Source organism: Trachurus japonicus, chromosome 12, assembly GCF_045865225.1.
Source record: "Trachurus japonicus isolate A0001 chromosome 12, Traja_1.0".
NCBI classification, from domain to species: Eukaryota; Metazoa; Chordata; class Actinopteri; order Carangiformes; family Carangidae; genus Trachurus; species Trachurus japonicus.
The window spans coordinates 4,763,109-4,835,197 of NC_140918.1; the positions used below are offsets into that span (position 1 = coordinate 4,763,109).

The 72,089-nt window shown below is 40.7% G+C and overlaps 1 protein-coding gene and 4 non-coding genes across 5 annotated transcripts; all 5 read right to left on the reverse strand.

Moving 5' to 3' along the window:
- Positions 1-14,031: 14,031 nt before the first annotated feature.
- LOC146976900 (large ribosomal subunit protein uL22) lies at positions 14,032-19,918 on the reverse strand. The gene is made up of 6 exons (XM_085792672.1): positions 19,869-19,918; positions 19,596-19,636; positions 18,037-18,171; positions 17,145-17,243; positions 15,472-15,663; positions 14,032-14,113 (listed from the first exon to the last, which is right to left on the reverse strand). The coding sequence occupies exons 1-6, from the start codon at positions 19,906-19,908 to the stop codon at positions 14,066-14,068; spliced, it is 555 nt and encodes a 184-aa protein (XP_085648798.1). The 5' UTR covers positions 19,909-19,918; the 3' UTR covers positions 14,032-14,065.
- Positions 14,239-14,305, reverse strand: LOC146976901 (small nucleolar RNA SNORD58). Its single transcript, XR_015037312.1, has one exon. It is a non-coding gene; the product is annotated as a small nucleolar RNA SNORD58 (small nucleolar RNA).
- On the reverse strand, positions 16,621-16,688 carry LOC146976902 (small nucleolar RNA SNORD58). The gene has a single exon (XR_015037321.1). It is a non-coding gene; the product is annotated as a small nucleolar RNA SNORD58 (small nucleolar RNA).
- On the reverse strand, positions 18,262-18,328 carry LOC146976903 (small nucleolar RNA SNORD58). The gene has a single exon (XR_015037325.1). It is a non-coding gene; the product is annotated as a small nucleolar RNA SNORD58 (small nucleolar RNA).
- On the reverse strand, positions 19,750-19,817 carry LOC146976904 (small nucleolar RNA SNORD58). The gene has a single exon (XR_015037318.1). It is a non-coding gene; the product is annotated as a small nucleolar RNA SNORD58 (small nucleolar RNA).
- Positions 19,919-72,089: the final 52,171 nt, after the last annotated feature.

Sequence of the window (72,089 nt, forward strand, 5' to 3'; positions counted from 1 at the left end):
TCACTCACCTTTATCAGTTTGTATTTAGTTGCTTCCTATTTATTGATTCTTTCAGACTCATGTAGGTTTCATTAGTTTCTCAGATTTGTTTAACTCAGTCTTCATCTCTGTGCCTCAGATATTGGTGATTAATATCAATAATATTAATACTGACTTTTCTCCTCACAGCTTTGAACAAGTTCGTATTTGATTTTAGTTTAGAGAATGTGAAAAAACCATCAACTATTACCAGCCAGTGATTTCTTTTTTAATTTTGAATGATGAACAAGTTCAGTTTTTATTTTCTATTTGACCAACATGATTTTAATTTTCTTTTTTAGTGTATTTATGGAGCTTTTTTTTTTTGTTGCCTTTTTAATTGACAGCACAGTCAAGAGAGTGAAGGAAATGGGGGCCACTCAATGCCTCAACATCAGTGTTGGGAACGTTACTTTTAAAAAGTAATTAGTTATAGTTACTAATTACTTCTCCCAAAAAGTAACTGAGTTAGTAACTGCACTACTTCACTACAATAGTAACTAGTTACCAGGGAAAGTAACTATGGCGTTACTTTTTCTTTCTTTTTTTTAAAAGTTTAAATATGTCGAAGAATGTGGATTTTTTTTCTCTCATTTTTAAATTGTATTTTATTGTTTTCATATATTTCACTGATCGCAATTATGGAACGCGAGTGTGTGTTTTATTGAAAGCGAGGCTGGTGTGCCTATGAAAATAGGTTACAGTGGGTTTTTTAAGTGCTGTGGCTGCAAGCAAATCTCATATTGTCTCTGTACAAAGACAACAAAGACCTTTTTAAATGTGAAAACAGCAGAGACCTATTCAAGATTTGCGTTTAATAACAGGCGAAACATCGAAATTAATTTATTCATGGCCACATTAAGTGAAATTATTAACTTTACCGATTATCCATCTGATTATCTGTCCTGCTGCGAGCGCACAACTTCTCAGGGTATCCGCGGATCCTTAAAAAGTCTTAAATTCATGTATCTAAAATTAAGGCCTTAAAAAGTATTACATTTATTAGAAAATTCTAAGATGGTCTTAAATATATAATATGTAGCCTAATACACAGTAGGCTATCATAAAATATGTATGCACTTTAACTTTTATATGAAATAACAGGGTATCCGCGGGGTCTTAAATAGTCTAGTACGAAGAGGGGGGTATCATGCACCCCCCGGAAATATACTTCTAACCAGTGTTTCTAGATTGGAAAAAATGTGTAGAAAATGATGAGCTATGTTAAAAAGTTGTCAGAATGTCCCATGTATCATTTTTATGCAAATTAGTGCCGCCATTATCGAAAAAACCTAATTTCACTATATCTCAGCCAATATTGCAGATATCTGAACAAATAAGGTGTCTAGACCCATGTTTTGGGGGTCAGAGATCACAATAAAACTATTCATAAAGTGATCACATGTTGGTGGCATGCTAGTAAGCAAACCTAACCCTTTTACCAATTACAAGACGCCAATATTGGAGATACCAAATAAGGTGTCTAGACAGAGGTTGTTGTGTGTTTAACCAAGGTTTATTTGGATCAAACATCATAATAGAACTCTTGTTGATGTGACCACTCTTCTCTTTCCCATGCCAGATAAACAGTCAAGTAAATGGTTCTCCACTATGCATCACTCATCATCGTTTTCACTGAAATCACCAGAGTTAAACTCATCATCTCCTTCCTCTTTCTCCTCCTCTTCCTGTTCATGCTCTCCAGTGTCATGGGGATCAACCAGTGAAGTTGGTAGGATAGGACCACAGGACCACACCGGTTTCAACACTCCTTCATCAGTCTTCATCCATCCCTGCCCCTCATCATAGGGTTTTGTTTTTTCCAGAATAGGTTCATCAGCTCGCTAGTACAAGGCGACATGGTAGTTCACACGTCAGGCATGTGGCTTCAGAGCAGAGTGGCACGGAGGAAGGCGAGCCAGGTCAACCTTAGACTTGCAAGTGAGTTTCCTGTCCTCCCCCACCATGTTGCGGAGCAACTTGGCACGGACAACATCCACTGAAGACTCACAACTCTGTCCAGACATCAGACTGGTGAATTGCTCCAACTGCCTCAGCATCTCAGGCTTGACACTCTAGCAGTCACTGAGTTGACTGAATACGTGAAACCTGGGATTCTTCTTCAAGGGCCCCACCTTCCTTCTCCCTTTGATGGCACTGGTACAGTCTTCTCCACTGAACACATAGAACCCAAGAAGAGTGGTGCGGTGGTCTTCTCCCAGGGATTCTGCAATACTACTACTGCCTGGCTTCTGGTGCACCTGTCCCCACTGATGTTGAGATGGATGTGTTACAGTACGAGCAGAAGCTGTGGGCAAGGCTGCTAAAGCTGACTTCATCAGACCCCTACAGTGTGAAGATCCAGGAAGCTTCTCAACATCTCTGAGCTTGCAGAATCCCTGGGAGAAGACTACCACACCACTCTTCTTGGGTTCTATGTGTTTCATATCAGTGGAGAAGACTGTACCACTGCCAAGTATATATTTTTGGCTTTTTCATGCCTTTATTTGACAGTACAGTTGAGAGAGACAGGAAATAGGGAGGCAGAGAGGGGGGGAATGACACGCAGGAAAGGGCCGTCAGATGTGGGATTCAAACCAGGGCCGCCTGCACGAGGACTATAGCCTCAATATATGGGGCGCCTGCTTAACCCACTGCGCCACTCGACGCCCCGGAAGGTGGGGCCCTTGAAGAAGAATCACAGGTTTCACGTATTCAGTCAACTCAGTGACTGCTAGAGTGTCAAGCCTGAGGTGCTGAGGCAGTTGGAGCAATTCACCAGTCTGATGTCTGGACAGAGTTGTGAGTCTTCAGTGGATGTTGTCCGTGCCAAGTTGCTCCGCAACATGGTGGGGGAGGACAGGAAACTCACTTGCAAGTCTAAGGTTGACCTGGCTCGCCTTCCTCCGTGCCACTCTGCTCTGAAGCCACATGCCTGACGTGTGAACTACCATGTCGCCTTGTACTAGCGAGCTGATGAACCTATTCTGGAAAAACCAAAACCCTATGATGAGAGGCAGGGATGGATGAAGACTGATGAAGGAGTGTTGAAACCGGTGTGGTCGTGTGGTCCTATCCTACCAACTTCACTGGTTGATCCCCATGACACTGGAGAGCATGAACAGGAAGAGGAGGAGAAAGAGGAAGGAGATGATGAGTTTAACTCTGGTGATTTCAGTGAAAACGATGATGAGTGATGCATAGTGGAGAACCATTTACTTGACTGTTTATCTGGCATGGGAAAGAGAAGAGTGGTCACATCAACAAGAGTTCTATTATGATGTTTGATCCAAATAAACCTTGGTTAAACACACAACAACCTCTGTCTAGACACCTTATTTGGTATCTCCAATATTGGCGTCTTGTAATTGGTAAAAGGATTAGGTTTGCTTACAAGCATGCCACCAACATGTGATCACTTTATGAATAGTTTTATTGTGATCTCTGACCCCCAAAACATGGGTCTAGACACCTTATTTGTTCAGATATCTGCAATATTGGCTGAGATATAGTGAAATTAGGTTTTTTCGATAATGGCGGCACTAATTTGCATAAAAATGATACACGGGACATTCTGACAACTTTTTAACATAGCTCATCATTTTCTACACATTTTTTCCAATCTAGAAACACTGGTTAGAAGTATATTTCCGGGGGGTGCATGATACCCCCCTGTAGCGGCCCTTGGTTCCCAATAAACGAGGCGGAGAGTTCCTTACGGGTGCATGAGTTTATTTCTTTGGTGTAGCACCGTGAAAACTGAGGGAATATACAAAAAACACAAGAAGAAAAAGTTTAACACATTGCACTTCACATACCACTTCCCCAACACAGATTCAAAAGCACCCAATTTATTACTATAAAAAGCAAACAAACAAAACCACATTTTATTAACCCATTACAAAATCACTAAAACCTTATTTAAGGAATAAAAATATAATTTGAACGGCATCACCCCAAAACCAAAAAATAAAACAAAACATCAAAAATAAAGTACTGGCCCAAAATTAAGATACACACCTTGTTCCACAAACCAAGGGGCTAATAGGAGGATGGAAGGTGCCGTCTATACTGTGTGTCACTGTCTCCTGATAACAGAACAAAACCAAACTATAAGGGAACCTGCACCAACACAAAAATTACAAATAATTCAACAAAGAAAACTCACTCAACGAGCCACGGACATGCTTCAAACAAAGCCAGCAGCACAAACACTGAGCCAACCAGGGGAGAACAAAGGGAGGATGGTGGTGATGTGCACAGGTGAGCGCACACACCCACAGGAAGAGCTTACAGGTAACAGTGGCCTCCTCCCTTTTATACCCCAGAAAACTGACCACTAGATGGCAGTGATACACTGACTTTTACAGGCACTTGAGTGAGAAAAATAAAAGGGGGAATCAGCAGACAAGACACAGGAAGGCTGAGATGGCAGCCTTAAACAATTACTATCATTTACACTCCCACCAATCATGTTATGATAAATATGTCCTCATTGAATCATACATGATTTTTTTCTTTTTCTTCCTTTTAACAAGTAATACATTTCTCTTGGGTTCAGGTTCATAACCTTTGCCATCACTGTATTGAACCACAAATGTTAACAGATTGGCATAACACTAGCAAACACCAAGTTGCTCATTCTCTAACAAGAGCACCAACTTCTGAATGGGTCTTTCGACAATTGTGAGTTTCCCTGATGATTTCCGATCTCCCACTTGCACTTTGACCTTACGCACTAGGTCATCACTCCCTTGAATGGGTTCAACCACTCGTCCCAACTGCCACTGATTTCTGGGAAGAAAATCATCCTTGATGATGACAACATCATTAACTCTAAGGTTACGCCGAGGCACATGCCACTTTTGCCTTGTAGAAATATTCAAAAGGTATTCTTTCCTCCAGCGACTCCAAAACTGTTCAATCAGATATTGCACTCGTCGCCACCGTTTTGCTGCATACATGTCTTCCTTCACAAATTTCCCTGGGGTGGAAGAGCGACTTTGGGCTTCATCAGGATTAGATGATTAGGTGTCAAGGGCTCTAGTGATGTGGGATCATTGATGCCATCTGTATTCAGCGGGCGACTGTTAACAACGGCCATAGCTTCATAGAACAGAGTTCGAAGTGAAGCATCATCAAGTCTGCCAGGACAGAGAGAAAGAGTGGCGTTCAACACATTCTTCACAGTCCGGATTTGGCGCTCCCAAACACCACCAGCATGACTTGCCGCGGGGGCATTGAAAATGAACTCACATTGTTTATCCGCCAGTTGAGCCTCGAGTTGAGTGACATCACACTGCTTTAATGCTTCTCTGAGCTCGTTCCTGGCTCCCACAAAGTTTGTGCCATGATCACAATGGAGTTGGCGCACAGCTCCTCTGAGGCTGATGAAACACCTTAAGGCATTCATAAATATGTCTGTCGACAGATCTTCCAACATTTCAATGTGAACAGCTCGGGAAGAGAGGCAGGTAAAGATGAGTCCATATCTCTTATGTTCCTTGCGGGCCCTTTTGATAATGAACGGTCCAAACACATCCATACCACTATATGTGAAGGGGGCTGACACCTCGACTCGTTCGCTTGGAAGCTCAGCCATACGTTGCTCCTCTACTGGGCGTCGAAGCTTCCTACACTTCACACAATTGTATATCAGCCTGGCAACAGATTTACTCCCACCAATAAGCCAAAATCCGTTGGCTCTAAGCTCCATTTGAGTTTGACTTCGGCCTTGATGGCAAATCCTGTCATGGTAATGTGACAAAATGAGCTGAGTAACATGAGAGCCCTTTGGAAGGATGACTGGATGTTTTAGTTCTTGACTGAGGGATGATTGCTTTAGCCTCCCACCCACCCGAAAGAGGCCCTTATCCACAATAGGATCAAGGCGAAAAAGAGGACTGGAACTAGGGAGACTACCTCCTCTTTCAAGTGTTTTCATCTCCTGGGAAAATGCTCGCTGCTGAGCAAGCTTAATAACCACATCAGCTGCTCTCTCTCGTTCTTCCACAGTCACATGATTACCATGTCTTCGCTTGGATGCCAGCCTTTTAATTCTTGCAACAACCTTGAGAAGTTTTAACCAAGATGAAAATCGGCTCAAAGCATCGAGCACACTGTTGGAGTCACTGGTGTTAGTGGTGGCTACATTCACTTGAACTGCTCTAACTTCAGGGTCACCGACCAGAAGTTCAGTGGAGTAGTTTGGTCTAGGTTTCACCTCTTGCTCCCACAGGAATTTGGGTCCTGACATCCAGCTTGTTGAGGAGATATTGGAGACATGTAGGCCTCTAGATGCATGGTCAGCTGGATTCTCTGACGTCTCAACGTAATGCCACTGACCAGGGTCTGTTTTTTCCTTAATCACTTGCAGGCGATTTGCGACAAACACATGAAATCTTCTAGCATCATTATTGATGTATGCCAGCACAACTTGAGAGTCTGTCCAAAAGAACTCCTCATCAATTTTCATTTCAAGTTCAGTTTTCAACATGACGCTCATTCTGGCAGAGATTACAGCAGCTGAAAGCTCCAGCCTCGGAATGCTCAAGATTTTTATGGGTGCCACTCTTGCTTTGGCCATCACAAGGCTGCAGTGTATTTCATTTCTGTCATTAATGTACCGTACATAGGAACATGCACCATAACCCACATTACTAGCGTCCGAGAAGTAGTGCAGTTCTGTCCTTACAATGTTGCCAAAGTTGTGTGGGTGATAGCATCTGGATATCTTTACTTCTTTCAGGTTTTGGAGGCCACCTTTCCACTCCTCCCACCGTGAATGTACATCCTCAGAAAGGGGCTCATCCCATCCCTTGCCCGTGCGACACAATTCCTGCAAAATGCACTTCCCAAGCAAGGCAAAGGGGGCGACAAAGCCTAGAGGGTCGTACAAGGAGGCGATAACTGAGAGAATACCCCGGCGAGTAGCAGGTTGGTCCCTTAAGTTGATATTAAAACTGAAGGTGTCATCTTCTATTGACCACTGAATGCCAAGTGCACATCCGACTGATGTCACATCCAAGCCAAAATCATGGGATTTAGCAGTTGTCACCCTTTCTGAGGGATCAACACAGCTGAGAACCTCTTGCCTATTTGAGTTGAACTTATGTAGGCGCAAACCTCCTCTTTTGCACAACCTTTGTGCTTCAACAATCAAGTCTTTAGCTTCCTTGATTGAACAAACACTGGTTAGGCCGTCATCTACATAAAAGTTCTTCTCGATAAAGGCTGAGGCTGAAGGATGAACAGATCTGTATTGCTGTGCTAAATACTTAAGGCCGAAGTTGGCACAACCAGGGGATGAGGCAGCACCAAAAAGATGGACGGCCATCTGGTATTCTTGGGGTTCTGTTTCCAAATCTCCATGCTCCCACCACAAAAACCTCAGATAGTTTCGAACTCTAGATGGAACAAAAAACTGATGAAACATCCTTTCAATATCACATACAACAGCCACAGCTTCCTTCCGGAAGCGACAGAGGACTCCCACCAGTGAATTAATTAAGTCTGGACCGGTCAGGAGAGTATCATTGAGGGAGACTCCACGGAACTTTGCTGAGCAATCAAAAACCACCCTTAACTTGTCTGGTTTTTGTGGGTGGTATACACCGTGGTGCGGTATATACCACACAGTATCTCTCTCAGCAGGGGGGGGGACTGGTTCAGCGTCTCCTCTGCTGATGGTTTCTTCCATAAAGGTTTTATAATGATCATGATACTGTTTATTGTTCTTCAATTTCCTCCTCAAAGATTGCAGACGGACAAGGGCCAGTCTTTTGTTATTTGGTAGTGATGGTGGAATGCTGCTCTTAAAGGGGAGGGGGAGCTCATAATGTGTGTCTTCTCTCTGCTTTATGTTGTCACTTAGGAGTTGGATGAAGCGGACATCATCTTGTGACACATACCTGTCTTCATATCCCTTCTCATTAAAGTCAGACTCAAGAATTTTAAGAACATCAGTGACTGATGGAGTTGGTATTTCCTTCGCTGCAATTCTGTGCACGAAGCTCTGGTTTCCCAGTCTGTCGAGATGGGGATTAGATGAGCCTGTTATACTCCACCCAAGCTCGGTTCTCTGTGCAAAGGGTTCGTTTCCATCACCTCTGATGACCTCCAGAGGGGCCAGTGCTAATGGACAATCATATCCAATTAGTAACCCCACTTCACAGTCTTGCAGTGGTGGAAGTTTGTCAGCTAGGTGTCTCAGGTGTGGCCACTGCAGAGCTGTCTTGGCAGTTGGAATATGAGATCTGTCCACTGGGATAAAATCCCTGGAGTAAGCCTTATGTAGCTGAATGTGGGTTTCAGAATGAATTCCTCTAATTTGCAGCCCATGGGAAATCTTGCTTGATATGATAGTGTCGACAGCTGTCATTGTGCTTAGCTTCAGTTGAACAGATGATGCGTTCACATTAAGTTCCTTGAGCAAATCCTCCAAAATAAAGGTTGAGTCGCTCTGAGTGTCAAGTAAAGCATAAGTGAGCAGCTCTCTGTTTGGTTCTTTCACTGATGACAAAAATACAGGTACAATATTAGAGGTGGAGGAAGAACTTTGAGTCACGGCATGGGACAATACATTGTGGATTTCCTGACTTCTGCTGTCCTCTGTGGAAGTAGAATTTTGCTCCAAAGCTGCCATAGATGCAGTTCCCCTTTCTTCATGCAGGCAGGTAGGATGACGCCGGCCGCATGCACTACATGTGTGTCGCCTTTTGCAGTCCTTTATGACATGGCCCTTCCACAGACAGCCAAAACAAAGTTGGTTTTCTCGAATGAATGTCCTTTTATCTTCCATGGATTTCTCTGCAAAGGTAGGGCACTTAGCTATTCCATGCATTTCGTCCTCACACACTGAGCAAGGTGGTTTTGACTTAAAATAAGTTGGTTTGTGGGTCACAGCAGAGGGGTTATTAGACTGGGCGCTTGTATTTAGAGTACTTGCTCTTTTGGGTAGTCTGTCATCCATGGCCTTGGAGTTAATCAGGAATGGGGATGCAATGGGGTTGCATGCTATTCGGGCTTCCTTTTGTATAAAATCTGTAAAACGAGAAAAGCTTGGATAATCACCAGATGCATCCAACTCATCCACAACGATTCTACTCCATCTGTGCACAATCCAATCTGGTAACTTCTTAAGTAGTTTATGATTTTCCTCACAGTCATTTAAGATGTCTAGCCCCTTAACATGGGGCATGGCCTCAGCACAGCCCTTTAAGAAGTCTGCAAATTCTCTAAGGGCTGGAGGGTCGCTTCCACTAATTTTGGGCCATTTCAAAAGTCTATCGCGGAAGGCCTTTTGGACGATAAAGGGATTTCCATATCTTTCCTGCAACAATGCCAAGGCGCTATAATAAGCATCTTCAGAATTCCGGTAAAAGAATCCCTCCACAGCCTTGCGTGCTTCTCCTGAGAGATAATGTTTAAGATAGAGCATTTTTTCACAGGCTGGGAGGGGCTTCTGGTCAATAAGGGCCATGAAGGAGATCTTCCAGTCAATAAATTTTAAGGGGTCACCAGTGAATGTTATTAATTCAGGGGGAGACAGCCTGCTTACACTTAAAGAGCTTGCAATGGCTTGGGCTAAACTGACTGTGTCTTGACTTGTTGTTTCAGGAGAGATCTGAGAAAGAAATGGAGCAGCCCGTGGGTTTAGCAAATAGCTGGACTCCACCCTTTGATGCACAGAGTGAACCTCAGCAGGCCCGCTCTCTTCTTCCTGATTCTTCACACTGCCTTCAAGATTTTTATAGGCTCTTACCCGGGCTGCTGCTACTTCCACCTCGTTTTCAGCTTCCAGCTGTCTTAACTTTAACTTCTCCTCTTCTCGTTTAAAAAGCATTTCAGCCTCCTTCTGCCTTATTTCTGCCAGCATTTTTGCTTCACTCTGCTTCCATTCATTTTCCATTTGACACAATTTTACTTGTTGAACTTGTATTTTTTGCATTGCCCTTGACTTCTCCAGTTTTACTAAAAGCTCTGCTTCAGCTTCGGCTCGTTTGCTGGAAACCATAGAGAGGGAGGAGTGGACCGAAGGTGTCTTTGTTTTCTGCATTTCCTTCGCATATCCAGATTTTACTGAGGGTTCTGCTTCAGCTTCAGTTTGTTTACTAGACGCCTTTGAGATTACTGTTTCTGTGTCGGTGTATCCAAAAATGGAGCCATGTTCATTTTTATTTAATATCTCCCTTACCCTCTCCTTCTCCAGTTCATCATTAAACATGTTTTCAATAGTTCCTTTTCTTTTACAAACAAGATCACAGATCTCCATTGTGAGGGAGATGCAGGCATCCATTTTCTTGGTAATTTCTGGGGTGGAGGTGCAGTTGCGTCTGATAGGCTCATAGAATTCACACACTGTCTCATGTTCGGCTTTTATGTTTTGTTGAATGCTGTCAAGGTCGTCCAATGCGCAGAATCCCTTCAGTTTTGTTCTGGAGTCTCTTGCTATTTGTTTCCAAGAGCTGTATGCTTTTATGAAGTCTTTCTCATGTTGTTTAGCCCTCTCTTCTCGCAGCTCCCGACCCTTGTCTGTTAAAGTTCTTTCACGGGAGCTGGACCTGGATGATTGACCATTAATGTTGTCCATCTTTTGTGATTTGAGTGACATTTTATGAGGCTTATTGTATTAAAGGTTTGTGTTCAAATAACTGGGCTGTGGTTCATTTAGTTCACAAGGTGATGCCTTCACACATTATTTAACAATAAAATATCATAACTGTAGCCAAATGAACACGCAACAGCTATGAGCATAAAAACTTATATTGCTCTTTACCCTTTCAACATTTTCATGTAAAGAGACATTGTAAGTGTATCATTCATGGATAAAATACATGGGCTACTGTGGCCTTTACCGTGTGTTTGACTCTTAAACCCTTGAAACATTTAATTTCTACTTCATGTTCATTCTTGACATTTAACTCAAAAACAACATTCAGTGCGTTGCTCCATTTTCTTTCTTTCTCCCGTTTCTTTATTATTTCAGTCCAGTGTCTCTTACTGCATTTGGCTGTACCTTTAGAAGATGGGTTACTGTTCATTTACTGCGTGTGTGCCAAAGTGCAGGCTGCGTGGGCTGTGTCGGCTGCTGACGAAGGACGACGAGGATGGCTCGGACGTGATGGTCAAGTTTTCACTGTAGCGGCCCTTGGTTCCCAATAAACGAGGCGGAGAGTTCCTTACGGGTGCATGAGTTTATTTCTTTGGTGTAGCACCGTGAAAACTGAGGGAATATACAAAAAACACAAGAAGAAAAAGTTTAACACATTGCACTTCACATACCACTTCCCCAACACAGATTCAAAAGCACCCAATTTATTACTATAAAAAGCAAACAAACAAAACCACATTTTATTAACCCATTACAAAATCACTAAAACCTTATTTAAGGAATAAAAATATAATTTGAACGGCATCACCCCAAAACCAAAAAATAAAACAAAACATCAAAAATAAAGTACTGGCCCAAAATTAAGATACACACCTTGTTCCACAAACCAAGGGGCTAATAGGAGGATGGAAGGTGCCGTCTATACTGTGTGTCACTGTCTCCTGATAACAGAACAAAACCAAACTATAAGGGAACCTGCACCAACACAAAAATTACAAATAATTCAACAAAGAAAACTCACTCAACGAGCCACGGACATGCTTCAAACAAAGCCAGCAGCACAAACACTGAGCCAACCAGGGGAGAACAAAGGGAGGATGGTGGTGATGTGCACAGGTGAGCGCACACACCCACAGGAAGAGCTTACAGGTAACAGTGGCCTCCTCCCTTTTATACCCCAGAAAACTGACCACTAGATGGCAGTGATACACTGACTTTTACAGGCACTTGAGTGAGAAAAATAAAAGGGGGAATCAGCAGACAAGACACAGGAAGGCTGAGATGGCAGCCTTAAACAATTACTATCATTTACACCCCCTCTTCGTACTAGACTAAAAGTCTAAAATGTGAAAATCTAAATGTTAGGTCTTAAAATGTCTTAAATTTGTTGAATTATTGTGTTCAAGTCTTAAATAATTTTAGACAGGTCTTACATTTTCTTATGCCCACCATGGGCGAACATTTCACTCGCATTTGCCCCTAAAAAAAATACATGTGTGAACCGGGAGAATCACAAAAAAGAAAGAGCACAACCTGCGATTGGTCAAAAACTACAAATCCCACAATTCTCTGCCTCAACAATAACAGTAGGTAGTGTAAGTGAGGGAGAGTGGAGCTGTAGGTGGAAAGAGGAAACAACGCCACGTCTGGTCCTGTTCTATGTTGTTCGTTCACACGTCACCGTTTATTCGTTACGTCCGCGGTAAGGCCGTGACGCAAAGACGCGATTAGGCGCGAGACGCGATTAGGCGCGAGACGCGGTAAACGCGACTCTTTTTTTTTTTGCGACGCTACACCCGATTCTTTTATGGCGACGGGACCTTCGCGTCTTCGTCTATTTCATCGTGTTTGGTGGGAAGACCCACAAGGGGCTTCCGACCAAACGCGAGATACGCGAGAAATGCGATTTATCGCTCGTTTTGACTCGTCTCAAAAAAATTCACTTTTTTTTTTTTTTTTTTTTTAATGTCAAAAAATTAACGAGCCCGCCCATTTTCACTACAACAACATTTATTTTTATTTTTTTCGGGCATTTATGCCTTTATGGATAGTAGGCTACAGTAGACAGGAAACGGGAAGGCAGAGAGAGGGGGAATGACACGCAGTACCTAAATGGCTCTAACCACTACGCCACGCGACGCACCACTACAACAACAACATTTCTGCTCTCATCAACCATGGTTGAGGTCACAACGCTGCGCTGTAGCTGCTCTGGAAGTCCGTCGCTTCTGGTCCGAGACACGAGTTCCGGGCTGATGAGCTACAGAGACTTTAGAGTCAAAGAGGAGCAGAGCGTCGCTGTGTCGGACTGTTTGGATTTAATGAAGAAGCTGCACAGCGTCAGGTGAGCAGAAGCTGCACAGCGTCAGGTGAGCAGAAGCTGCACAGCGTCAGGTGAGCAGAAGCTGCACAGCGTCCTGCTGTGCTACCGGAGCTTGATATGTAAAAAAAAAAAAAAAAACCCGCCAGGCGCACGTCGCGGTGGAGAGAACAGCTGAGTTTTCCTCCTCCAGCTGAACATCTGATCTGTGGTGAAGACGTACAGAGACCTGCCACAGTGTCACGGTGCATTAATATAAACTCTGTCCTCAGACTGTCCCTGAACACCACACAGAGACAACATGGAGCTGTGTGACAGGTTGAGTTTTATTTATCATGATTAATACATACTTAGTAACAAGCCTATAAGTTCAACACATCAGTATATGCTACTGTGATTTAACTAGCCTAGTTAAATAAAAAGATGTAGTTTAATACCATAATATATAGGGGTGACCAAAGGCCAATGTATTTACTTCATGTGTCAAATATTGTCTGCAGGCGGAGACGCTCAGAGAGAAAGTGTGTGTATGTTCTTGTCTTTTACCTCAAGGAGATTAAAGTAGTGTCTGTTTCCACTTTGAAAACGCCAACTTTCCCTCCGAACTCGGCAGCTTCCCTCTGCTAGTTTGTGTGTGTGAGGCTAAACTGCAAACTAAACTGGGTGGTTTGTGTACAAACTGAACACTGCCTCGGATTGGCTTAAATTCAGTTTAATGTTTAATGGAATGAAGTCACAGCAAACTGAATAAATAGATTTTATGTTTTTAACCCTGAGCTGAAACTTTCCAGTTTCTGAACAAACAGATTCAACCTGTTGATTCACTTTTTTTCTTTTTAAAGTTTTTGTCTGACAATTAAACTTTTCAACCTTTGATGTTAAGTCAGTGAACGCATCACTGGACCTTTAACCCTCCTGTTTATGTCATGTGACCCATAGTGAAGCTTTTTACCTTTTAAACTTCTTTTTCTACACTAGAGAAGAATCCTATTGGCTGAGTGTCGAGGGCCAGGTGAGGTCACAGCTGTGAACACCTGAGTTCTTCATCATCATCATCAACAACGACACAGAGACTCAGAGCTGAGTGGAAACAAGCATCAGTTTTATTGTCATCTTTACTCCCGAGCCATGAGCTTCTGCTTCTTCAGCTTCTTCTGTGACACCTGAGGAGACAAACACACAGACGGTCAGCTGTCAATCATCCAATCATCATCATCACACAGGTGAGGGAACAGGTGAGGGAACAGATGAGGGAACAGGTGAGGGAACAGGTGAGGGGACAGGTGATGCTGCTCAGAGTTTAGAGTTTGTTTTCATGGTGAATCCAAAGGTGTCCTAAGAAGTCATCACTGCAGCCACAGAAACAACAACAACAGGTGGAGGAGTCGCGGTGCGTTCACTGACACTCAGACACTTTGGGACGTCACGATTACTTGGTTTCACAATTAATTACAGTATTAGAACAGCAAATTAATTCATTTATCGTAAAGATTCCTAAGTACTGTAACTTTCCGTAAAAGATTGTCTGAACTTATATCGACAGATTAAAAAGACTGTTGAGTACATTACATTTGTTTTCACTATTTGCTGATAATTGATGGGTTATTTCTCTGATATCCGATATATTTTTTGACTATTTGTTGACTTTTTATTCACTAAATAAAGAGTCATCTATTCAAGAATTTCAATATCAGATGCTTTGATAACGACAATGATTGATTGTCACTTTAAATTACACTTCCAAAATGCTCCACAACAGTGCTTGAGCGGCTCGTCAGCTGTGAAAAAGTAGCAGCTAAAGGAGGAAAAACATCCAATATCCATCAGCACCTGAGGGATCAGCATTTTAGTAACGTTTGAGATATATATTAACTTCTGCTTTATTGTTTTATTGCATGTTTTTACTATAACATTACCTGTATCCAATTTAGTTTTATTGTTATGTTTTACTTGTGTTTATATATTATATAGAGCACTTTGGTCTACCTGGGTTGTACATTTAAATGTGCTATATAAATAAATATGTATTGTATTTTGCTTCTCCCGCTTTCCCTTTCGGCCATGTGCATTATTTGAACTAAGATGAAGTGTGATGATGATTTAAATTGACATGCCCGAAATAAACAAATTGATTGATATACACACAGTAACTGGGTTAAATTACATTAATGTTAATTTACCCAACATCACGCTGAATTGGTAGGAATTGAAATGTTTGCACGTCATTTGTAAGAAAAAAGATTAAAATAAACGTAAAAACATTAGGTATAGGATTAATAACTGGTCATATATCAATTGATACTTAATATATTGTGTTTAGAATTAGTAACGTAATTATATTTTGACTACATTTGATTTTACATATTCATATTGTTGTGAAGTTAATGCACATTAATTCTAACACTGATTATTTTTGGAAATAATTGTACTAAGAACGCCTGTAATCGTGACGTCTCTAGTGTCAGGTGTCGTCTTGGCCCCGCCCCCTCCGACCATGTGACCCTGTGACCATGTGACCCACCTTCTTCTTCTGAGCGACCTCCTCCTCCGGCTTGGGGACGATCTGCTCCTTCTCCGTGAGGATCATCTCGATGTGGCAGGGCGAGCTCATGTAGGGGTTGATGCGGCCGTGGGCGCGGTACGTACGCCGCCGCATCTTGGGCGCCTTGTTCACCTGGATGTGTTCGATCACCAGAGAGTCCACGTCCAGACCCTGAGGGCAGACAGACAGCCGGCCAATCACAGCACAGGGTTATAGACACACACTCTGACATCACTTCCTCTTCACTAACTCCAGATAAATAGATGAGATTATTGATCAACAGGACAGAATAAACGATCGACTGATCAGTTCCTGTTCCAGTGTCTTTAGATTCAACAGGAAATTAAACAAAAAGTCAATAATCAATCAGCTGCTGATCAGTTTCCTTAGTGTAGCGACAAAATGACACCTGAGATTAGAGCTGTAACAATTAATTGAACAATAGATCGTAAACTTTTTCGATTATAGAATAATTGGTTTGTATAAGTTAAGGATTAGATAGTTTAAGGGGAAAAAAAAGTCAAAATTCTCTGGTTTCAGCTTGTTAAATGTGAATATTTCTGGTTTCTTTGTTCCTTTATGACAATAAACTGAGTCTCTCTTTGGTTGGTGGACAAAACAAGTCATTTGGGAAACACAGATTGATATTTTTCAACATTTTATTGACCAAACAACTAATCGATTAATCATTTAAACAAACAGTTTAATCGATAAAACAAATAATTGATTAGTTTGGTCAATAAAATGTTGTAAAATGTCAATCAGTGTTTCTCAAACCACCAGTTGACATCCTCAAATGTCTTGTTTTGTCCACAAACCAAAGAGAGACTCAGTTTATTGTCATAAGGAACAAAGAAACCAGAAATATTCACATTTAAGAAGCTGGAATCAGAGAATTTTGACTTTTCCTTAACTACCCAAACCAATTATTAGATTATCAAAATAGTTGACGATTCATTTAATAGTCAGTTATTGTTAGATTAATCGTTGCGGCTCTACCTGAGATCAAATACTGATCAGGTCAATAGATTATCAATATGTTTTCACACAAACTTCTACTCTTCAATGACAATAATCAATAGTAAATCATCGACTCCATTAGTGACGTCATAACTCAGTGATCGACAGGTGGCTCAGATTCATTCAGTTATTTTCATCTTTAAATCCAAAGGTGTCCTAAGATGTCATCATTGCCACCTGTACAGCTCAATCACTGAGATCAACCAACACACACCTGAGTTCATGCAGTTAAAGGGATAGTTCAACATTTTGTCAGATTCTCCTCTCACCATAATCCCTATAGTTATGTAACATTACGACACATGAAGCAAATACTCTGAACTCCCTCCGCCCAGCAGCCGTGTCTGGAAAGTAGTTCCGGCTGCATTTGCCTCTAACAACTGTCTCTAATGTTACATGATTATCTCATAGCGTGGTGAACGTGCAGGTCACAACTTGTCCAGAGCGTTGTGGAGTTTAATTCACTGAGCAGCTCACGTCTCTGCCCCGCTGATCTCAAAACATGCACCAATAATTAACGGTATAATGAACCTACTGCTGTGACTATAGGGATTATGGTGAGAGGAGAATCTGACTAAAATGTTGAACTGTCCCTTTAAAGCTTATTCACACTCTCTCTGTAGTGAACTCACCTTGAGCTCAGCGTTGCTCTCGGCGTTCTTCAGCATGTGCAGAAGGAACTCGGCGCTTTTCTTGGGCCAACGACCCTGAGTCCAGCCGAACTGTTTGGCCTGAAGACACAAACAGCAACACAGTTACAGCAACACAGTTACAGCCAGCTAGTGGTTTTCATTTCTTTTTGCTGCTAATGTACACTTTGTTATTTGTTAATAAATAATATTAAGTACATATATCTGTTAATGTGTTACCTTTTTTTTTTTTTTAAACAAGGCTAAATGTTGATGTTTGATGATTGTCAAGCCTGATTCCTTCACTCACATGGCAAGTAAAGGTACTATACGGTTCATTCATTCATTCAACAGTAGTATCGGTATCGGCAGAGATGGACAGAGTACTCGACCCCAGTACTTGAGTAAGAGTACAAATACTACTGGTCAAAATTTACTCTGTTACAAGTAAAAGTAGCTCAGTCGACATGTTACTCGAGTAAGAGTAAAAGAGTACTTGCTTTTAAAAGGTACTTAAGTATCCAAAAGTACATGCTTTTAAATTTACTTTAAGTAAAAATAAGAAGAGTAAGAGTAAATTTCATATTTTTCACATCAATGAATTACTATAATTTTTTCTAAATGAATTTAAAGACCTTTTAACTCTTGTTTGTGAGAATGAACTCTTTGAAAGCAGCTGCAGTGATGTGCTGCTTTTAGGGGTTAGGGTTTCCTTCTTTGACAAACAGCTTGTGTTCAATAGGATTTTAGAAAAAGACCTGAAAGTAACGAGTACTTTTCAGCCTTCCTAGAAATTAACTAGTAATAATTTGTCTTGGAAATGTATTCAAGTAAGAGTAATAAGTACCAAAGAAATCTAATCATTGGTGGATCGATCTCTCGGTGCGACACTGACCTGAGCGCAGCGGCCGACGCCTCCGTTGTAGCGGCGGAACGGGACGCACTGGTGCTTGACGACCACGTCCCTCAGGTACTTGTTGGCCTTACGGATGTGCATGCCCTTGATGGCCTGAGCTGTCTCACGGGTGTTCTGGTGGGGGGGGGTGGGGGGGTAAACGTTAGTGCATGTATACATTTAACACACAGGAACGTACACACACACACACTCTGTGATCGACAGGTGGCTCAGATTCGTTGAGTGTTTTCATGTTTTATTCCAAAGGTGTCCTAAGATGTCATCATCGCCACCTGAGCAGGTTTCACTCTCACACACTCACAGTGACATCAGTTCATTTATCACGTTCAGTTCAAACTTCACTGATCAACTTCAGGGCTGCAACTAATGTATTATTCTCATTATTGATTATATAAAGGATTAATCGGACAGTTGTTTGGTCAATAAAATGTTTAAAATGTCAAAATGTGTTTCCTAAACCACAAGAAGACGTCCTAAAATGTCTTGTTTGGACCATAAACCAAAGAGAGACTCAGTTAATTGTCATAAAGGAACAAAGAATCTAGAAATATTCACATTTAAGAAGCTGGAAAAAACAAAAATCTTCACACATCTATTTCTTAGGCAGGTGCGTCGGAGGGTGACAATTAAGTCCAAATTAGAAAAAGAAGAGTTCCCGCACACATGGCCAACTTGCAGAATTTATTGTATTGACCTAAGGGTCTAGCACCGAAACGCTGCAATACAATAAATTCTGCAAGTTGGCTATGTGTGCAGGAACTCTTTTCACATTTAAGAAGCTGAAATCAGAGAATTTGGACTTTTTTCCCCACTTAAAAAACTACTTAAACTTAATTATTGCTGCTTTAATTGACTTATATTTGATTATTCAAATATTAACCATTGATTATCTATCAGCAGGTTGTGTTCCAATGCAGCTAGGGTATTAGAAAACACTAAATTTCCAATAATGACGTCGTTATCAAGATCTTCATCTACATGATCCTGGATCAATAGACTGAGGAGGTTCACCTTGCTGCACCTGAACGCAACATCCGTCCTATTTCCCCTCAACACCTGAACGCAACACCAACAGCTTCACTGAGACATTAAACTGGAGACTGAAGCTGTTGGGATCTATTTCTAGCGGCGGATGAACACTCATCGTCTCCAGCAGCAACAGAATTAGAGACTGTGGCTGATGAAACATCCAATCAAACTCATTGATTGCTTGCCAAGTCAGTTGGCGTGTCGAGTGTGTAATGACAGATTACCAGAATACGATCATGGTTTAATGTTTTAAATCAATGTCTGTCAGCATCATCTGTGTTACTATGGAGACGTCCTCAGGATGAAACAGCAGCAACACACGTCTGATCTCACTGAATCAGTATCAGAACATGTGATTATCATTATGATAGTTTTGTTTTAAACATCTCAATGAAATGAACTGATGTCACTACACACACACACACAAACAGACACACTAAGAACAGTTTCCTGGCTCCATGTGAGCTTCAATAAAAAATAAAAACACATTAACTCTTGCAGCTACTCACCTTGAAGTGAACCCGGAGGTTGGAGCCCCGGGACTTGCATGCTGCAGAGAGAGAGGACAACTGTTATACACACTGATACACACATTTAAGTGTAATAGACACACAAACACAAACTCACACAGTGGTGGATTACAGAGTCTAAGCTAAGACACGTGCGACTCAGAGTTCATTGATTTGTTTTCATGGGGAATCCAAAGGTGTCCTAAGTAGTCATCACTGCCGCATTGTAACACAACACAGAAACACACAGACACACACACGTCGTGTACTCACACTTGGTGGGGTTCTCGGGGTCGAGAGAGTAGCGGACCATGGTGAGAAAATCTGTGGAGAAACGACTTCAGTTCAGTTCAGTTTCCATACGAAGCTAACAGTTAGCATTAGCTTTAGCATTAGCAGTAGCTCGGCTATAACTTCTAGCTTCAATAAAACTTAATTAGACACAAATCAGATGTTAAATTACAACAACGGACACAAAGACACAAAATCTACTGAGAAATCAAGTCTAAGTTCAGTTAAACCAGCAGTTTATCCCGGGTTAAGTCTCCTCGCTGAGCCAACATGGCGGACAGTCGTGCTGTAGCTGCCAAGACCCGGCGTCTCTACCAGCACAAAAAACACTAAAATAAACCTAAACTTTCAGCTCAAGACTGGAACATTTAACGTGGATTGGTGATTTTAACGGTGGAGAAGCAGAAGCAGCGGGTTACAGAGCGGGATGGAGCAGATTTAAGGAGGATTAAAGACAGATTGTGGAGCTTCTTCAGCCCGACGCTGCTCCTACCTCTGAGGCCGCGGAGGGAAGAGGAAGAACCCGGGGCTGAGCCGCTCTTCTTCAGCGTCTTCTGCTCCACCGCCCCTGGTGGTCAGGAGGAGAACTGCACCAAGACTGCACCCACAGAGGTGTATGTGTTGTTAATTCACAGGATGTGGTGTTTGTCTCTTATCTCCATCTGAACTGTTTGCAACGAGCTGAGCGAGTTGGTGAGTTAAACTAAACTTCTACTAAAGCTACAACTAGAAACGTGTTGATCAGCAGCTGTTGACTCGTTTTAAAACTGATGGAGCAGCAGAAATCTACAGCAGCTTCAATTCACACTGTGTGTTCGGTAAAAAGGAGGAGAGTCAAAGTGGAATTAAATAGCCTAACTGATCAGCTCCAAGATTGGACTATATCTTACAATAACCAATATAGGTAACTGGTCAATGATCAGCTTATTGATTAGATAATAGCCTATTCCATCCGTTCACTTAGATTTGTGACACAAAGTAAATTCTCAGTGATCATAACTTCCTGAACAACTGTTCAAAACACACCGGATGTTCAGTCGCCATTATCGTTCTTGCTTCTCTCACTTCTTGCAGTTGGTGTGTGTGTGGTTGTGTTTGTGGCCATGCCAGGCAGTGAGCACAGCAGTACTGTCTAATTATTTATCACAGATTCACATAATTTAATGTTTGTTTAACGTGGTTGTAGAAGAGGAAAAAGACTAAAGAATCAGAACATCACTGTGTTTTATTGTTTCTATTGATGGCAGCATGTTTTTTTATTGTATTGACTGGACAGTGTCACAGTCACTGAGGTCTGTTGTAATCCTGACTGATCACTGTGGACCAACACAGCTGCTGTGGGTTCAGTCAGAGTTTTATTCTTCATCCAGATGTTGCATAATGAAATGATTAAACTAAATTAATTGTTGGTGTGTGTAAGACTGAGAGAGAGACAGATCAGATTCACACTGACTGTCATGTTGTCTTAAATTAATTGTGACACAAAAAAAGCTGCAGCTCTGTGGACGTTGATCTGGCTTCAGTTTTAAACGTCTGGTCATCAGCTGATTATTGGCTCCACTAATCAATCAATAGTTTGTGACATTACAGAGAGTTGAGCTGTGAGGTAGTAGAATCTGTTTGTGATGGTCACAAGTTGTAATGTCAGTGACTGATATTCAATTCAATTCAATTTTATTTGGGTGGGACAGTGCAAGTTCATGAACAAGACATATAGTATTGTAAAGCCGGATTTTAGGCGCAGGCTAATTTCCATCCTTTGTCCCATTCTCAGATGTTCCCTGGAGTACAAATACAATAAATAAAAACAAAAACATGTTATCAAAATTTATAAAATAGCAGCATTCAGTTTAAAGTTCAGTTTTTAAAGTAATAATACAAATACTACAATACAGTAGTACGACAATAATACAAAAGTGCAACCGTGTCTCGAGTAAGAGATAAAGTGCTTACAATCACTAAAGTGATTAGAAAGTCCTGGTAGTCATATCTAATAGAAGCTATGTTACAATAAGGGCTAAAACACACCTGCAAACTGGTCATCTTTTGGCTACAGTCACCTTTTTTTTTATGTCAACCAGAGTAGTAGAAGTGAATGAAGAGGGTTTTAGTTTTGTAACTTGTCACCTTTTTCACTACTCCAGAGTTTGTAGGTCTGTAAAAATATTAATCACTTGCACTGCTTTATATGGCTAGAAGTTATACAATAATGCAGTAGTAGTGAGTATATATAATCAACATGTAATAGTGATGACATTATTCATATTGCTATTATGTCTAGCTATAATAATAATAATAGTAATAATAATAATAATCAATAATAAATCTTACATTTTTAATAGTAATATAAATAGTCGACTGATCTCCTGATGGATGAAGATTCACTCTGTTTCTGTTCTTTAGTTTAAACTGAAAAAAAAGTTTGAACCCAGTGATAATGAACAAAGTCCAACAGACAGAGTCCTCTGGTCTCATCATGAATGTTTATTATGTTTAATATTCACAGAGTTCGTCCATCAACCTGTGAACCTGAAGCTCAGGAACCTGATGAGAGCGACTGTGAGGACAGTGAGCTCAGAGCTGCTGCAGACACACAGGTGAGAAGAAACACATCATCATGAAGAACAACAGTCACACACCTGTTGAACTGCTGATCTGAGAGCAGCTGTCTCTGTTCTCTTCTCTTGTCTTTGACTCTGCAGAGGGAAACTTCTCTACTCATGGAGTTTGGAGGAAACGTCCTGAAAATGGACTCAAGTGAATCAACACGAAGAAAGAGTATAGACCTTCCTCCTGACTTTGCACTTTCATTCAGAACACAGTTTTCACAAAACAAAGACAGAATGAAACATCTCCTAGATGAACTTCAGGAGATCGCTGCCAAGGAGGAAGAAGTAAAGGCAGGTGCAGCTGTACATAGAGGACTAGCTCTGTTCACTGGCTTTTTGCGGTCAATGCAATCTGCTCTTCGGGGCCCTTTTATGGGAGCAAGAGGAGCTTATGATACAGATAGAAGGGAAGCAAGACGATTAACAGCAGAGTTCATGAAGATCACTGAACAACTGAAGGAGGAACTAAGACGTGTGGAGGATGAAAGTAGAGAACTGAGACGATCAGGTCCGTCCTCTACGTTACAGAAATTAAAAAACAGACTGAATGAGCTGTTTGACATCACCGAAGAGCTCAGAGCACCAAGATTTCCCAGTGAGGTGGAAGCAGCAGCTGCTCAGTGTCTGGAGGTTTATGAAGGATTTGTAAGAGTTGAATCAGAACTTCCACGAAGATGAAGACGCTGAGAAAAGACTGAACTCTGTTTGGAGGAACATGAATGTTGATGTTCTGTTGTTCAGATGATTCATATTTTCTGTAAATGAAAACTCATTTTACTGATTTTATAGTTTCATTGACAGAACTGAACATAATTGTTTCATTTGTGGCTGGTTCTTCATGTTTTTAACACTGAATCCTGCTGGATGTGTTTGTTTAACTGAATTTTCTGGTTGTGGTTGGTTCTGTAAAACATTGTTCAGAGAGGAAAATCTGAACTGTTTAGAAAAAGATGCAGAAGTACAGAGGTAGATTTATATTTTCTTATTTTTATTGTGTATGTTTAAGGTTGTTGTTACTGAGATATTAATGATCTGATTCATGTTATTGATGAAGAAGTTGTGGATCAGTTTGTGTTTGTGAGACGGAGAGTGGGAACTCTACTTCCTGTTGTAGTGTTTACTTTGGTTGAAGCAACTTTATTGTTACAAACAGTTTGTTACAAAGGTCTTTACACAGCATCATAACAACATCCTCTGACCTCTGACCTTCACATCGACTGAGGAGAAACTCTCAAGGGAAACAACAACAGGAAGAAACCTCAGGGTGAGAGACAGAGAAAGAGGACAGATCTCTCCTCCAGGACAGACAGACGGGACATAGATGTTGTGAACAGACAAGAAAATGTTGGACACCTCCCACCTTCCTCTACTGCTGCTGCTACTGAACGTCACTTGTTCTCTGGCGCCACCTGGTGGTGGAGCAGAGGCCAAGCAGCACATTCACAGACACACATAACCCTGCAAATAATGATACAATTATATTACTGTAATAATCACTGATGTAACCCCGTCTGATTTACTGTAAATGGTTAAAGAAGCTTTAATAAATAAGCAATAAATAAGTTATTTTTGTAAACATTCATTTGGTTTTAATTCATAACTATTTGTAATTGAGAAAGTTACATAAAATTCATGAGTTCATATTTCAATTAAAAAGCTCAGCAATGATGTGGATATGATGCATTAATAATTTACATATTTTGTTTTAAATGTACAGGCAACTAACATGCTCATTGTAGGCTATAGATAGATAGATAGATAGATAGATAGATAGATAGATAGTAGACCCGGGAAATCCGGGGCTTAGAGGAAAAAAGGTTGGAAACAACTGCTTTAAGACACTGACAGCCAATCAGAGAGAGTGTAGCGGGGCCAACGGCCCTCTAACCCAAAAAGAAGAAGTAGAAATGACAGTGGAAGTGGTGTTTACCTGCTGTCTGTGTCTTTGTCTCAACTGTTTGTGACGAGCTGAACGACAAGTTGGTGAGTTAAACTAAACTTCTACTAAAGCTACAACTAGAAACCTGTTGATCAGCAACTGTTGACTCGTTTTAAAACTGATTTATTTGCAGAAATCTACAGCAGCTTCAGTTCAAACCGTGTTCAGTGAAAATGTAGGAGAGTGAAAGTGGAAGTTAGAGTGATGGAGTTCAAGAGTTCAAGAGTACAGAGTTCAACAGGAGCAGTGCCCTCTTCAGTGGCGAGGACGTGCTATAGCTATGTGCCCTTTTTTTTCCTTTTCGCCCCTGTCCTTCAAAAAGTCTGTGTACGCCACTGTAAACGAGTTAAACAAGATAACTTCTGTAGGTACAGCAGAGCGTTACGATGGCCCGGAGGACGAAGAGCATTTTGCTTTGCCGAAAAAAGCCACTGAAAGCTCGAAAGACCTCTCATGCATAGTTACGGTTGTGATTTGACAGTATCGATTGTGTTAAAATCAGTGTTTTGAAGCATTTGATACAATATAGCGACATCTGGCTGAACTTCAACACAGCTTTTACACAGAACAATATAGTCAAGGTGTCAGAAACTGTATGTTTAACAATTAAGGTTCTAGCCAACGTGCATCTTGAAATTTTTGACTGTTTTTTCTGTTACACTGTTGTTATAATGTGATTGTGTCATCATTATAACATGCTGTCTGTGTAGGTAATAAAGACATAAATGCTTTTGCAACACTGATAGAAATACAACAATTATATTCACAAAATACAAAAAATGTGGTAGAACATTTCAGTTGAGTTTGGCTTCACTCCACAAATACTGTAAGACAGTTGACAAAAAGGTCAAAGTCCTTCCACACATAAGACCTTGCTTTGAATTCAGGAAGAGTGATCACATGAGTGACATAATGAAGCTTCATTTGGGGGAGTCACGTGATGTTTGGAAATGGAGAAGCGAGGCATCCAAACGTTGTTGTACTTCTGCTTTGAAAGATCGATCCTGTGTTGAACCGTCTGCTTCGAGAAAACCTTTATTCCCAGTGTCCTGTGACCTGCTGTGACCTCTGACCAGTCCTGTAATAAACCAGTGAGCATGTGAGCTGAGTTATTACGACCTTAAGGTCTTTGCACACTGACTCCGTTTTTTTCGCATGCGTTTTTCGTATCCGTCATCCGACAAAAAACGTAACGTGCAGGCTCCTTGCACACTGAGTCCGTTGCGTTTTATTCGCATGCGTTTTTATTTTGTGTTCGAAATTTCGGAGAGGGAGGCAAAAATCGTCACGCAATGATGCACTTGTGGTTCTCTCACTTGTAGAGAAATTAAAGAGAAAAAGTGTCCATCCTGAGAGGAGCCAACAGGGGATCTGGTGCTTGTTAATGAGCAGCGGAACTATTATGATCACTTCAACAGTTTATTTTAGGATGTCAGTGGTCCAGTTGGATAGATATTGATTATTAGCTCACACATTAAACAGAAGACGGACAATTTCCATGATCCTGAACAGCGGCTGGCGCACACACAGACACACACTCAGCCAGCGGTGCAGCGGCTGGCGCACGCACGCACACACAAACACACAGACACAAGACACAGCGATGATCCCCCCTCCCTCTCCCTCTCAGCCTCGAAACGCTGATGTGATTGGTCAAAAGGCTTTTCACGGATGCGAAAAACGCATTAAATCGAACCTGTTCCGAAAACTTTTATGACGGACGAAAGTTTCGGACTCAGTGTGTAAACATGATCGACACAACATGAGGTCAAATTTATTTTTTGATGTGCGGCAATTTCGGACGACAAAAACGGACTCAGTGTGCAAAGGCCTAGACTAGATAATAAATGTCTATAACATTTAACATGAACAGGCTCAGATTCTGGTGAGCAAAACTGGTTTCACCATTTGATTCGTTCTTTTGATCAAACTTTCTGAAGTAGACAGTGACAGTGATCCAGTGTTGGTGCTTCTGTTTTACCTGTGTACTGTTCCTTTAAGACGGTGACAGCCAATCAGAGAGAGTGGAGCGGTGCCAACAGTTATTACAGTAAACCCCAAAAAAGAAGTAGTCGACGTGACAAGCTCCACACAATGTGGTAGGCTATTTGTAACGAGCTGAACGACGAGTTGATGAGTTTCAGTTTTTTTCTTGGTTTGGCTCATTTCTCTAAACAGAAATTACATTCTCAAAATTTAGTTCAGCACAACACCACAGATCACTTGCAAAATAGTCCAGGCAAAATAGCGTTTTACGACAGACTAATTGTCACAGAAGGTTTTTCACCACACATCATTTCTATGAGTTGTAGAACAACATACTAAAAGTCCTAAGAAATCCTAGTTGGGGAAATATGTTTAATTTGCATCATTATTTACTGTATAAAGTCTATGGTGCCGACAACAATACACCCCAATGGGGCTATTTTTTCCCTTTACTCCTATCACAATGAAACTTTACACAATGAAAGTATCCATGAAATGGAACATTTTTTGTATTACAAGTTTCTTTGAAAATGAATTTGAATATGCAAATGAGCCTCACACTAATCAAATATGCCCCAAATACACCCGAATAGGCTTCTTTTTTTCCTTTACTCCTACCACAATGAAACTTTACACAATGAAAATAGACATTAAAAGTAACATATTTTGTATTACAAGTTTCTTGGAAAATGAATTTGAATATGCAAATGAGCAATACACTAATGGAATATGCCCAAAATACACCCGAATAGGCTTATTTTCGTCCTTTACTCCTACCACAATCACACTTCACACAATAAAAGTATACATGAAAAGTAACATTTCTGTATTTCAAGTTTCTTGGAAAATTAATTTTAAATATGTGAATGAGCTCAACACTAATTGACTTATGGTCAAGAAGCCATAAAGCCACAAGCAGCAACAGGGGCCAAATAACTAACACATTCATGTCCATTCAATAAGTTAACCTATGCACTGAGTGCTGTCACTTGCCACACTTGACTTATGCATACACACATGTCACTTGCCACACTTAAAAGACCTATATTGACCTTAAGAATTAATTGCACAGTCTTGTCTCCAGTTGCTTTCTAAATGATTTTTTTTAGCGAACAAGCCTTACCTAACGACTTTCCTCCCAGTTTGCAGAGAACATCGGATGAAAGTCAGAATTCATCAAAGTCATTTCAACGACTGTGTGTGATGTTATATTAAATATGCTGAACTATGTTCAACAACATATGAACGGGACTAAGAACTAAGTTATTCTGCCCCTGTTTTTGCTGCTTGCGGCTTTATGGCTTCTTGACCATAAGTCAATTAGTGTTGAGCTCATTTACATATTTAAAATTAATTTTCCAAGAAACTTGAAATACAGAAATGTTACCTTTCATGTATACTTTTATTGTGTGAGTAAGTTTTAGAAGTGTGATTGTGGTAGGAGTAAAGGAAGAAAAGAAGCCTTTTCGGGTGTATTTTGGGCATATTCCATTAGTGTATTGCTCATTTGCATATTCAAATTCATTTTCCAAGAAACTTGTAATACAAAAAAAAAATACTTTTAATGTCTACTTTCATTGTGTAAAGTTTCATTGTGGTAGGAGTAAAGGAAAAAAAGAAGCCTATTCGGGTGTATATTTGATTAGTGTGAGGCTCATTTGCATATTCAAATTCATTTTCAAAGAAACTTGTAATACAAAAAATGTTACATTTCATGGATACTTTCATTGTGTAAAGTTTCATTGTGATAGGAGTAAAGGAAAAAAATAGCCCCATTGGGGTGTATTGCTGTCGGCACCATAGACTTTATACAGTAAATAATGATGCAAATTAAACATATTTCCCCAACTAGGATTTCTTAGGACTTTTAGTATGTTGTTCTAGACACTTCATAGAAATGATGTATGGTGAAAAACCTTCTGTGACAATTAGTTCTATTGGGTCCAAAATGAGCTAAATTGCCTGGACTAAAAGTGCATCTCTCTCTCAAAACAGTTCACTCATGTGTCAAAACTAAATTTTCTTCTCATACAAATAGCCAGTTTCCCCAAAAAGCATTGTCCCTTTGGCGTTGTTTGAGCCCTGCAAGTCAAAATGTTTAGATGTTTTGTAACTATGGCAGAAGACCACTGAAATATCCCTCATGTCCTCTTCTTAGTCTGAGCCCAGTCCTTCATTGACAATAGTTACTGGGCTAGTTTTTTTTGTCTAGCTAACAGAATATAATTGTGTATAAAACTGATAAAATAGTCACACAAAATGGATTTATGGTAAGAGTAGCCTATAAGGTTTGACATCACACAAGGTAGCCATTTTTATTCACACATAAAGTAACTTCCATTCATCAGAGTAAAAAGAAAATGTATACAGCATCATATACTATATACCATATACAAAAACAAGGACAGTTTTATGTAGCCTACAGTGCTGTAAGTAAATATACACTGCATGGTATTCATGATTTTATGTTCTTGACTAATTTTGACTATTGAACAGGCGGGAGAGAACAACCATTAGACTGAGAATCAACAATCAGTTTAGATCAACAAGATCTATTCTCTTGGAAACTCTGCTAAATGTAGGCTACCTGTACTTAATCATTTGCAATAGAAATAAAACAATTATACAAAATACAAAAAAATGTGGAAGACTCATCCAGTGTGTATCTGCTGGTTTGTGTAGTGAGCACTAGGTGGAGCCAACACTACAGGACTGAAGGACTGATGCTGTGTGGACTGAGCTCACTCTACTGAACTCAGGAGAATTTACATTCACTTGTCTTGTCTTGAGTTTGAGCTAGCAGCCTTATTTCAATAAAGTTCAAATTTCTCCGGATGTTTTGAAGATGGGAAGGGAATGGGTGGGTCTTCATGGATAATTTGATGGACAAGTAGTGAAGGAGGGAGAGGGGGCGACCCAGCTACAAACTAAAGAAAGGATGAAGGGACTCAGTGTGTTGCATCGACTTCTGAAAGACCATGATCAGTTATGATTAACATTTTTTTATTTCCTGATATAAACCATAACAAGTGTCTGTAGTTTCTCTGTCCAGGTTTTCTCTCAGAAACATTAATGCAGCTGTAACTCTGTTAACAACATGAATATGGAAAAGCAGGATCATCATAAAGTCCTGGACAAACAACAGGCAGCTGTTCAGCTCTGCCGTTTCATATTTTCATATAGAGATTAAGATTTTATGGGATAGTTTCCGTGAGGTCATGTGACCTCAGAGGTTCCTCCCTCCTCCTGATACAAACCTCTGATCTCTGATCAGTGTCTCATTTCTGCTCTTCCTCCTCCTCAGGATCTCAGAGCGACCTGGAGAAAACTCAACAGGTGAGATCACACTGACTTTAATTCTTCTTCTGTAATGAATCTGAAACATGAGAGGAACTCAACATTTAGTTTGACTGACTTGAGATCAGATCTGTTCTCACTGAAGCTACAGTAACTGTCCCTAGTTACTACCAGCTCTGATCTTCATCAACATCTGATGAAGGTTTAATGAAGGTTAATGAAGGTTTAATGAAGGTCTAGTGAAGGTTTATCTTATCTGAGACTCATACAGAGACTTGGATTGAACTCTTTACTTCCTCTGTCTGTTGTTCAGCTCTCCCAGGTTGTTACTGTACTTTGACTTGCACTGTTTGACAAAGGTTTGACCTGGACTCTGTGCAAACAGCAGGTGATGGATCATGTGTCGTTTGTACAGACGACTGAACAGGAACAACAGATCAGTCCCGTTAAATGTGTGAACTGTTCTACAGCTGTGTTTTTGTACCAGTACAAGTTTATCAGGTGGATACTCATCTGTTGACTCAGTGTCAGTGATAAGAACCAGGAGGTTCACCTGGACAAGTCACCGTGTCGATCATTCAGAGACCGGTGGAGTGGAAGCTTCACTCTGTTTCTCTTCTTTAGTTTAAACTGAAAATGAAAATCAGCTCTGATGTTTCTGATCACTATTGTATTGATCAGCAGTGATGGTGGTTCAGTCTGTCTGATTCAACTTGTGGCTAAATTCACCCTGAACAGGAACCTGACCAGAGCGACTGTGAGGACAGTGAGCTCAGAGCTGCTGCAGACACACAGGTGAGAAGAAACACATCATCATGAAGAACAACAGTCACACATCACAAGGTGAAGAAGGTTCTGGCTGAAAAGCTACAGTTAAAGAAGGACATGGAGATGGAGAGAGCCCATCGCACAGGGAAACCCGGAGGTGACAGACCCAGGCCCATAGTAGTGAGGTTTTTAAGATATAAGGACAGATCAACCATTCTACAACACACCAAGAACCTGAAGGGAAGTAAAATCTACATAAATGAGGACTACACAGATGCTGTGAGGAGGAAGAGGAAAGAACTGATGCCAGATCTGAGAGCTGCGAGAGAGAGGGGGGACATTGCCTACCTACGGCACGACAAACTGATCATTCGTCCTCGCGGCAGTACTCCAAAATAGCCAAGAGCAACAAGCCTAGCAGGTATGGGTAACCCCACACACTTTTAATGATAACAAACACAACCCAAACACATTCTGGAAATAATAATGTTACACAAAGGATTACTGAATATGAGGATCTAGAGCTAAACCCTTTTCAATATACTGAGCATCATCCACAGGACATTGATCCAGAAAACAACTTTTTCCCTAACATCAAGTACAACTGCTACTATTACACTGAAGAACAGTTCAACAACACTATAAAATCTGGAAACAAAATATCAATAATCCACTTTAACAGCAGGAGCCTGTATGCCAATTTTGAGAACATAAAATATTTCCTAAGCCAGATCACACAGCCTTTTAGCATCATTGCTGTATCAGAAACTTGGATGAACAGTGAACGGGCTATTGACTTTGTACTGGATGGATATGAATTGGTCTATGTAAACAGAAAAAACAAGAATGGTGGTGGTGTTGCTTTGTTTGTGGACAGGAAATTCAATTTCAAGGTTGATGAAAAGTTGTCAGTAGTAGTAGATAATCTTCTTGAATGTGTTACTATAGAAATTGTAATGGAGAGAAAGAAAAATATCATTGTGAGTTGTATATACAGAGCACCAGGTTCAAACATAGACTTGTTCAGGGACTGGATGGAGGAAAATTTCTCAAGAATAAGTCAGAAAGTCATGTTTATCTGTGGTGACTTTAACATTGACTTACTAAACCAAAATAAACACAAAATGACAGAAGAATTTATCAACACTTTATACAGCTTAAGTCTATATCCTAAAATCACCAGACCCAGCCGCATTACTTCGCATAGTGCCTCACTCATTGATAATATCTTCACTAATCAAATAGATAATGACACAGTGAGCGGACTGTTAGTTTGTGATATCAGTGACCATTTGCCTGTTTTTACAACTTACAACAACAGCCACATGAATAACCAACAGGATAACAAACTACAATATAGAAGGGTTAGGACAGAAGAGTCTATGGTTAAATTAAGAAATGATTTGCTAGCTCAAGACTGGGAACGAATATATAAAGAAAATGACTGCAACAAAGCATATGATGAATTCTTAAAAAATGTTTGTGTATTCTATGATAAAAATTGTCCAATCAAACAATATAGAAAAAAACAAAATCATAAAGATAATCAGTGGATCACAAAGGGACTTCAAAATGCTTGTAAAAAGAAAAATACATTATATCGAGAATTTCTAAAACATCGAACAGCAGAAGCTGAAAACAAATATAAAAAATATAAAAATAAATTAACTAGCATTATGAGAATACGTAAAAAGGAATATTATAATGAAATATTAGAAAATAACAAAAACAATATTAAAGGTATTTGGAATATTTTGAACAGTATAATAAGAAATGGCTCTAGACAGACTAATTACCCCGAATATTTTATTGATAATGATTTAAATGTTGATAATATTGAGGAGGTGGTTAATAAGTTCAATCATTTCTTTGTAAGTGTTGGACCGAAATTGGCAGAAAAAATCCCCGATCCACCAATGACTGGAAGTACCAATGAGGAGGTCATAGAAAGGAATCCTTCTTCTATGTTTCTCAGAGCAATAGAAGAAAAAGAAATTATAGAATAGTTAATAAATGTAAAAACAAGATGTCATCTGACTGTCATGACATAGACATGAAAACAGTAAAAAGGGTTATTGCTGGGATTTCTAAACCACTCACTCATATCTTCAATTTATCATTCCAAACCGGGCAATTTCCTCATAAAATGAAACTAGCAAAAGTAACACCGCTGTATAAAACTGGGGATCGTCACCACTTCACAAATTACAGGCCTGTTTCTCTTCTTCCTCAATTCTCAAAAATACTAGAAAAACTTTTTAATAATTGATTGGACAGTTTTTTAGAAAAACACAACTTACTCAGTAACAGTCAATATGGTTTCAGATCAAACCATTCAACATCACTTGCTTTAACAGAACTTATAGAAACTATAACAGATTCCATAGATAAAAAGCAATATGCAGCAGGAGTATTCATTGATCTAAAAAAAGCATTTGATACAATTAACCACAATAGATTGATTTATAAATTGGAGCAATATGGGATCAGGGGGGTTGCCTTGAATTGGGTGGGAAGTTATTTGAGAAACAGGCAGCAATATGTGAAGATGGGAGACTGTTCGTCAGAATGTCTGGATATTGCATGTGGTGTCCCCCAGGGGTCAGTGTTGGGACCCAAACTCTTTGTCCTATATATTAATGACATCTGTAATGTGTCTAGTCTAGTTAAATGTATTTTATTTGCAGATGACACAAACATTTTTTGTTCTGGTGAAAATTTGCAGCAACTTTTGGATGTCATCACTTCAGAGTTAAGTAAAATTAAAAAATGGTTTGACAAGAATAAATTATCACTAAATCTGAACAAAACAAAAATCATGTTATTTGGAAACTGTAAAATACACAATCAAATACAGGTACAAATAGATGGTGTAAATATTGAAAGAGTAAATGAAAATAAATTCCTGGGAGTGATAATAGATGACAAAATTTGCTGGAAACCTCACATTAAACATATCAAATCTAAACTGTCTCGCAGCATTTCAGTTTTGGTAAAAGCAAAGCATGTCCTAGATCATAAATCACTCTATATTCTGTACAACTCACTGATTCTTCCTTATTTAGAGTACTGTACAGAGACATGGGGAAACACATACAAAACTGCACTTCAGCCACTTTTCATACTGCAAAAAAGAGCAATGAGAATTATTCACAGAGTTGATTATGGGGCACACACCAATGACTTATTTTGGAAATCGAAAACTCTAAAATAGTTTGATTTGGTGGAGCATAAAACAGTCCAAGTATTATATAAAGCAAGGAACTATCTGCTACCAAGAAACATTCAGAGAATGTTTCACGAAAGAGAGCAAGGTTGTGATTTAAGAGAGAAATCAAATCTAAAGGTTGGTAGAGCTCGCACAACAAAGAAAAGTTTCTGTATCACCATTTGTGGAGTAAAACTGTGGAATAATATGAGTACTGAAATCAAAAACATTTCGAGTGTAATCATGTTTAAAAAGAGTCATAAAGAAATGATTCTCCAGAGGTACATTGAATAATTCACACAAGGTGTTTGCTTACTTACTATTTGGATTAAAATGTGTAATGTGTAAAATGTTTAATTAGAACATATAGTTAAAATTATAGGGGTAGGATTAGATAAGTTTATACTTCTTCCTACTCCTTTTCGCTCATGTAAACTGCGTTGCTTATGAGATGTTGTGTATACATTTTTCTGTTCACTTATTATATTATTATTTTATCTTATTTATTTATTTTTTTTACACTGTCGTTTACATGATCGAAATAAAGATATCAATCAATCAATCAATCAAACCTGTTGAACTGCTGATCTGAGAGCAGCTGTCTCTGTTCTCTTCTCTTGTCTTTGACTCTGCAGAGAGAAACTTCTCTACTCACGTAGTTTGGAGGAAACGTCCTGAAAATGGACTCGACTGGACCAAGACGAAGATGGAGTATTGACATTCCTCCTTTCTTTGGAGATTCATTCAGAAAACAGTTTTCACAAAACAAAGACAGGATGAAACATCTTGTAGATAAACTTCAGGAGATCGCTGCCAAGGTGGAAGAAATAAAGAGAGATGCAGCGAGGGAAAATGCTTTTGCTGCAGTTGTACGAGGAGCAGGAGCAGTAGGAGCAGAAGGAGCAGTAGAAGGAGCGGTAGCAGGAGCAGTAGTAGGACCAGTAGGCTCAGTAGTAGGAGCAGTAGTAGGAGTAGTAGGAGGAGTAGTAGTAGGAGCAGTAGGAGGAGCAGTAGGTTGGTTGGTTGGCATTTTGCAGCCAGTACGTCCTGCTTTTAAAACTAAAGGAGATGATTATATAAAGGAAGCAAGAAGATTAACAGAAGAGTTCATGGCGATCACTGAACAACTGAAGAAGGAACTGAGACGTGTGGAGGCCGAATGTAGAGAACTGAGACAATCAGATCCGTCCTCTACGTTGCTGAGATTAGAAACCAGCTTCAATCAGCTATTAAACTTCACTGCAGAGCTTCGAAAACCAAGATTTCCTGATGAGGTGGAAGCAGCAGCTGCTCGGTGTCTGAAGGTTTATGAAGGATTTGTAAAAGTAGAATCAGAACTTCCACCGAGAAGAAAAGATGAAGAAACTGAGAAAAGACGGAACTCTGTTTAGAGAAACATGAGTGTTGATGTTCTGTTGATTAATATTTTCTGTAAATGAAAACTCATTTTTCTCTATAGTTTTATTGATAGAGCTGAAAATAATTGTTTCATTTGTGGCTTGGACTCTTATTGTTTTTAAAGGGATAGTTCAAATTTCACTCATTATCTACTCACCCTCATGTCGACTAAGAGCTGTGAGAAGTTTCAGAGTCCTCCGTTCCTTCTCTGAGTTACAGAAATTGTTCCGCCGGTCAGGGCAAATCACGCGAGATTTGCATTGACACAGGAAGAGCAGTGAACCGAGACACTGGAAGCTTCCGCTACAAACAAGCTTAAAATATATTTTTTAATTTTTTTCGGAACAATTTCTCATGTTGGGGCTTCAATACAAGAGGGACATTACAGACGAGCAGCATGGAGGTATTTGGATGTTTTTTGGTGTGTCTTTTTGGATGAAGAAAAGTGGTATCCATTCACAACCAAAATATGGACAAATACTGATGCACGGACCCCCCCCCCCCCCCCCCCCCCGTAACTCAGAGAAGGAACGGAGGACTCTGAAACTTCTCACAGCTCGACATGAGGGTGAGTAGATAATGAGTGAAATTTGAATTTTGGGTGAACTATCCCTTTAAGGTTGTTGTTGTTACTGAGACAATATAATAGATTGTTTACTTTGGTTTAGGCAACTTTTACAGTTTGTTTCAAAGGTCTCTATACAGCATCATAACAACATCCTCTGACCTCTGACCTTCACATCGACTGAGGAGAAACTCCCAAGAAAAAAGGAGAAACCTCAGGGTGAGAGACAGAGACAGAGGACAGATCTCTCCCCCAGGACGGACAGACGGGACATAGATGTTGTGAACAGACAAGAAAATGTTGGACACCTCCCACCTTCCTCTCCTCCTGCTGCTCCTGAACGTCACTTGTTCTCTGGCTCCACCTGGTGAACAACTATGTAGAGCAGCTGGACATGGTGACAAACACTGAAGTGAAACGACTTCACATCGTCTTCTATTGAAACAACTTTTAAACAGGTTCATGCATCTGAGAAACTTTGCTTCATGTCATTCCTCAATTATTTCTTTTTTAAACTAATTAAGTCAATGTTTTTATTTTTTTCTTCTTGTCCATAATTTTGTTTATGTTGCATGTGTTTTACGCAAAGTTTTTTTTTTTTTTTTCCCTGAGTGAATGTGATACACATGCTGAAAATGCTTTGTACATTAAAATATATACAAAAACCTTCATTTACCTGAAGTACCTGTGTGTAGCCTATAATCACATTACACAAATATACTTCTTTATATAAAGAAGTGATCATTCAATGATGCTCAGAAAAGAAAATGCATTGGTCACCAAAACTATTTTCTTCTGAGTGGAAGTGAAATGTATCTCCTCTGATCAAGACAAGGTAAACCAAGGCCATGATTAGTTAAGAGGTTTTCTGGGTAACAGCAGCAGCAGCAGACAGGGATGAGCAGCAGTGATGCAGGGGAGTGCATGGGTGGAGGAGTTGTAAGGTGGAATAAAGGAATGAGAATGTCAAACCACAGCCAAAAGGTTTCTCAGGTAGGAGAGAGAAGCAGCTACTGAGCTGCAGGATTTTGTAGATTCAACTATTAAACCAACTATAAATCATAAGATCAGTCAGGAAAACATTGTCTGTTTGAGTCTAAAGACTCAACAATGATTAACTTTTTTATATTCTGATATAAAACATAAGAAGTGTCTGTAGTTTCTCTCTCCAGGTTTCACTCAGAAACATTAATGCAGCTGTAACTCTGTCACCTCAACAACATCTGTCACATACGGAGGGAAAAGCAGAAACATCAGGAAGACCTGGACAAACAACAAGCAGATGTTCAGCTCTGATGTTTCATATTTTCATATTGAACATTAAGATTTTATATTGAATAGTTTTGATATGATCATGTGACCTGAGAGGCTCCTCCCTCCTCCTCATACAACCTTCAGTCCTGCTCTTCCTCCTCCTCAGGATCTCAGAGCGACCTGGAGAAAACTCAACAGGTGAGATCACACTGACTTTAATTCTTCTTCTGTAATGAATCTGGAACATGAGAGGAACTCAACATTTAGTTTGACTGACTCTAGATCAGATCTGTTCTCACTGAAGCTACAGTAACTGTCCCTGGTCACTACCAGCTCTGATCTTCATCAACGTATGATGAAGGTCTAGTGAAGGTTTAATGAAGGTTAATGAAGGTTGATCTTATCTGAGAATCACACAGAGACTTAGATTGAGCTCTTTACTTCCTCTGTCTGTTGTTCAGCTCCCTCAGGTTATGATGATGTATTTTGACCTTCAATACTTTACAGAGGTTTGACCTGGACTCTGTCCAAGCAGCAGGTGATGGGTCATGTGTTGTTTAGTTAATGTACAAACAGCTGAACTGGAACAACAGATCAGTCCAATTAAATCTGTTATACAGCTGTGTTTTTGTACCAGTTTACAAGTTTACCAGGATACTCACCTGTTGACTCAGTGATCAGAACCAGAACCAGGAGGTTCACCTGGACAGGTCACCTGTCCATCACTCAGAGACCGATGGAGACTGTGAGTTTCTCACCTGTAACTGGGAGTCAGGTTTAAAACCAGCACAGTGATGAGAACATGATGTTGGAGCTAGGAGTCCAGTTCATCTCTGGCTGTGGAAAGGTGACATGAGGTCACGTCATTTTGGTTTTTATGAGCTGGTTGTGTGTCAGAGTGTTTCTATAGTTGTGGCAGCAGACCTCACTGCAGGTGTCGGATCAGGACCGTCACTGTGACTCTGTGACTGACTGAAGCGGTGAGAGTGATGAGACGGATCAATAACAGACTGAAGCTCTGAACTGTTTTCATTGATTTAATCAGTTATTTGTTGTTGGTGCTTTAATTCTCTTTGAATCTAAAGCATGACGTCAGAGCAGCTATCGATCACTGTGGTGTGTTTTCAGAGATTCAGAGAGAGTACTCGACCCCAGTACTTGAGTAAGAGTACAAATACTACTGGTCAAAATTTGCTCAGTTGACTTGTTACTCAAGTAAGAGTAAAAAAAGTACTTGCTTTTAAAGGTACTTAACTATCCAAAAGTACATGCTTTTAAATTTACTTTAAGTAAAAGTAAGAGTAGAGTAAATTTCTTATTTTTCACATCAATGAATTACTATAATTTTTTCTAAATGAATTGAAAGACCTTTTAACTCTTGTTTCTGAGCATTAACTCTTTGAAAGCAGCTGCACTGATGTGCTGCTTTTAGGGGTTAGGGTTTCCTTCTCTGACAAACACAGCTTGTGTCCAATAGGATTTTAGAAAAAGACCTGAAAGTAACGAGTACTTTTCAGCCTTCCTAGAAATTAACTCGAGTAAAAGTAAAAATATTTGTCTTGGAAATGTATTCAAGTAAGAGTAATAAGTACCAAAGAAATCTAATACTCAAGTAAAGTACAACTCCTTTGGATATGTACTTAAGGACAGTACTCAAGTAAATTTACTCCGTTACTGTCCACCATGTGTGTTTTATTGTGTTGACTGGACAATGTCACAGTCACTGTGAGGCCTTCGTGGTCCACATGTCTGTTGATGTCAGTGACTGATGATAATCTTAGATCAAATCAGACTTTGTTGGTGCAGTTCATCTTAAATCTGACAAAGTGTCACCAGAGGTCAGAGGTCACATCCTGAGTCTCTGTCATTTACAGTCGACTGATCTCCTGATGGATGAAGCTTCACTCTGTTTCTCTTCTTTAGTTTAAACTGAAGATGAAAATCAGCTCTGATGTTTCTGATCATTGTTGTATTGATCAGTAGTGATGGTGGTTCAGTCTGTCTGATTCAACTTGTGGCTAAATTCACCCTGAACAGGAGCCTGATGAGAGCGACTGTGAGGACAGTGAGCTCAGAGCTGCTGCAGACACACAGGTGAGAAGAAACACATCATCATGAAGAACAACAGTCACACACCTGTTGAACTGCTGATCTGAGAGCAGCTGTCTCTGTTCTCTTCTCTTGTCTTTGACTCTGCAGAGGGAAACTTCTCTACTCACGTAGTTTGGAGGAAACGTCCTGAAAATGGACTCAAGTGAATCAACACGAAGCTTTGCACGCTTTGCACTTTCATTCAGAGAACAGTTTTCACAAAACAAAGACAGGATGAAACATCTTGTAGGGGAGAGTGGGGCAATGTGAGACACCGGGTAATGTGAGACACCCCCTATATCTAGAAAACGGAACACATTTATGGTCATCTGACCATTATGTTTTCAAGCCCCTTCCATTTCCCCATGGCTATGAAGGAGAGGAACTCATGATGCTGTGGAAAACATGTTTTTTTCACAAAAATATGATTTTTGCATGTAAAAGTAAATTTTCTTGCTGTCAACTTAATCAACTGTTGTGCCAAAGCAAATTGATTCAGGTAGAAAAACTTATATGATACATGATGATGAACTACCAACACATAAAACCATGTGATGATGCTGGCTGAAAATTAGCCGGAATTTCTAAGAGAGGTCGTTTTTTCTAAAATGGGGGTGTTGGGGTAAAGTGAGACAAATGCTGCGGGGTAAAGTGAGACCATGGATGTATTATAATAAATCCAAGAGTGAGACACTGTGAGCACACCATACACAAAGATTCACACTAGAATCTCGTCCCCCAAGCCAGAAATCTTGCGTGATCAATGATCTGTAGCCACACTACTTTGTTATGCTAGATGCTCTCAGTCAGCTCACTTTTTTATTGGTTAATTAACTCAATTTTAGTCATATTCCACTTTGTCGGCTCCCCCCACACACAAGAGGACTTTTGATCAAAATGGTCACCATTGTCGGGGCCTACAATCTGACCCCCAGACTATCTAACAGGTTCTATCTGTCATTTGAATGTTAATTAAAACATTTTGTGTTGTATTTGATTTTGGTTTTGAGTCACTTTGCGTTGAGAAAACAAAAGTGCTTAATTGACCAATCCCCGTGATTCTGCTACTAATCCGTCATTAGTTTTGGGGAGTGTGGTTGTCAAGCTAGCTGTCAGGATCCTAACTGTGACAACATGTGTTGTTATGGTAGTTTCAGAGTGGAAAAAGTAAGTGGATCAGTTTACCCCGTTGATTTTTCTAGTTTGTCTCAGTTTACCCCTGACCTGGGGTAAAGTGAGACACGAGACCACTTTTTTTTGAACAATCATATTTTCACTGTCCTTCATCCTAAATACATTCTGATAATTTCCATTGCTAGGCAACATCCTGAATTAATGGGAAATGTGTAAATTTTACTGATAAATCATTTTAGCTCGCTTAGAAGGGAGCAAATGTAAAAAGTGTCTCACTTTACCCCACTCTCCCCTAGATAAACTTCAGGAGATCGCTGCCAAGGTGAAAGAAATAAAGAGAGATGTAGCGAAGGAAAATGTTGTTGCTGCAGGTGTACGAGGAGCAGTAGGAGCAGTAGGAGAAGCAGTGGGAAGAGCAGTAGAAAGAGCGGTAGCAGCAGCAGTAGGAGGAGCAGTAGGCTCAGTAGTAGGAGCAGTAGTAGGAGGAGGAGGAGGAGCAGAAGCAGGTTGTTTGGCTGGCAATTTGCAGCCAGTACCTTCTGCTTTTAAAACTAAAGGAGCTGATTATATAAAGGAAGCAAGACGATTAACAGAAGAGTTCATGATGATCACTGAACAACTGAAGAAGGAACTAAGACGTGTGGAGGATGAATGTAGAGAACTGAGACGATCAGGTCCGTCCTCTAGGTTGACGAAATTAGAAAACAGCATCAATCAGCTGCTTGACATCACTGCAGAGCTCAGAGCACCAAGAGCTTTAGGTGAGGTGGAAGCAGCAGCTGCTCAGTGTCTGAAGGTTTATGAAGGATTTGTAAAAGTAGAATCACAACTTCAACCACAAAGATGAAGACGCTGAGAAAAGACTGAACTCTGTTTGGAGGAACATGAGTGTTGATGTTCTGTTGTTCAGATGATTCATATTTTCTGTAAATGAAAACTCATTTTATCGATTCAATAGTTTCCGTGATAGAAGTTAGAAATGGATCTAATTGTTTCATTTGTGGCTGATTCTTCACGTTTAACGCTGGATCCTGGAGGTTTTTTATTTGTTTAATTGATTGATTTAGTTGATGCTTCAACCAAGGCAACTTTATTGTTACAAACAGTTTGTTACAAAGGTCTTTATACAGCATCATGACAACATCCTCTGACCTTTGACCTTCACATCGACTGAGGAGAAACTCCCAAGAAAAACAACAACAGGAAGAAACCTCAGGGTGAGAGACAGAGACAGAGGACAGATCTCTCCCCCAGGACGGACAGACGGGACATAGATGTTGTGAACAGACATGAAAATGTTGGACACCTCCCACCTTCCTCTACTGCTGCTGCTCCTGAACGTCACTTGTTCTCTGGCTCCACCTGGTGGTGGAGCAGAGGCCAAGCAGCACATTCACCGACACGCATAACCCTGCAAATAATGATACAATTATATTACTGTAATAATCACGGCCTGTCTAGATTTACTGTAAATGGTTAAAGTAGCTTTAATAAAAAATAAAGCAATAAATAGTTATTTTTGTAAACATTCATTTGATTTTAATTCATAACTATTTGTAATTGAGAAAGTTACATAAAATTCATGAGTTCATATTTTAATTAAAAAGCTTAGCAATGATGTGGATATGATGCATTAATAATTTACATATTTTGTTTTAAGTGTACAGACAACTATGCTCATTGTAGGCTACCATCCATCCCTATAGTGTCATTACTAGGGTAGATAGATAGATAGATAGATAGATAGATAGATAGATAGATAGATAGATAGATAGATAGATAGATAGATAGATAGATAGATAGATAGATAGATAGATAGATAGATAGATAGATAGTTTTGCAGGAAGCACAAGATCCCCTTCCACTGTTTTGCAGATGACGTCCAGATTTATTTTCCCCTTAGCTCCTTCAGCAAGGACGCTTTGCAACCCCTACTTGACTGTCTGAGTGACGTCAAGTCTTGGATGAGCTCAAACTTTTTAAATCTTAATGAGTCCAAGACAGAGGTTATTTTGTTCGGAGGCAACATGTCCCCTGATAGCTCTGCAGATTTCTTGAGTCCCTTGAACCATAAAATTAAATCTTCTGTTAAGAATCTTGGTGTAGTCTTCGACAGCCAATTCAAACTAGCCAAACAGATCAGTGCTGTCGTTAAAGCTAGCTTCTTCCAGCTACGTCTTCTAGCCAAGACCAAGTCTTATTTCTCTGCTGCAGACTTTGAAAGGGTGATCCACGCCTTCATAACCACTAGATTAGATTATTGTAATTCACTGTATGTTGGTCTGGATCAGTCCTCCCTCAATCGTCTGCAGCTTGTCCAGAACGCCGCCGCCCGCCTCCTCACTGGCAAGAAAAAACGAGACCACATCACGCCAGTCTTAGCATCCCTCCACTGGCTCCCGGTCCGTCTTCGTATCGATTTTAAACTTCTCTTAATTGTTTTTAAGGCACTTAACAGTCTGGCCCCACTGTACCTCTCCGAGCTCCTTGTGCGCCACACCCCAACCAGAACCCTAAGGTCGTCTGACCAGCTACTTCTGGTGGTGCCAAAAACCAGACTTAAGTCTCGTGGCGACAGAGCCTTCGCAGCCGCCGCCCCCAGGCTCTGGAATAGCCTCCCCCTCCACATCCGGTCCTCCCAGTCCCTGGAGACTTTTAAATCGTCCTTAAAAACCCACCTTTTCCACCTGGCGTATCATTCAGCCTGATTTTATGTTTACCCCGTGGGTTTTTCTCTCCTTTTTATCTTTTTATCTGCCTCATGATTACCTGCACTGTTTACTTTGTCGTACTTTGTTTTACATCTATTGTATTAGCTGCTACTGATGTTACTAACTTATTATTGTTGCTGCTGCACTAACTTATTATTGTTGTTTGTCTACCCTCCTATGTGCAGCACTTTGGTCGACTGCTGTCGTTTTAAACGTGCTATACAAATAAATGCTGACTTGACTTGATAGATAGATAGATAGAAATGTGAACACTGACACAGATAGGCAGCAGTAGGCATTACAAAATGTCCAACAATTTGTTCATTTTTTGACTTCCTCCCTTTCATTCTCTATGAGAAATTTACATCGCGAAAAAATGTGTGTGTAGAGAAAAGCAATAGTACACCAATCCCGATCAAACCACACGTTTTAATATATAATTTTTCCTACAACTCGGGACGAAATTTGGGAGGAGGCTCAGAGCCACTGGTACGGTGCGTTTGCCCCGTGGCCCTTATTATTGATGAAGTTAGACAGTGATCCAGTGTTGGCGCTTCTGTTTCATCTTTGTACTTTTCCTTTAAGACGGTGACAGCCAATCAGAGAGAGTGTAGCAGTGTCAGTTTTTAATAAATCCAAAAGAAGAAGTAGTTGTTAATCCACAGGATGTGGTATTTGTCTCTGGTCTCCATCTGAACTGTTTGCAACGAGCTGAACAAAGAGTTGGTGAGTTAAACTAAACTTCTACTAAAGCTACAACTAGAAACCTGTTGATCAGCAGCTGTTGACTGGTTTTAAAACTGATGGAGCAGCAGAAATCTATAGCAGCTTCAGTTCACACTGTGTGTTCGGTAAAAAAAAAGGAGGAGAGTCCAAGTGAAATTAAAAAACTGAGATTGGACTATATCTTATCTTACAATAGCCAATATAGGTAACTGGTCACTGATCAGCGTAGGTGTCAAAAACAACATTTGTCACCATGAAAATCCAGGAAAATGTAATGTTGTTGTTCTAAAAGCTGGACAGAGCATAAAAATATGAATATTAGGCTAATTAATGTTTTAATCATGTACGAATGTGAGCCATGATCAGGTCGCTACCACCACCTCATTATAAATCAAAGTCCCTGCTGTTGTCCTGTTCCATGGAGTTTTCTAACACAACATTTTCAAAGATCAAATTTGACTAATTCCACACAAAACTGTGCTAACTGCTATGATATTTGTTGAAAATTGCTTATGAGTGTAATACAGAAAGAGCCTAAAACACTGAAAAATATACTAAACGGCTTAAATATATAATTTTTGGCCAGTAAAAAATCTTTCTGGACTGTAGATTTTTAAGATGAATCTGATTATTTAAGAATATTTTGTGAAGATGCATTTTTATTTGATTTGCATGTGTTTCAAACCACATTATAATTGTTATTTTTTATTATATTTAAGATGAACGTTGCAACATTATACTTTGGATCGAACAAGTAGCCCTTCGTATTGCTCGGTAGCCTTGAAGTAGCTCTCGGTTTCAAAAAAGTTGGTGGCCCCTGGATCAGACTAATATTCCATCTGTTCATTTTTGTCACAAAGTAAATTCTCAGTGATCACAACTTCCTGAACATCTGTTCTAAACACACCGGATGTTCAGCCACCATTATCTTTCTTGCTTCTCTCACTTCTTGCAGTTGTTGTATGTAAATTCATGCAAAACCGTTGATGCGCGTTGCCTTCAGGGACAGTTTTTCATCAAGCAGTCTCTGTATTTCCCTCTACAACAACTCTGTGTGGTAACGTTGTGTTATTATCTCATAGCGTGGTGAATGTGCAGGTCACAACTTGTCCACCAGAGTGTTGTGGAGTTGTTGGATTGTGTATTTGATGAGTTTGATGAGGGAAACCAAGAAATCCCACAATGAGCCTCCGTAGCGTATAGCTCTGAGCAGCTCACGGCTCTGCTCCGCCGTTCTAAAAATAACATGCACCGACAATTAAAGGTAACAAACCTCCTGCTATGACTATAGGGATTATGGCAATGGGCCAATTTGCCAAAATGTTGAACTATCCCTTTAAACTAAATTAATTGTTTGTGTGTGTAAGAGAGACAGATCTGGGGCCGTATTCACAAAGAATCTTAAGGTTAAAAGTAGCTCCTAAGGGCCGAAATTAGGAGCAACTCCTAAAAAAAGTGGGCGTGTCAGTCTTAAATTTAGGACTCCTAGTTTTTTAAAATAAGAGTAATTCACAAAGTATTTTATGCCTAAAAGTAGCTCCTAAGTCTGGGAGAGCTTAAAAGTCCTCGTGAGGACTCCTAACTCAGTAAGACCTATTCACAAAGAATCGCAAATGGCTGCAGCCAGGCAAATGTATGGAGGACTGCGAATTGCTGCAGAGGGGGGAGCTGGAGCACCTGCCCCTTTGCCCTTTGATGCCCAACGTGCCTTTTTGTCGGTGTTTTTTTTTTTTTTTTTTTTTTGGGTCATCTACAACATTTTGTAGGGGGGGCGCCGCCGGCACTCAACAACCAATCACCGCGTTGAGCGCCTCGAATTCGTGCACGAGAATTGACGTAATCCATAGCAACGGGGCGTCACCAGGGGCGTCACTCTTAGTTTGCTCTTAGTGATTTATCCTTAGTAAGAGTAGGTCTCAGCGGCTTTGTGAATAGCTTTTAAGAAAAAACTCCTACGTAAAAACTCTTAGTGCGAGTTAGGAGCACTCCTAGCGGTAAGATAAAAGGCTTTGTGAATACGGCCCCAGATCCACAATTCATTGTAACATTAAAAACAGCTGCAGCTCTGTGGACGTTGATCTGACTTTGATTTAAACGTCTCGTCATCAGCTGATTATTGGCTTCACTAATCAATCAATAGTGTGTGACATCACTGATAGTTGAGCAGTGAGATACAGAACTAGAATCAGTTTGTTAATGTCAGTGACTCGTTATAAACTTGACCTTGTTGTTGTTACAGTCGACTGATCTCCTGATGGACGAAGCTTCACTCTGTTTCTGTTCTTTACAGGAAATGAAAATAAAGTTTGAACCCAGTGATGTAATGAACAATGTCCAACAGACAGAGTCCTCTGGTCTCATCATGAGTGTTTATGATGTTTAATATTCACAGAGTCCAGCCGTCAAACTGTGAACCTGAAGCTCAGGAACCTGACTAGAGCGACTGTGAGGACAGTGAGCTCAGAGCTGCTGCAGACACACAGGTGAGAAGAAACACATCATCATCTGTAGCACTTTATTACATTGTATGTTGTTGGTTTTCGTTTGTGTTTCTCATTCCATCTTCACACAACTCCAACAAAAAACCTTGCTCTGGTTCTTGCATTGCTGCACCCCCATTCATCTATCCATCCCTGACAGTTTTTTTTGCGCACTGTAGCACTTTATCATACTGTACTATAATTTGGTTTCGCTGTGTTATCACCCCATCCTAGCACAAGTCCATCAAGAAACCCTGTTCTGGTCTTGCATTGTTGCATCTTCATCCATTTTATCCATCCATAAATAGTCTTTTTTTTAATATATATATATTTAGTCTTTTTTCTAGTGTCATGTTAATTGTCTCTCTTTGTAGTTTTTTGTCTGTTGGTTTCTGTTGGATACATGTGTTTGTTGTATGGGTTTTACCTGTTTTATGAATTATGTTGTTATGTCCTTGTGTTCATTTTAATGGCTTTTAACACCTTGCCAGGAGGACTACAGTCGGAAACTAGCCGTTGGCTAACACCGGCACCTTTACATTTTATTATGCTCATTAATGTGCATTGTCCTCCTTAAATAAATAAATAAAATAAAGAACAACAGTCACACACCTGTTGAACTGCTGATCTGAGAGCAGCTGTCTCTGTTCTCTTCTCTTGTCTTTGACTCTGCAGAGGGAAACTTCTCTACTCATGGAGTTTGGACGATACTTCCTGAAAATGGACCCAAGTGGACCAAGACGAAGACAGGCTATAGACATTGCTCCTAGCCTTGGACTTTCATTCAAAACACAGTTTTTACAAAACAAAGACAGGCTGAAACATCTTGTAGATGAACTTCAGAAGATCACTACCAAGGTGAAAGAAGGATGGATGGGTGTGATTGTAATAGGACTTGTAGCAGCAGCAGCTCTGTTCACTGGAGTTCTTAGTTTGATGGTTGCAGCAGCTGTAGCAGTATTTGCTGCTGCTGGGTTCGCTTCTGCAAGAGGTGAATATGCAAAGACAGCAAAACAATTAACAGTAGAGGTTATGATGATCACTGACCAACTGAAGGAGGAACTAAGAGACGTGGAGGCTGAATGTAGAGAACTGAGACGATCAGGTCCATCATCTACCTTGATGAGATTAGAAAACAGCCTGAAGCAGCTGTTTGACGTCACTGCAGAGCTCAGAGCACCTGAAGCTTTAGGTGAGGTGGAAGCAGCAGCTGCTCAGTGTCAAAAGGTTTATTATGTATTTGTAGAAGTAGCGTCAGATCTTCCGTAGAGATGAAGACGCTGAGAAAAGACTGAACTCTTTGGAAGAAACATGAGTGTTGATGTTCTGTTGTTCAACATTTTGGCAAACTGGCCCATTGCCACAATCCCTATAGTCATAGCAGTATGTTCATTACCTTTAATTGTCGGTGCAGGCTGTTTTTAGAATGGCGGAGCAGAGCCGTGAGCTGCTCAGAGCTACGCTACGGAGGCTCATGGGATTTCTTGGTTCCCCTCATCAAACTCATCAAATACACAATCCAACAACTCCACAACGCTCTGGTGGACAAGTTGTGACCTGCACATTCACCACGCTATGAGATAATAACACAACGTTACCACACAGAGTTGTTTTAGAGGGAAATTCATGCAAAACCGCTAGTGCGCGTTGCCTTCAGGGACAGTTTTTCATCAAGCAGTCTCTCTAAATCAACTCTGTCTGGTAACGTTGTGTTATTATCTCATAGTGTGGTGAATGTGCAGGTCACAACTTGTCCACCAGAGCGTTGTGGAGTTGTTGGATTGTGTATTTGATGAGGGAAACCAAGAAATCCCATAATGAGCCTCCGTAGCGAAGCTCTGAGCAGCTCGCGTCTCTGCTCTGCCGTTCTAAAAATAGCTTGCACCGACAATTAAAGGTAACGAACCTACTGCTATGACTATAGGGATTATGGCAATGGGCCAGTTTGCCAAAAATGTTGAACTATCCCTTTAAGTTGATTCATATTTTCTCTAACTGAAAACCCATTTTATCAATTTAAGTGTTTGCTGCTGCTGCTTCTGAATGAAACTCTCAGTGTACAACTATGTAGCAGCTGAACATGGTGACAAACAGTGAAGTGAAATGGAGACTTCACATTGTCCTTAAACATCTTTTAAACAGTTTCATACTTTTTCACAAACTTTGCATGATGTCCTTCCTCAATTTTATAACAAATTATTAACGTCAATGTTTTTATTTTTTCTTCCTGTCCATAATTGTGTCGATGTTGCATGTATTTTATACAAAGTTTTTTCTTTTCTTTTCTTTCTTTTTTATCTTTTATCTCTCATCACTTCCCTGAGTGAGTGACACACATGCTGAAATGCTTTGTACATTAAAATATATACAAAAACCTTCATTTACCTGGAGTATCTGTGTGAATATATTAGAATCACCATGAAACAGTGACAGACTGGCATCAAAAAGGCAGTTTTCACAGAGAGGCCACACATTACACAAGCATTATTTAGCCTATGTACGTACATAAATAAAGAAAACGATGAGGGTTAGGGTTAACACTAACCCTCATTATAGGAACAGTAATATTGCAAGAGGTTAAAAAATAGAGTCAGATAATGACTGAATGTTGAGTTTGTTCATTACAGTTTGTAAACACAACATTCAAACTCCTCCACTGTCCATGTTCAACTCTTCATCCTTCTCCACTTCAGCCTTCAAGTTCTGAGACTTGTCCTTTTATGGAAGTTGATGATTTGGCCCTTTCCCCTCATTAGGACACAAACACTGACACAGTTTAAGGCTACAAAAGCTCAAACACACACAAAAACACGTCTGAAAGTCATTCAGTTCACCATGACGACGTGTTTCCAGTCCAAACAGAGAGTGGACTGAGGTTCGTCTTTGACTCAGTGATGTTCAATCCCAGCTTCATCACCAACTCTCATCCAGTGTGTATCTGCTGGTTTGTGTAGTGAGCACTAGGTGGAGCCAACACTACAGGACTGAAGGGCTGATGCTGTGTGGACTGAGCTCACTCTACTGATCTCAGGTATCTGCAATAAAAACACTTACAAAACAGAAAAAAACAAAGAAAAGAAAATTACATTTGAAAGTTTGTTTTGTGTACTGTTTTCTCCTGTAACAGAGGTTATTGGCTATCTGTATCATGTAACTAGGTATTCAGTAATTCACTTTGAATACACTAAACTAAGTTAATTTAAAATCATCAACCTCACATCCTCCATTGGCAAATCCATGTGGTCCAACAGCACAAGGTAAGAACATGGCACAAGCAATATTAAGCAATTACTAAATGAATTATGATGAGGTGTAAGAATTGTAAACACACATAAGATATGCCTATATGAAAGAATTGAGTAAATAAATCTGTAAATGAGTCCAAGTGCAGGAGGTTACATTTTCAATGATAAATAATGGTATAGAAACAAAGAACGGTTAGCAATAGGTTGGAGTATGGAAGCATTATGCCATCACACATCAAGGTGTATTTACAGAGATGTATTGTTCAAAAACAAATATGTAGTGCAAACAGCTGTCCTTTTTGCCAATTAAGGTTGTTGTTGTTACTAAGACAATATTAATGATCTGATTCACGTTATTGATGAAGACGATCCGTTTGTGTTTGTGAGACGGGGAGTGGGAACTATAATTCCTGTTGTGGTGTCTGGCTTATTTTATTTTTACAAAGTTTGTTTCAAAGGTCTTTACATAGGATCATAACAACTTCCTCTGACCTTTGACCTTCACATCGACTGAGGAGAAACTCCCAAGAAAAACAACAACAGGAGAAAGACGGGACATAGATGTTGTGAACAGAGATGAAAATGTTGGACACCTCCCACCTTCCTCTGCTCCTGCTGCTCCTGAACGTCACTTGTTCTCTGGCTCCACCTGGTGAACAACTATGTAGAGCAGCTGGACATGGTGACAAACACTGAAGTGAAACGACTTCACATCGTCCTTCTATTGAAACAACTTTTAAACAGGTTCATGCATCTGAGAAACTTTGCTTCATGTCATTCCTCAGTTAATTTTTTAACTTATTATTAATGTCAATGTTTTTATTTTTTCTTCCTGTTCCTGTTTTATACAAAGTTTTTCTTTTCTTTTTTATTTATTTGTATTTATCCCGCAGCATTTCCCTGAGTGATTGTGATAGACATGCTGAAAATTCTTTGTATAATAAAATACAAAAACCTTCATTTACCTAAAGTATGTGTACATATTTTAATCACCATGAAACAGTGATGGACCAAAAAGAGGCCCTGGCATTTTTCAAAGATCTCACATTACATGAACACTATATAGTCTACGTATATAAATCAAGAAAACGATGATTAAGAAGAGTATACCTCAAGACAAACAAAGGTAAACCAAGGCCATGATTAGTAAAGAGGTTTTCTGGGTCACAGGCTGGAGGACGGAGGAAAGAGGAGACACGGTATAAACAGACCCAGTTCCTGTGGTTATTATAGGAAAAATAATAATGCAGGAGGTAAAAGAAAAAAGAAAAAGTAGAGCTGGCTAATGACAGTATGTTTATTTTGTTCATTTTAGTTTCAAAAAGGGCCCCTCCTCCACTGTCCATGGACTGACCAATGTTCAACTCTGTTCACATTGAACCCTTCTCCACTTCAGCCTTCAAGTTCAAAATAACCTATCAGGCCATTCATGGATTAGCCCCCACCTACATTGCCGAACTCCTGAACCCTAGACCACTACGTTCCTCATACCTGGGCCTACTTGCTGTCCCCCACACAAGGCTTATTACCAAGGGTGACAGGGCTTTTCAAACAATGGCTCCAAGACTCTGGAATGCCTTATTGCCCCCTGAGTAGAGTTGAGAGCTGCCTCCTCAATTTTGTCATTTAAAAAACAGCTAAAAACACATTTGTTTACTGTAGCCTTTTATTAACTTGCTGTAATTTGAAAGTGTATAGTATTGTTGCTTGTTTTCTGTTCTTTGCTTCTTCTTCACCCTTCCCCCTGTTGTTAGACCGTCCTGCCCTCCCTTCCCATGATCCAGTCTGCCATCCAGTCTTCCCATTAAGCTGGCCAGCTCTCCCTGCCTCTCCTCCCACTGGAAGCTTCCTCCTTCAGCTGTTGGTTAACATTTCCATGTTTCCCACATTCTGTGTCATAAACTACAAACAGTTTTCTTGTCTGTAACAACATCTATTGCACGTCTGTCCGTCCTGGGTGAGGGATCCCTCCTCTGTTGCTCACCCTGAGCCCTGAGGTTTCTCAGATTTGTCCTAAAAGGGTTTCCATGGAGTTTTTCCTCAGTGGATGTGAGGGTCTAAGGACAGAGGATGTTGTTATGATAAGCCCTTTGAGACAAACTGTTTGTAAAAACGGGCTATACAAATAAAATTGCCCTGCCTTGCCATCCAGTGTGTATCTGCTGGTTTGTGTAGTGAGCACTAGGTGGAGCCAACACTACAGGACTGAAGGCTGATGCTGTGTGGACTGAGCTCACTCTACTGAACTCAGGTCAGCTTCACTTTGTTCAGGAAACAGCTCTGCTCACACTCGTCAACCTGCTGTGACTGAAAACCACAATGTTACTGTCTCAATATATTTTAGTCTCTGTTACAAAGAAGCAGGTTTGGTTTGGTTTGACATTTCTCTGGGGGGGGGGGGGGGGGGGGGGGTCCAGGTGAGTGACTCACCTTTTTCACCCCCTCTGAAAATACAGAATGTGCAGAGAGCTCAGTGTGACAGATTTTACTGTATTCTTTCTTTCTCTGCATCGATTTTCCTTTGTTTTATTATTATTTATCACAGTGTGGTCCCACAAATTACTGAGTTGATCAGTTTTCTATAAACTCCTAAAGTGTGTCCTTGATCTAACACAGGTATCTCAAACTCATTTTAGTTCAGGGGCCACATGTAGGACAGATAGATAGATAGATAGATAGATAGATAGATAGATAGATAGATAGATAGATAGATAGATAGATAGATAGATAGATAGATAGATAGATAGATAGATAGATAGATAGATAGATAGATAGATAGATAGATAGATAGATAGACGTTTGCCCCGTGGCCCTTATTATTGATGAAGTTAAACAGTGACAGTGATCCCATGTTGGTGCTTCTGTTTTTATCTGTGTACTGTTCCTTTAAGACGGTGACAGCCAATCAGAGAGAGTGGAGCAGTGTCAATTGTTATTAAACCGAAAAGACGTAGTTTTGTCAGTGTTATACAGGATGTGGTGTCTGTCTCTGGACTCCATCTGAACTGTTTGCAACGAGCTGAACAAAGAGTTGGTGAGTTAAACTAAACTTCTACTAAACCTACAACTAGAAACCTGTTGATCAGCAGCTGTTGATTGTTTTAAAACTGATGGAGCAGCAGAAATCTATACATGACCTTCAGTTCATACTGTGTGTTCAGTAAAAAAAAGGAGGAGAGTGAAAGTGAAATTAAAAAACTGATAAACTCTAAGATTGGACTAGTATATCTTATCTTACAATAACCAATATAGGTAACCGGTCACTGATCAGCTCATTGATCAGACTAATATTCTATCTGTTCACTTAGATTTGTGTCACAAAGTAAATTCTCAGTGATCATAACTTCCTGAACATCTGTTCTAAACACACCGAATGTTCAGTCGCCATTTTCTTTCTTGCTTCTCTCACTTCTTCCAGTTGGTGTGGTTGTTGTGGCCATGTCAGACGTTATCTATTACAGGTTTCCACTGTGATCTGCATCAATCAATCAATCAATCAATCAATCAATCAATCAATCAATCAATCAATCAATCAATCAATGTATTATTTAAAGTGCAAAATCACCATGGTACATGGTCTCAATACACTTTCCAATAAAAACAAGTACAATTAAAGCCGCAAGCGGCGATGGCGGGCCCTCGCTCGCCCATGCCACCGCGGGGCCTGAGGCACGCCGGGGCCGTGGCGCGGAGCAGAAATGGAGAAAAAACCTGGAAGGAGGCCAAAAATGCAATGTTTCGTTCATCCACCAGGGGGCAGTCACTGTATGTGGTCTGGTGCTTTCAGGGGCCGCCCCTCATCACTCATGTGAAGTTTGGAGTGAATCGGACAAAGCATGAGGGAGTTATGAGCAGTTAAAGGTTCGTCCACTAGGGGGCAGTAATGGTATGCGTGCAGGTGTGTTCAGGGTCAGTCCCTCATCACACATGTGAAGTTTCGTGGAAATCGGACAAAGCATGAGGGAGTTATGAGCTGTTAAAGGTTCGTCCACTAGGGGGCAGTAATGGGATGTGTGCAGGTGTGTTCAGGGTCAGTCCCTCATCACACATGTGAAGTTTCGTGGAAATCGGACAATGTTGATGCAAAAAATGGCACTTCCGGTTTCCACTAGGGGGCCACATGAGCGACACCCCTATCAGATGGAAGAGGTCTCCACCCTGGACCTGTGTATAAAGTTTCATGATGATACGAGTTCATTAAAGCCATCAAAAAGCCAAACGTATTTTCATGGCGAGGAATTAATGGTAGCCACGCCCCACAGGGACGCCATTACTCGTAGCTTCACAGTCTTCATAATGTAGCTTCACCAACTGGTTCTGCATGTTTTAGAAGTGGAATGAAGTTGATGGGGTCAACTATGTATTTTTAATGAATTTTAGTTCACTTCCTGTTACCACCGGGGGGCGCTATGAGCGACGTAGGCAAATAATATGTCGGATCGTTCAGGGTCTCGCCATAGATTTTTGCACCAAGTTTGAAGCGTCTACGATCAAGTATGTGGGCGTGACAGCCAATCGTATTACATGGCGAGCACGCCAAAGTGAATTGAGCGCTGGGAGCCACGCCCTTTGACCTACGGACTCACGGAGCACAAGATAAGCTCAGCTAGGTCTGGAGATGTGGTGTACCTAATTTCAACTTGATCGGGCGAATGCTGTGGGAGGAGTTCATTTTAGGCGGGAAAAATAAAAACCAAAATGGCCGACTTCCTGTTGGGTTGAGGTCATGAGGTCAAGAGGCTTTTTTGCATATCTGGGTATAATACATATGTGTACCAAATTTTGTATGCGTGGGACAAAGTGACCCGACTTCCCTATGGGGATTTTGAAAGTTTGTAGGGGGCGCTATTTAGCCATTTCGCGTCGACCGTGTGCAACCACCCCAAAATATCGAATTTCGGATCCGGCCGGACGTCCATGCAAAAGTAGACAACTTTTCCAGTTGGGGAAAGGGGCGAAATTGGGGCATGAAGTCGGGCAAGAATAATAATAATAATAAACAGCGCGATTTCAATAGGGCTTTCGCTGGGCGACTTGCAGTCGCCGCTCGGGCCCTAATAATAACAACAAATAAAATAAAATAAAACATTCGTAAAAACACAAAAACATAGGCTAATGGATGTTATTGCACCTTATTACAGAAACCTAGTGACATAATTTAATGTTTGTTTAACGTGGTTGTAGAAGAGGAAAAATACTTAAGAATCAGAACATCTCTGTGTTTTTATTGTGTTGACTGGACAGCAGGGGCGTCACTAGGTTTTAAGGACAGGGGGGGCTTAGCCCCCAGTAGATGCACAGGATGTGAGCGAATGTAGTGCGCAAGCGCGAACTTTCACAATGGCCCAGAAAAAACACAATATTTAGAATTTAGAGTAAATTTAGAGTATTGAATCATGGGCTAGTTGAATCTAAGAATTCAACTACTTTTGAATTTTACTGTGTAAAAGTAGATGCTAAAAAGAGTGAACCTGAGTAATTTTTCAGGCGTTTGACTATCATGGATATGTCCAGGTGGACTGGAAAACTAATTAGGCTATATTTCACTAGTAGCCTGTGTCATAATGGTTATACACTCCATCCAAATACAGCTGTTTTTGGCTCATTTTGATTTCACCCAGACCTCCTCACATTTTCCAATTCAAATAAGACCAGACAACAGAAATGAAGTGCGACTCCAACTGGAGCAGATATTTATGGTAAAGAGTGCACATTTCACCCTAGAAACCCCTTCATCTTCTACACAACCAGGACCTTCACAAGAAATTTCAGATTTTTTTTTTTTGAGCTGAAATAGACATTGGGGGGTTGTGCAAATGACTGACCCTGAGAATCATTTTAATTTGAATATTCTGCTTTTATTAGTAGTTTTATTTGGACTAGGTTTAAAAATATATATATATTTATACCTAGCCTATATTGTTATCATGCTGTTTTTATATATTCCTGTGTCTTACCTGATCTTCTGCATATTCAGGACATGTCTCTGTCTGGCCTCTCCCTATACAGCATTCCTCTCCCTGTCTGTCTGTGCTGCCTGCAGTGTCACCAGATATCATTAGTAATTTAAATTAATCCATTAAATAATCTGTTTTTACTGCTAAATGTTATTTTCTTTAACACAGCCAAGCTATAAAGTACCAGATGAATGATAACACATTACACACATACACAGCACACACACACACGGCACATGAGACAGACAGAGAGAGAGAGAGGAACACACACATGATGACAGGAGTGTTCAGGATCCCCGTTTAAAAGTTTTCCCCACCAGAATCTAGCCGAACTTTGGAGCATTATTTAGCCAGTTTTCTGACAAGCTATCATGCCATGGTTGGTACCAACAGAAGCCTAGCATCTCCTGGTTTCATATAATATCTGTATCTTCGCTCTAGCTTTAAAACTGATCCGTTTACAACGCAATTAATATTTCACATGAATTCAAATTTTATCGCGGTCATTTTGACAACACTGCTATTTAGAGATATATAGCTTACTGTCTGATGCCTGCTAGTCCTCTTTTAGCTACAGGTGGACTGACTCTCTCCCTCTGTTGACATCAGAGCTCCTGCAGCCCGTCACTGCAGGCTCGGAGCGGAGCTTCAAACAAGCCGCCGCTACATGGGCGCTACCAACTCACAGCTGGGAGGGGGGTGGTCACACACTCAACAAACTAATTAAATTAAACAAATCAGAAATAACAAGACACAAATGCGGTGACAGCTGGGGTTCTTAAAAGGAGAATATATGTCACATATATATATATAAAAAAAAGTCACATAATAAAAGAACACCAAATTATTTGGGGGGGCTTAAGAATATTTTAGGGGGGCTTCAGCCCCCCTAAAATAGGCCTAATGACGCCACTGCTGGACAGTGTCACAGTCACTGAGGTCTGTTGTAATCCTGACCGATGGACCAACACAGCTTCTCCATCCAGATGTCACATAAGGAAATTATGAGCAAGCTAAATTCATTGTTTGTGTAAGAGAGAGAGAGAGAGAGATCAGATTCACACTGACTGTCATGTTGTCTTAAATTAATTGTGACACAGAAACAGCTGCAGCTCTGTGGACGTTGATCTGACTTCAGTTTAAACGTCTCGTCATCAGCTGATTATTGGCTTCACTAATCAATCAATAGTGTGTGACATCACAGAGAGTTGATCAGTGAGATACAGAACTAGAATCAGTTTGTGATGGTTACAGGTTGTAATGTCAGTGACTGATGATAAACTTGACCTTGTTGTTACAGTCGACTGATCTCCTGATGGACGAAGCTTCAATCTGTTTCTGTTCTGAAATTATACAACAAGTAGTTCCGACCAAGCAATCTGATTGGTCAATAAGACATTTAGAACGTGCTCAAATCAGCATTACAGCACGGCTGACACATCACTGAAAATATTACTTCGCCATGTCATGTTGTTTATACATCTCCATGGCAACATGGATTTTTCCCCCTTTTATTTTCAGAAACGTCATTTATTACTCGCGAAAATAAATCACAAACTACATTGACCTCCTGTAGGTTGTTTCTGACAGCTGCAAAGTCACATTATAGAACAATTATTTTATTTTATTTTTTGTTGAAGCAGAAGTAAGCGATCCGGTCGTTTTGGCTAATGCTGCGTTCCAGGCAGGCTTTTGAAATCGTAAATTACAGCTTCAAGTCACAACTTACGACTTTGTAGCGTTCCAGGCAAGGGGGCAGTTGTCGGTCTGAGGAGTGAAGCTCACTTCCGCGTTCAAAAAACTGCAATCCCCTCGGCTGTCGCTGGGGGCTGGCTCCAGAAGGGAGCAACTCCAATTGAGCCCCATGTTAAAATAGCCGATTTTACAGCTTAAAAAAACATATTTACAGCCTGGTACATTTCATTTTTTTGGTCTCAACCGATAGTTTCTACCCCCGCACACACTCTGAGGGGGGTGATTTTTTTTTAAACTCTACCGTTTTACTGTTATTAGGTTTAAAGTTCTGGCCAATTAGGGCGCAGAACCGTTGAGTGACAGGTCCGGCGACCGCTGCTACGAGGCCCGTGGGCGGGCTCTCGGCCGGCTAACGGCCGCACCGCTCCAAATATGGCAAGTAGAATCCAACATGGCGCGGTTCAAACCCCCGTAGTAGCGGCACAAAACAGACTCCCCCAAACCAATGGGTGACGTCACGGACGCTACGTCCATTCTTTTTACAGTCTATGGTTCCAGGCAACCCACTCGTGTTTTTCCGACCTGTTTTACCGGTGAAAGTCACTATAACGGCCACTCGTAACTTCTGACCTGTGAACTCGTACCAGATCGAACTGGTACGACTTCACAGGTCGGAAAAACACGAGTTACGGGTTGCCTTATGGTGCGTTCAAGGCTTGAACGCACCATAACAGTCCTCGTCCCTCCGTCACCACATTCACGGCGTCCCTTGGCTGCACACACAGCCCTGCATGCCGTTCTCTCTCCTCATTGGATAAAAACTGTAGGATACGATAAATGTTTTCTCCTCGGCTCACAACAGAGCAGAGTGACTGACAGACCCGTGTTTCAGTCCAAACACTCTATGTAAGTGATTGCTGTCGGAAGATATAACTATTTAAGACTTATATTAACACAACTATATCACTTACTTCTGCTGTAATATATTGTAAACCTCCCCGTTACAGCCGAGAGGATTGTCTCCCTCCCTGCCTCCCATGTGTGTAACGTTACAAAGTCGGAGAGTTGTGATCGCGGTGAATATGTTTTTTTAAATATGGCCTGGAGCTGAATATTTTCATTGGATAAAACGGAGGTGATTACCTGTATGTTTCTCTGTCTCTCTCCCTCTCTCTTGCTCGCGCCTTTTGGGCTTTTAAATAATCTGGAGTAATCGTTTGGCTTTCTCTGTGTCGGCGACACGGCGCTATAACTTCATTTACATGCAGAGTTTGCGGTTAGAAGCTACATATGTGAAAGGAAAAAACGGCATCTTTGTTATAACTTGGGCGAGTTTGTGCAGTGTTGATTTAGTTCGGGAAAGTCCGAGACCGCGTTAAAACATGAACGTCAGCTCAGAGTTCACTCATCTGGGACTAGAAAATCATTTCTGTTGCTAGGTCGTTACTAAGGTTCGGACTATTTGCTGTAGAGGTGAACTAGGTTCCATTACACATAGGAGTCTACTGACGTGACTGATTGTGTTTCAGTTATTAGTCAGACCCCATTTATTTCCATGGAAACGGGAAGCACACTCGCAAAAAACTTTAAATTTTGAGATTAAAACGTCCATCAACATGAATATTTATTTAATTATACGCTATGTTTTGTTGGTAATTGTTGTATAATCGCAATATTACCCGAGAGGGTGTGTTTAAACGTAATTTGAGCACTTCGGTGATGCTTGCGGATCGCATCACCGTCGTGCTCAAATGACATTAAAGCCCTCTCGGGTAATATTGCTTAAATGAAAATAAAGTTTGAACCCAGTGATGTAATGAACAGTGTTGGGAGTAATGTGTACAGTGACAGGTCCGAGCAGCTCCGTGGACAGCTGCTTCGAGGCCAGTGGGCGGGTTCTCGGACGGCCAATCCAACATGGCGCTGTTCAGGCCGCCATATTTGAGTCACAAATTTTATTTATTTTATTTTTTTTTATTGAAGAATTGTTAGTTGGGATGTACATTGTGAAATGAGGGATGAGGGGGTTACAAATAAAAATGGAATAATGTCAACAGGTTCAGTTACATAGTAGGTATCATGACAGGCAGGAGAAGACAAAGGATAGGTACATTTTATGTTAGGCAAACAGAGGTCTATTCAAAAACGTGGAAACAGAGAGAATAGTGCTATGGTCTTTATGGCTTTCTTATTTTCAGATTGACTAATTAAGTTGATGTATTGTTTGATTTCGTTTCTGAAACGGTGAGTGCAAAGTATTTGATTTGTAAATTTGCGGTTGTGAATATGAGCTTTGGCTAAAAATAATATCAAATTGATTATATAATATTGGTTTAATTGGGAAGCCAAAAACGACTCCCCAAAACCAATTTGTGACGTCACGGACGCTACGTCCATTCTTTTTACAGTCTATGGTTACAACGCATTTTCATATTGTCGCAGCCGCGGGGGACTGTGTCCGCGTCTGATCAGGAGGTGATCTCAGCGCAGCAGTAGCAGAGTACATAGGCTAATAGAAAGTTTCTCACGTTTACTAAAAGAACACATAAAACAAAAGGAAAGCATAATTTACCAGACAGGTCGACTTGGAGCCGCTAACACGAGTCGCAAACACGAGTGAGTTAGTTAATGCCATGGTAAAAGTTCTTTCATCTCTCTGGGTCACTCCAGCTGCTGTAGCAGTGTGTTTGAAGCGCCGTTACGCAGGCCGTGGCCACGGTGCGATCCTAACCTCGCAGCCTACCTGGCTGCTCAGCTTCGGGTCCGGGACCGAGACCTCACCTCTACTTTCACCCCGTCTTTGATCTCCCCTCGCCCGGGCTTTTAAACCCGAGTGTGGCCCGAGCTCTGCGCCATAGCGTTGTGCCGTGGCGGGCACCTCCGGTCCAGTGAATGACAGCTGGTATCAACGTATTTACTTTCTCTCAGATATTCTCCCACGGTTCTTTTTTACCGTGCGTAGATCAACAATATGTTTATTTGCTCCTTTGTATTAATTCATTAGATCAAATTTCATTCTGCGTTTGCGGTCATGCAGCTCTCTGCTCTCCTTCTCTCTCTCCATGAAGGACATCATTACAATGCGTTAAACTGTCATTTCAATCCTGCGGTTTGCATGTGCTGTAGGCAGTTACTCTTAGTAGATTACCCGCAAAACATAGTTTTAGTAGCTGCAGAGGCCTACACATTATGCTACATCAGCCCTCCACTGAATGTATTATCAGCTGCAATGAACTGAACTTTACAGCAGTGTTTTTCAACCTTGGGGTCGGCACACCATGTGGGGTCGCCTGGAATTCAAATGGGGTCGCCTGAAATGTCTAGTAATTGATAAAAATATTTTTTAAACTAATTATTATTCTTTTTAAAATTATGATTAAAACACCACACACAATCCTAAACAACTGTAGTCTATACTTTCACTTTCTCAAATTTAAATTGAGTTGCAGCATAGAAATATCTGAGCTGGTGCATCTTGATCGCCAGGGTCGCCAGAAATTTGTGATGTCAAAAAGGGGTCACGAGCCAGAAAAGGTTGGGAACCACTGCTTTACAGTCATATTTCTGCTGTTATTTGGCGAAAGTAACTCAAAAGTAATACAAAAGTAGTGTAACGTATTACAATTCTTAGACAGTAATATTGTAATGTAACTAATTACTTTCAAATGACAGTAACTAATAATATGTAATGTATTATATTTTGGATGTAATTTGCCCAACACTGGTAATGAACAATGTTCAATATTTAATATTCACAGAGTCCGTCCGTCAAACTGTGAACCTGAAGCTCAGGAACCTGACCAGAGCGACTGTGAGGACAGTGAGCTCAGAGCTGCTGCAGACACACAGGTGAGAAGAAACACATCATCATGAAGAACAACAGTCACACACCTGTTGAACTGCTGATCTGAGAGCAGCTGTCTCTGTTCTCTTCTCTTGTCTTTGACTCTGCAGAGGGAAACTTCTCTACTCACGTAGTTTGGAGGAAACGTCCTGAAAATGGCCTCAACTGGACCAAGACGAAGAAATAGTATAGACATTCCTCCTAGCCTTGGACTTTCATTCAGAGAACAGTTTTCACAAAACAAAGACAGGATGAAACATCTTGTAGATGAACTTCAGAAGATCTCTGCTGACCCAGGTTTAACCACAGCACAGTCTGTTGCAGTAGCAATGGTAGCAGGAGTAGCAGTAGTAGCAGGATTAGCAGCAGCTGTGTTCACTCATAGTCTCCTTTTGGTGATGTTAGGAGCTGCAGCAGCAGGTTCTGCTATTGGAGGTTTGACTGCTCGTAGGTTTGGTGCTCCTGATAGGTGTCTAAACAGAGCAATACGTTTAACAGAAGCGTTCATCATGATCTCTGAACTGCTGCAGAGGGAACTAAGACGTCTGGAGGAAGAATGTATAGAACTGAGACTATCAGGTCGGTCCTCTAGGTTGACGAGATTAGAAAACAGCATCAATCAGCTGTTTTTCGACACTGCAGAGCTCAGAGCACCAAGAGATCGTGGTGAGATTGGAGAAGCAGCTGATCAGTGTCAGAAGGTTTATTATGGATTTGTAGAAGTAGCGTCAGATCTTCCGTAGAGATGAAGACGCTGATAAAAGACTGAACTCTTTGGAAGAAACATGAGTGTTGATGTTCTGTTGTTAAAGGGATAGTTCAACAGTTTGGCAACTTGGCCCATTGCCATAATCCCTATAGTCATAGCAGTAGGTTCGTTACCTTTAATTGTCGGTGCAAGCTATTTTTAGAACGGTGGAGCAGAGCCGTGAGCTGCTCAGAGCTACACTACGGAGGCTCATTATGGGATTTCTTGATTTCCCTCATCAAACTCATCAAATACACAATCCAACAACTCCACAACAACGCTCTGGTGGACAAGTTGTGAGCTGCACATTCACCACGCTATGAGATAATAACACAACGTTACCAGACAGAGTTGTTTTTTTTTTTTGTTTTTTTTAAAGTATATTTTTTCGGCTTTTTGCCTTTATTTGATAGTGATGACAGTAGAGATAGACAGGAAATGGGGAGGCAGAGAGAGGGGGAATGACACGCAGGAAAGGTCTGCCCGATGCGGGACTCGAACCGGGGACGCCTGCGGCGAGGACTGTAGCCTCTACATGGGGCGGCCGCTCTACCCACTGCGCCACGCACCGCCCCCAGACAGAGTTGTTTTAGAGGGAAATACAGAGACTGTTGATGAAAAACTGTCCCTGAAGATTTTGCATGAATTTCCCTCTAAAACAACTCTGTGTGGTAACGTTGTGTTATTATCTCATAGCGTGGTGAATGTGCAGGTCTATGACTATAGGGATTATGGCAATGGGCCAGTTTGACAAAATGTTGAACTATCCCTTTAAGTTTATTCATATTTTCTCTAACTGAAAACCCATTTTATCAATTTAAGTGTTTGCTGCTGCTGCTTCTGAATGAAACTCTCACTGTACAACTCTATGTAGCAGCTGAACATGGTGACAAACAGTGAAGTGAAATGGAGACTTCACATCGTGCTTCTATTGAAACGTCTTTTAAACAGTTTCATGCATTTTTACAAACTTTGCCTGATGTCATTCCTCTTTTTTTTAAAAAAATTATTAACGTCAATGTTTTTATGTTTTCCTCCTGTCCAGAATTGTGTTTATGTTGCATGTAATTTATACAACGTTTTTTCTTTTCTTTTCTTTTATTTTTTTTATCCCTCATCACTTCCCTGAGTGAGTGACACACATGCTGAAATGCTTTGTACATTAAAATATATACAAAAACCTTCATTTACCTGGAGTACCTGTGTGAATATATTAGAATCACCATGAAACAGTGATGGACTGGCATCAAAAAGGCAGTTTTCACAGAAAGGCCACACATTACACAAGCACTATTTAGGTTATGTACATAAATAAAGAAAGTGATGAGGGTTAGGGTTAACACTAACTCTCATTATAGGAACAGTAATATTGCAGGAGGTAAAAAAAAATAGAGTCGGCTAATGACCGAATGTTGACTTTGTTCATTACAGTTTGTAAACACAACATTCAAACTGGGCCCCTCCTCCACTGTCCATGTTCAACTCTTCATCCTTCTCCACTTCAGCCTTCAAGTTCTGAGACTTGTCCTTTTATGGAAGTTGATGATTTGGCCCTTTCCCCTCATTAGGACACAAACACTGACACAGTTTAAGGCTACAAAAGCTCAAACACACACAAAAACACGTCTGAAAGTCTTTCAGTTCACCATGACGACGTGTTAGTCGTCTTTGACTCAGTGATGTTCAATCCCAGCTTCATCAGCAACTCTCATCCAGTGTGTATCTGCTGGTTTGTGTAGTGAGCACTAGGTGGAGCCAACACTACAGGACTGAAGGGCTGATGCTGTGTGGACTGAGCTCACTCTACTGATCTCAGGTCAGCTTCACTTTGTTCAGGAAACAGCTCTGCTCACACTCGTCAAACTGCTGTGACTGAAAACCACAACGTTTCATGTCTCAATATATTTTAGTCTCAACTACACACACAGTGGTTACATCTTTCTCCAGATGTTTTGAAGAAGGGAAATGATTGGGTGGGTCTTCGTTGTTTGGATAATCTAATGGACAAGTAGTGAAGGAGGAAGAGGGGGCGACCCAGACTGCTACAAACTAAAGCAGTGGTTCTCAACTGGTGGGTCGGGACCCAAAAGTGGGTCGCGGACAGCTGTTCAAAAAAAGTAAATAATATTTAATGCACATCTGATGTTGGACATGTCTTTTATTTTGAAAAATAACTTGTAACTTATATTGAAAGGCACACGAGACACGTGAACACATGCAGTTGTAATGCTCCTCCTCAGTTTCTTATTATTTGCTCTGAATGCAAAGATATCAGTTTCTTATTAATGTGGCCTGATGCAGTGAATCTGGTTTTGTTTTGTGGGTCTTTATTTTGTGCAATTTGATATTTATTCACTTTTGTGAAGATGCTCTGAATGCAGAGATGCATTAGAAGTCAAATATATTGTTTTGTTGGTCTCCATTTTGTGCAGTTTGATTTTTTTTATTCACTTCCATACATGCAGTTGTCATGGTAACTCCTCAGTTTCATTCATGTGCTCTGAAGAGGAAAATTAGTTTTTAAAGGCTTAAAAAAAAAATCTTGGTTTGAATTCTATAAAAGTGGGTCGCGACTTAATGACCATGGAGAAATGTGGAGCCCAGAGTGAGACTAGTTGAGAACCCCTGAACTAAAGAAAGGATGAAGTGACTCAGTGGTAAACTTTCCTCTGTCCAAACTTTAGTGGAGTGTGTTGCGTCGACTTCTCAATGGGATTATTAAACCAGAGTCAAATTGTTATCAGACTCAAAGGTCAATGAGGAGAATAATTATCTATCAGAGCCTAGAGGCCGTGATCAGTATAATGATTAACTTTTTTTATTTCCTGATATTAAACCATAAGAAGTGTCTGTAGTTTCTCTGTCCAGGTTTTCTCTCAGAAACATTAATGCAGCTGTAACTCTGTCAACAACATCTGTCACATACGGAGGGAAAAGCAGGAACATCAGGAAGACCTGGACAAACAACAAGCAGATGATGTTTTATAATTATATGTTAGTTTTAGTTTTATAGTTTTGATATGATCATGTGACCTGAGAGGCTCCTCCCTCCTCCTGATACAACCTTCAGTCCTGCTCTTCCTCTTCCTCAGGATCTCAGAGTGACCTGGAGAAAACTCAACAGGTGAGATCACACTGACTTTAATTCTTCTTCTGTAATGAATCTGAAACATGAGAGGAACTCAACATTTAGTTTGACTGACTCTAGATCAGATCTGTTCTCACTAAAGCTCACAGTAACTGTCCCTGGTCACTACCAGTTTGATCTTCATCAACGTCTACCAAAGGTCTAATGAAGGTCTGATGAAGGTTAGTGAAGGTCTAGTGAAGGTTTATCTGATCTGAGAGTCATGCAGAGACTTGAATTGAACTCTTTAGCTACTTTTGTTGCTCAGCTCACTCAGGTCATGATGCTGCACATTGACCTTCACTGTTTGACAAAGGTTTGACCTGGACTCTGACTCTGTCTTGTTTGTACAGAGACGACTGAACTGGAACAACAGATCAGTCCCATTAAATGTGTGAACTGTTCTGCAGCTGTGTTTTTGTACCAGTACAAGTATACAAATATCTTACCAAGAATATTTGTCTTATTTTTTAGTCAAAATGTCATTTCTAGTCAAAACAAATCTCATTCTACTTAAAATAAGACTCATCACATTGAAAAGCACCTTGTTTTTAGACACTTTTTCCTTCTTTCAAGCAGATTTTCACTTAAAGCAGAAGTAAGCAATATTTTTGTGTTAATTTAAAGCAGAAGTAAGCGATATTTTTGTGTTAATATAAGTCTTAAATAGTTATATCTTCCGACAGCAATCACTTACATAGAGTGTTTGGAGTGAAACGCGGGTCTGTCAGTCTCTCTGCTCTGCTCTGAGCCGAGGAGAAAACATTTATCGTATCCTACAAGTTTTATCCAATGAGGAGAGAGAACGGCATGCAGGGCTGTGTGTGCAGCCAAGGGATGCGCCTGAATGTGGTGACGTAGGGACGAGGACTGTTATGGTGCGTTCAAGGCAGCCCGTAACTCGTGTTTTTCCGACCTGTGAAGTCGTACCAGTTCGATCTGGTACGAGTTCACGGGTCGGAAGTTACGAGTGGCCGTTATAGTGACTTTCACAGGTGAAACAGGTCGGAAAAACACGAGTGGGTTGCCTGGAACGCTACAAAGTCGTAAGTTGTGACTTGAAGCTGTAATTCACGGTTTCAATAGCCTGCCTGGAACGCAGCATTAGCCAAAACGACCGGATCGCTTACTTCTGCTTTACAATAATCTGATAGTGGGGCAAGTTTTTCTTCCTTATTACAAGCACAAAAAACTTGCTTTCACTGGCAGATTTTATTATTCTACTTATTTCAAGTGAAAATGTGTTTGAAACAAGTGAAAATGATCTAAAAACAAGTTAATTTTAGGCGATGAGTCTTATTTTAAGTGGAAAGAGATTAGTTTTGACTAGAAATAAGACAAATATTCTTGGAAAGATTTTGAGTTTTTGCAGTGTACCAGGATACTCACCTGTTGACTTGTGACCAGAACCAGGACCAGGAAGTTCATCTGGACAGGTCGCAAAACAATATTAGAAACTGGTACTCACTTAGAGGCCTAGATAAATATACTCAATTTATTAGGCAAAGTTATGTTATGTTATGTTTATTGAGATCATTAGCATCTGCATAGCATCCGCTATTCTTCCTGGGGTCCAAAACATATACATGGAGACAATAAAAGAATACACATTCACATTCAACAATATAGGCTTAGACATAAAACAACAAACAATAAATGCAAACAATAGATAATAAATACAAAACAATATACAGTTTACCTTAACAACATGACATACAGTCATAACATGACCAACACAACAACAAAATAACAAGACAAGACAGCTCCAACCAGGTTTCCATAATATAATAATATATTTTTTTTTTATTTAAAGGTTTATTTGAAATGGGACCTCACATATTCATGAACATACAAAAAAAAATAAATTAATTGCAGTAAATATGTCGGATTTAGCTGGGAGCTGAGTAATTTGCAACACTGTAATAATATAATAATACCCTCCACAAATAATTAATTGACTCTACTATAACCACTATCTATATAATACTATAATAATAATATATAATACACTAACCCATATATTTATAATACCCATATTTTATATCAAGTACCTAATCGCGATTAGTGGAAGTTCATTTTTAAATAATATTCTTTTAGAGCTTTTTTTGAAAGCATATATACTATTTGATTGTTTATTAATATAACTTGGCAGCGAATTCCATTCTTGCATTGCTCTGTATATGACTTTGTTCCTGGTTGATGTAGTTTTATGTTTGGGTAAAATAAAACAACCTTCAGCTGCGTGTCTCGTTAAATAATTGTGTGTAAAGTGCAAAGTAAATACGACACGTTTGGGCTCTCAGCCATCTTCAGTATGTGCTTAAAAGTTCTGATAAGCGACCAGCATTTTTCCGTGCACCCAGACCTGTTTATGTTTTTCTTTTGGAGCACATGTTTTTCATATTTTACATTGTTGTATTGATCAGTCGTAGGTGAGAGAGAAGTTGGTTTCAGTCTCACTTCAGTCTGTCTGATTCAACTTGTGGCTAAATTCACCGTGCAGAGGAACCTGATGTGATCAACTGTGAGGACAGTGAGCTCAGAGCTGCTGCAGACACACAGGTAAGAAAAAACACATCATCATGAAGAACTCTCTTTATTTTATCTGCTTTTATCCTATTTGAATGTTCGGATTTTCTGCACTGCTTTTAATCTAGGAGCACTCAATTTCATCTCGTTGTACACGTACAAGAAATGAAGGTAACACTTTACAATAAGGGTCCCTTAATTAATGTTAGTTAGTACATTATTAAGCATTAATTAACTGTTTACAGATATATTAACAATCATTATTATGTATTAGGAAACACATTAATTACTGTAGCCTATTAGTAAGCAGTTAATTATTGTTTAGGCCTACTACTCAAAGTTAGTTAATACATTATTAAGTAATAATAAAAGTTGAATAATGTAATTAGTTATCATTATGTATGCATTACTCAGCATTAATTAACACATTAGTTATATATTGATGCTTAATAATGTACTAACTTACGTTAATTAAGGGACCCTTATTGTAAAGTGTTACCGAAATGACAAATAAAAACCTTTGACCTTTGACCTTGTCTTTGACTCTGCAGAGGGAAACTTCTCTACTCGTGTAGTTTGGAGGAAACATCCTGAAAATGGGCTCAAGTGGACCGAGACGAAGACGGAGTATAGACCTTCCTCCTGACCATGGACTTTCATTCAGAAAACTGTTTTCACAAAACAAAGACAGGATGAAACGTCTTGTAGATGAGCTTCAGAAGATCGCTGCTGAGGTGAAAGAAGTAAAGAGAGATGCAGCGAGGGAAAATGTTGTTGCTGCAGGTGTACGAGGAGCAGTAGGAGCAGTAGAAGGAGCGGTAGCAGAAGCAGTAGAAAGAGCGGTAGCAGGAGCAGTAGGAGGAGCAGTAGGAGCAGCAGGAGGAACAGCAGGAGCAGCAGGAGCATTAGGAGCAAGAGCAGCAGGAGGAGCAGCAGGAGCATTAGGAGCATTAGGAGCAGGAGCAGGAGCAGTAGGGACAGTAGTAGCAGGAGCAGCAAGAGCATTAGGAGCAGGAGTAGGAGCAGTAGGGACAGTAGTAACAGGAGCAGCAGGAGCATTAGGAGCAGGAGCAGTAGGAGGAACAGTAGGACCAGCAGGAGCAGGAGCATTAGGAGCAGGAGCAGCAGGAGGAGCAGCAGGAGCATTAAGAGCAGGAGCAGTAGGAGCATTAGGAGCATTAAGAGCAGGAGCAGGAGCAGTAGGAGCATTAGGAGCAGGAGCAGCAGGAGGAGGAGTAGGAGCAGGAGCAGCAGCAGCAGGAGCATTAGGAGCATTAGGAGCAGGAGCAGTAGGAGGAGGAGTAGGACCAGCAGGAGCAGGAGCAGCAGGAGCATTAGGAGCAGGAGCAGGAGGAGCATTAGGAGCATTAGGAACAGGAGCAGCAGGAGCATTAGGAGCATTAGGAGCAGGAGCAGGAGCATTAGGAACAGGAGCAGCAGGAGCATTAGGAGCATTAGGAACAGGAGCAGCAGGAGCATTCGGAACATTAGGAACAGGAGCAGCAGGAGCATTAGGAGCATTAGGAGCAGGAGCAGGAGCATTAGGAACAGGAGCAGCAGGAGCATTAGGAGCATTAGGAACAGGAGCAGCAGGAGCATTAGGAGCATTAGGAACAGGAGCAGCAGGAGCAGCAGGAGCATTCGGAACATTAGGAACAGGAGCAGCAGGAGCATTAGGAGCATTAGGAACAGGAGCAGCAGGAGCATTCGGAACATTAGGAACAGGAGCAGCAGGAGCATTAGGAGCATTAGGAGCAGGAGCAGGAGCATTAGGAACAGGAGCAGCAGGAGCATTAGGAGCATTAGGAACAGGAGCAGCAGGAGCATTAGGAGCATTAGGAACAGGAGCAGCAGGAGCAGCAGGAGCATTCGGAACATTAGGAACAGGAGCAGCAGGAGCATTAGGAGCATTAGGAACAGGAGCAGCAGGAGCATTCGGAACATTAGGAACAGGAGCAGCAGGAGCATTAGGAGCAGGAGGAGCAGGAGCAGCAGTAGCATTAGGAGGAGGAGTAGGACCAGCAGGAGCATTAGCAGCAGGAGCATTAGGAACAGGAGCAGCAGGAGCATTAGGAGCATTAGGAGCATTAGGAGCAGGAGCAGGAGCATTAGGAACAGGAGCAGCAGGAGCATTAGGAGCATTAGGAGCAGGAGCAGGAGCATTAGGAACAGGAGCAGCAGGAGCATTAGGAGCATTAGGAACAGGAGCAGCAGGAGCATTAGGAACATTAGGAGCAGGAGCAGCAGGAGCATTAGGAACATTAGGAGCAGGAGCAGCAGGAGCATTAGGAACATTAGGAGCAGGAGCAGCAGGAGCATTAGGAACATTAGGAGCAGGAGCAGCAGGAGCATTAGGAACATTAGGAGCAGGAGCAGCAGGAGCATTAGGAGCAGGAGGAGCAGGAGCAGCAGGAGCTGGAGCAGTAGGAGGAGGAGCAGTAGGACCAGTAGTAGCAGCAGCAGTAGGAGCATTAGGAGGACCAGTAGGAGCAGCAGTAGCAGGAGCAGTAGGAGCAGGAGCAGTAGGTTGGTTGGCTGGCATTTTGCAGCCAATATTTCCTGATTTTAAAACTAAAGGAGTTGATTGTATAAAGGAAGCAAGACGATTAACAGAAGAGTTCATGAGGATCACTGAACAACTGAAGGAGGAACTAAGACGTGTGGAGGATGAATGTAGAGAACTGAGACGATCAGGTCCGTCATCTACGCTGATGAGATTAGAAAACAGCATCAATCAGCTGTTTGTCATCACTACAGAGCTCAGAGCACCAAGAGATCCAGGTGAGGTGGAAGCAGCAGCTGTTCAGTGTCTGAAGGTTTATTATGGATTTGTAGAAGTAGAATCAGAACTTCAACCATGAAGATGAAGACGCTGAGAAAAGACTGAACTCTGTTTGGAGGAACATGAGTGTTGATGTTCTGTTGTTCAGATGATTCATATTTTCTGTAAATGAAAACTCATTATGAATTGAATAGTTTCAGTGATAGAACTGAATAGAATTGTTTCATTTGCGACTGGTTCTTCATGTTTTTAACACTAAATCCTATAAGTATTTTATTTGTTTAATCAATTTACTGCTCAATGCAGAGGTACAGAGGTAGATATATATTTTTCTTATTTTCATGATTTTCATGATTAATGATGTGGATCAGTTTGTGAGACGGGGAGTGGGAAACTATACTTCCTGTTGTAGTGTTTACTTTGGTTGAAGCAACTTTATTGTTACAAACAAAGGTCTTTACACAGCATCATAACAACATCCTCTGACCTCTGACCTTCACATCGACTGAGGAGAAACTCCCAAGGAAGAGAAAAGGAGAAACCTCAGGGTGAGAGACAGAGACAGAGGACAGATCTCTCCCCCAGGACGGACAGACGGGACATAGATGTTGTGAACAGAGAAAATGTTGGACACCTCCCACCTTCCTCTACTGCTGCTGCTCCTGAACGTCACTTGTTCTCTGGCGCCACCTGGTGGTGGAGCAGAGGCCAAGCAGCACATTCACCAACATGAAAAACCTTGTGTATAGAAAAATAAGGATACTGTTATATTAATAATCACTGATGTGCTGTAACCAAGGGGGCAGTTGTCGGTCTGAGAAGTGAAGCTCACTTCCACGTTCAAAAAACTGCAATCCCCTCTTCTTCCTCTGGGGGCTGGTGTCAGAAGGGAGCATTCTCCATAGACCCCCATGTTAAAATCACCGACTTTACATCCTCAATAAACATGTTAAAAGCCTGGTGTCAGAACGTTTTTTTTTCTCAATCGATAGTTTCTACCCCCGCACACACTCTGAGGGGGGTGAATTTTTTTTAACTCTACCGTTTTACTGTTATTAGGTTAAAACTTTGGCCAATTAGGGAGCAGAAACGTTGAGTGACAGGTCCGAGCAGCTCCGTGGACAGCTGCTTAGAGGCCAGTGGGCGGGTTCTCGGCCGGCCAATCCAACAAGGCGCTGTTCAGGCCGCCATATTGGAGTCACAAAAACGACTCCCCAAAACCAATGGGTGACGTCACGGATGCTACGTCCATTCTTTTTACAGTCTATGGTTTTTATCTGTGAACTATTCCTTTAAGACGGTGACAGCCAATCAGAGAGAGTGTAGCATAGCAGTGTCAATTGTTATTAAACCCACAGAAGAACTAAAAGTGTCAGTGTTATACAGGATGTGGTGTCTGTCTCTGGTCTCCATCTGAACTGTTTGCAACGAGCTGAACAAAGAGTTGGTGAGTTAAACTAAACTTCTACTAAAGCTACAACTAGAAACCTGTTGATCAGCAGCTGTTGACTCGTTTTAAAACTGATGGAGCAGCAGAAATCTACACATCACCTTCAGTTCACACTGTGTATTCGGTAAAAAGGAGGAGAGGGAAAGTGAAATAAAAAAAACTGATCAGCTCCAAGATTGGACTATATCTTACAATAACCAATATAGGGAACTGGTCAATGATCAGCTCATTGATCAGACTAATATTCCATCTGTTCACTTAGATTTGTGACACAAAGTAAATTCTCAGTGATCACAACTTCCTCAACAACTGTTTTAAACACTATCGTTCTTGCTTCTCTCACTTCTTACAGTTGGTGTGTGTGTGGTTGTGTTTGTGGCCATGTCAGACGTGATCTATGACAAGTTTCCACGGTGATCTGCTTCCACATCATAATGAATGTTATTGCACCTTATTACAGAAACCTAGTGACATAATTTAATGTTTGTTTAACGTGGTTGTAGAAGAGGAAAAAGACTTACTGTAAGAGTCAGAACATCACTGTGTTTTATTGTTTCTATTGATGGCAGCATGTTTTTATTGTGTTGACCATGAAACAGTGACGGACTTGCATCAAAATGTCATTTTTCACAGAAAGGCCACACATTACACATAAATACA

Excerpts from the sequence above, each read along its gene's own strand:
- LOC146976900 (XM_085792672.1), bottom strand. The coding sequence starts at position 19,908 with ATGGTCCGCTACTCTCTCGACCCCGAGAACCCCACCAAGT. Across the intron at positions 19,637-19,868 it reads CCCCGAGAACCCCACCAAGT|CATGCAAGTCCCGGGGCTCC; the intron begins GTGAGTACACGA and ends CTCTCTCTGCAG. Across the intron at positions 14,114-15,471 it reads AGGTCGCTCAGAAGAAGAAG|GTGTCACAGAAGAAGCTGAA; the intron begins GTGGGTCACATG and ends TTGTCTCCTCAG.